This window comes from Salvia splendens, chromosome 16 (genome assembly GCF_004379255.2).
Source record: "Salvia splendens isolate huo1 chromosome 16, SspV2, whole genome shotgun sequence".
Taxonomy (NCBI): Eukaryota; Viridiplantae; Streptophyta; class Magnoliopsida; order Lamiales; family Lamiaceae; genus Salvia; species Salvia splendens.
In genome coordinates, this window is record NC_056047.1 from 28,287,665 (window position 1) to 28,359,753 (window position 72,089).

The 72,089-nt window shown below is 39.1% G+C and overlaps 3 protein-coding genes, 1 non-coding gene and 1 pseudogene across 7 annotated transcripts; 2 read left to right on the forward strand and 3 right to left on the reverse strand.

The window, feature by feature from the left end:
- The first annotated feature begins 32,877 nt into the window (after positions 1 to 32,877).
- On the forward strand, positions 32,878 to 38,176 carry LOC121772275 (V-type proton ATPase catalytic subunit A-like). The gene is made up of 20 exons (XM_042169305.1): positions 32,878 to 33,034; positions 33,490 to 33,616; positions 34,123 to 34,178; positions 34,277 to 34,333; positions 34,437 to 34,548; positions 34,667 to 34,704; positions 34,818 to 34,919; positions 35,021 to 35,077; positions 35,178 to 35,249; positions 35,372 to 35,473; positions 35,576 to 35,638; positions 35,707 to 35,839; positions 36,252 to 36,358; positions 36,555 to 36,749; positions 36,839 to 36,925; positions 36,996 to 37,100; positions 37,210 to 37,307; positions 37,378 to 37,456; positions 37,653 to 37,741; positions 37,816 to 38,176. Exons 1-20 carry the CDS (start codon positions 32,957 to 32,959, stop codon positions 37,928 to 37,930), a joined length of 1,872 nt encoding a protein of 623 aa, XP_042025239.1. The 5' UTR covers positions 32,878 to 32,956; the 3' UTR covers positions 37,931 to 38,176.
- Positions 38,177 to 46,770: 8,594 nt separating this feature from the next.
- On the reverse strand, positions 46,771 to 50,197 carry LOC121771535. Of its 4 annotated transcripts, none has more exons than XM_042168340.1 (2): positions 49,830 to 50,197; positions 46,771 to 49,491 (listed from the first exon to the last, which is right to left on the reverse strand). In XM_042168340.1, exon 2 carries the CDS (start codon positions 49,045 to 49,047, stop codon positions 46,771 to 46,773), a length of 2,277 nt encoding a protein of 758 aa, XP_042024274.1. In that variant the 5' UTR covers positions 49,048 to 49,491; positions 49,830 to 50,197. The 4 variants fall into 4 exon arrangements, with proteins under 4 accessions (XP_042024274.1, XP_042024273.1, XP_042024271.1 ...); XM_042168339.1 differs by having other exon boundaries at positions 46,771 to 49,503; positions 49,723 to 50,197; XM_042168337.1 differs by having other exon boundaries at positions 50,069 to 50,193.
- On the forward strand, positions 49,160 to 52,609 carry LOC121770458 (annotated as a pseudogene).
- On the reverse strand, positions 49,573 to 49,657 carry LOC121773119. Its single transcript, XR_006044691.1, has one exon. It is a non-coding gene; the product is annotated as a small nucleolar RNA R38 (small nucleolar RNA).
- Positions 52,610 to 55,873: 3,264 nt separating the features above from the next.
- LOC121772449 lies at positions 55,874 to 60,057 on the reverse strand. Its single transcript, XM_042169568.1, has 9 exons — positions 59,696 to 60,057; positions 58,494 to 58,697; positions 58,278 to 58,380; positions 57,617 to 57,696; positions 57,470 to 57,547; positions 57,083 to 57,174; positions 56,549 to 56,660; positions 56,346 to 56,474; positions 55,874 to 56,271 (listed from the first exon to the last, which is right to left on the reverse strand). The coding sequence occupies exons 1-9, from the start codon at positions 59,948 to 59,950 to the stop codon at positions 56,155 to 56,157; spliced, it is 1,170 nt and encodes a 389-aa protein (XP_042025502.1). The 5' UTR covers positions 59,951 to 60,057; the 3' UTR covers positions 55,874 to 56,154.
- Between the last annotated feature and the right edge of the window lie 12,032 nt (positions 60,058 to 72,089).

Sequence of the window (72,089 nt, forward strand, 5' to 3'; positions counted from 1 at the left end):
AAAATCCGGCCGTTGAATCCTAAAAAGGTGGGATTCGAAACGGTGCGATGATTTTGAAATCTTCTCCGAATCTGATAAATACGTCCTTTCTTCATCAGTTGAACACTTTTGCTATAGCTTCTTCTGCACTCTATCTCCTTTGCGTAAAAATTTCCTTCCGCTTTCAAGAATTTCTTCAGAATTTCTTCAGATTTTGCAAAGAGTAAGAACCATGTCTTCTTCTTCTTCTTCCGAGTTAGGTAGCGGTAGGAAAGGGGATAAGGGGTCTTCTAGCCGGAAGGAATCCGGGGAGAAGACCGTAGAGTACTTTCACAGCGTCTTGAGTAAGGACACCGTGATATCTCTACACGAAAAATATCTTCTTCCCGGGGGGAAGGCGCTGGTTCCCGACGATGATCATAGGGCTAACGACCCGCCGGAGGGTTATGCCACCGTTTACGAAGCCTGCTTAGAATGCGGGCTTCGTTTCCCTCTTCCCCCACCTTTTGTAGAGCTTCTTGATTTTTTTCAACTCCCTTTAGGTCAGGTGACTCCGAATTCTTGGAGGCACTTGTCGGCTTTTGCTGCCGAACTCCGTAGGCTAGATAAGGATCTGTCTCTGCGGGCAATCCTTAATTTTTTCCAGTTTAAAAGGAAGGGATCTTGGTTTTACTTGATCCCCTTACAGCCTTTTAGGGCCTTCTGCAAAACCAAGTGGCCGAAATGGCAAAACCGTTTCTTTTTTTATAATAGGACTTCGGCTCCGGGCTTTCCTTGGAGAAGGCCGAAGTCCGTGATTCCCCATCCTCGGTTAGAACCGTTGGCCGAGCTCGAGGGCGAGCTCAATAAGATTCCAATGATTAGGAAACAGTACTCGGAAACTGAGCTCGTCAAGGGCGACCTCGTGTTCAATATCTCGTCTTCGGACGAAGAAACTGAGGGTGAGGATTTCTTTTTTATGCTTTACTGCTTTAGCGGCGAAAACTAACCTTGCTTTCTTGCTTTTTGGCAGTGTACATGCTGAATAAGATGAGCCGCAAATCCTCCGAGCTTAAGGAGCCGGAGAAAGAGAAGGCTACCAGCTCGGCGCCTGATGCCGAGAAGAATCCGAAGAGGCAAAAGACCTCTTCGGATCCAAAGAAGCCGGAGTCGACTTCGGCAAGTAGGAAGGGGAAGACCCAGAAGCCCCCGAGAGCGCCAGAGAAAGACGTGGTCTTGGCGCCTCCTTCGGAACATATCTGTGAGCCCTTTTTATGGCCCACGGACTTCGCTGAGGTGAATTCTCTTCTTGATTTTCTGGCCTTGCTTTTTTCCTGTATTTTTTGTGGCCCCTCTGTTGACTTTTTGTTTTTTCCATTTTCAGAGGAACGATATGCTCTCCAAGCTCGTCGCCGTCGAACTCTCCAAAGCGTCCAACGACTATGCTGAGATGCAGAGGAAGTTGGCGGCTGCTTGTCACCGGGCCGAGCAGGCTGAGGCAAACTTTGAGAAAGCCAGAGCTGCTAGGATTTCGGCCCAGGATGAAGCTCAGTTTGCCAAAAACCAGCTCGTCATCCAGCGAGAGCAGACGAAACGGAGGGATGCTGCTGCCGTGGTTGCCCAAGGGGAGGTTCTCCGTGCTTTCGCGGAGAAACTCTTTCTGAGCAACCAATTTTCAGCCTTTGTCGGTGATCTGTTGAAACTGATGACCGATAAAGCCGAGCAGGGTCCCGAAGTCATCCTGCCGCTGTACGGCCGAGAGATAGCAGCTCGGCTTCAGAGTCTGCCGGTGCTTGAGGAGCTTGCTTCGTCCTCGGTCCTGCTTTCTGCAGACCAAGTTCGTAGTTGCCGAGCTGACCGCGATGAGAACATGGAGGCTATCTTTGCCTCCATAGGGTCAGTTTCACCCGCTCCAATTTTCCATGGAGAGGGTGAGACCGAGCAGCATGAGCGGCAGACCGGCGATGAGCAGGCCGAGCAGGAGGCGCAGCAGATCGGCTACGGTGGCGCCGAGCAGGCTGGGGAGAGCAGGGAGGCCGAGGCTGAAGCTGAAGCAGACAAGGAGAAGGAAGCTGAACCTCACCGAGAAGGCGGAGACGAAGCTAGCGGAGTATGATTTCATCTTCCTTCTCTTAGTTTAGTTTCTTCCTTCTTGTAAAACGGCCTTGAAGCCCTTGTGTAGAGAAAATTTTTTCTTATGAATGAAAAAATTCTTCTTTCTGCTCTTGTGTCTTCGTATAGCCTTTCGTACTCTCTTACTCCTGTTGTGGTTTACTACCTGCTCGGTAAGCTGAAATGCCGAACTGACGTAGCTGCTTTGTATTCTTAACTCTCAAGGAGCTGGAGGTACTTCACTGGAAGCGGCTGTATTCTTCGGCTTTAGACGAAGCTGAGAAAAGAGCTATAGCTGACCAGATGAAGAATGACGAACTCTTGGCTCGTTCAATGAAGCTGGAGGCCGATAATAAGGACTTAGAGTCCGAAAAGAAGGATCTGGAGGCCGAGCTGGACACTGCCGTCGCTGAGAGGACTGCGTATGAGGATTTCATCTGCAGGCGTGGGGGAATGACCATCTCTGAAGTTCAGGAACGAGTTGACGAACTGTGGGAGGAATATCATGTACTCCGGAGGAACAATGCGCTGGAGAGCTCGGCTTGCCAACAAGTCGTGAAATCATTGCGGCGCTGGGCTTCTCGGTACGACATCATTCTTTCCCGGCGTCCCTCAATCGAGAGATTCCTTAGGCATTTCCCGTCAACAGATGGTCACACTCCAGCTCAAACCCCTGATTCACTTGCTCAAAACCTTACTCCAAGTCAGCAACGAACTCAGGAACAGCCGGAAACGTCAAGACAAGGACGGACTGAAGTTCGTAGAGGAGCTGTGATTATGAGTGAGCAAGATCAACAAATGCTTCGTGAAGAGACTCTTCGCCGCCGAGGTGCTAGAGCTTCCCGGGCTCAGGGAAGAGGTGGTAGGTCGATTAGAGCATCTCGTCGACCTGCTTATTCTTCAGCTGCCGAGAACGCCCGAACTCGGCTTCACGAGGATTTTGTGAATAGGTGGCTCAACTTTAGCAACCCCGGACAGTAGAATAGTCCTTTGTAATAGCGTAACGCCATTTTGTAGGGTAGCGGAGTTGTATGCCGAACAAGATTTGAAAAATGAAATTTTGTTTTCGCTTCTAACACTGTGTATTTACAGCTTAGCGAAAAAATTTCATCGTACTTGTCCTCGGTCTTATGAAGTAAACTTCTTTGACCGGACTTGGTCCTTGGTCTTATGAAGTAAACTTCTTTGACCGGACTTGGTCCTTGGTCTGATGAAATAAACATCTTTGACCGGACTCGTCTTTGGTCTGATGAAATAAACATCTTTGACCGGACTCGTCTTTGGTCTGATGAAATAAACATCTTTGACCGGACTCGTCTTTGGTCTGATGAAATAAACATCTTTGACCGGACTCGTCTTTGGTCTGATGAAATAAACATCTTTGACCGGACTAAGCTTGTGTCCTAATTTGGCGAGTTTTATCGCTCGGATCGGACTTTCCGTTGTCCTAATTTGGGGATCGGACTTTCCCTTGTCCTAATTCGGCGAGTTTTATCGCGTGGATCGGACTTTCCCTTGTCCTAATTCAGGCAAGTTTTATCGCGTGAATCAGACTTTTGTTGCAGTTCGTTTCAGACGAAGTGCTTGATTCTTAAGCTGAATTGTGGTCTTGTATCCTCTTTAGAAGCTTGGACTTCACAATCGTTGGCTTATTGCAGTTCGTTTCAGACGAACTGCTTGTTTAAGCTGAATTGTGGTCTTGTATCCTCTTTAGAAGCTTTGACTCACAATCGTTGGCTTGTATATGTTCTAAGAAGGGGATCAGCCTTCGAAGAACAAGATACCTCAGTAACATTTGTAAGAGACGACACGCACAGAGACAGACAAAACACACAGACAAAACGCACAGAGACAAACAAAGACCAAGCAAACCAAAGAAAGCACATTGACCGAACAGGACTCAAGACTGACTGACCGGACTGTCTCTTACAAATGGAACTTTTTGAGGTTGGAAACGTACCATGTTCGGGGTACTTGTGCTCCTGACACGTGAGTCAATTTGTAAGACCCTTTGCCGAGGACTTCTGACACCCGATATGGACCTTCCCATGTGGGTTCGAGTTCGCCCAGCTTTTCTGCTCGGCTTACTTCGTTGTTTCTCAAGACGAGATCTCCCACTTGAAATTGCAGCTTTTTCACCCTTTGGTTATAATACCGGGCTACTTGCTCCTTGTACTTGGCTGCTTTTATGCAGGCCAATTCTCTTCTTTCTTCGGCCAGATCTAGTTCGGCTCTTAGTCCGTCCTCATTCAGTTCTGCTGAGAAATTAAGAGTTCGGGGACTGGGTATGCCGATTTCAACCGGAATCACGGCTTCAGTGCCGTACACCATCGAGTTCGGCTCCGGTGTGACTTCGGTCATTTCGCCTGCCTCTGACTCCGGCTGCTGTGATTGCTATGCTTGATGGTGCCGATCTGATTGCTCGGCACTTTTAAGCGCAATCTGCGAACACACTTGCTCTTTTTCGATCACCTCGGATGACCGCTATCCCTCCTTTGGTGGGGAAGGTGTTCGGCGAGGAAGCCTCTGATTGCTATGATCGGGCTTCTTTTTGTCTTCTCTAGATGAGCTGTCTAAAGACCGTTTTCGACGGTCTGCCTCATCGGCACGAGAAAACTGGTCCGCAATGTCCCACATCTCTTGAGCTGTTTGCGGACTGCATTCCACGAGCTTTCTGTAGAGAGCTCCGGGCAGGATTCCATTTTGGAATGCCGAAATGACAAGTAGATCATTGAGATAATCTACTTGTAGGCATTCCTTGTGGAACCTCGTCATAAAGTCGCTGATCTTTTCGTCGCGACCTTGACGTATAGAAAGCAGCTGAGCCGAAGTGATCCGGGCTTCCGCTTTCTGAAAGAACCTCCTGTGGAAAGCATCCATTAGATCTCGGTAAGATCTAATGCTGCCTTGGGGGAGGCTATCGAACCACCTTCTCGCGTTCCCGATAAGCAGCTCGGGGAACAGCTTGCACATATGGACCTCATTGAGACCCTGGTTCGCCATATTATACTGATAGCGTCCCAGGAAGTCATGAGGATCCACCAACCCGTCATAAGTCATCGACGGAGTTCGGTAGTTCTGTGGAAGGGGAGTTCGGGTGATATCGTCCGAGAACGGAGTCTTCAATGCTCCGTACATGGCGAACCCGACATCTCTTCGGTATGGAGGAGATGGAGATCTCCTGTGATTTCGGCACCGAGGAGGGACAGGAACATGTCGGGGTTGAGGATTCTTCTTCCTGGAAGACACGGCACTACTGCGGTAGTGACTTTCATGTCTGGATGAGGAGGGAGAATCCGCCGTTGTCTTCTCCGGCTGTTGGCTCTTCTGCAGGAAGGTTAAGAACTCCTCCTGCTTCTCGGCCAAGAACAGCTTGACAGCTTCATTTAAATCGGGCTGCTGGGAAGACTCGGTGCGATCTCTCCTGGAGTGGCTTGTTCCTTCTTCGTGAGAACCGGAGGTAGATGTCTCCCGAGGCCGTTTTTCAGACCTGCGAGCTGGACTAGCTTCCTCACGGTTATCACGAACGGTATTATGGGTGTTATGTGATCTGGTATGCATTTTTTTTTTTTTTTTGGGGTGGAAAAAGGGTCAAAAATTCGCTTTATCACAAATTTGGTTCTCTGTTTCCCACAGACGGCGCCAGTGATGGTTTGGCGAATTTTTGATGGTGATGAATGCAGGAAAATGCAGATTACGACACAGAGATTTACGTGGTTCGATTTACTGAGGTAAATCTACGTCCACGGGAAGAAAAGAGTGCAGAGTTGTATTGCTTGATCTGTTTTCTACAGCTTACAATACAAACTTGCTATATGATCTTTTATGTCTAGAGAGCTTCTTTAGAACTTAACCTTCTTTCTCTGATCTGAGTTCTATTTATACCTTGAACTAAGATCGTGGCTTGCATCACCACTAATGATGGTTGTGGATGTCGTGGAGGTCATGGAGATTCTGCATGGGTCCACTACCTCTTTGTTTGGTCCGCTTATCCCGCATGAGATCCTGCATGATTAGACACCACTAAATAGATCGTGTAGTGGTCATGAGATCCTGCATGGGTCCACTATCTCCCAGTTCGGTCGAATACTGAGACCGAACTGCTGAACTATTGCCGAGCAGCTTTTGCCGATCTGAGAGTAGGGCTTGACTGGAGCTTTTGCCGATCTGAGAGTAGGGCTTGATTGGTCGGCTTTTACCGAGCTGTAGGCTAGGGCCGAACTCTTTGGTAATGCCGAACTGATACTCTTCCTTGGGCTTTGGGCTGATGGGCCGTCACTGCTATTGGGCTTGTTTAGTTCGTACTCCATCAGTATCCTATGATTGTGAATACCCGGATTCATATCAAACCGTTAAAAAGAAAGATGAACTTACTTTTTTTTTAAATCCGAGTTTAGAATGTTGTACATTGTAGCCTCTTATGCTTGCCATGTCACCTTTATCTATATGTAAATCTTGAAGCCGCCCCCATGCTTGCCATGCCATCTTCTCTATGTAATGATGGTAGTGTGAAGAGAAAGATCAGACCGTTGATCTTCATTTTCTTCTTCTCTCTCCTTTTCCTGAAGAGTGGATCATTGTGTGACGGTTGTTATATCTTTAGGGTTAGGTTTGAAGCCAATAAGTGAGATATATATTATACAAGAAAGGTTAATTAATGTTGAAATGAAATGGGCTTTAAATGAACTTATACAAGAAAGGTTAATTGATGTTGAAATGAAATGGGCTTTAAATGAACTTGAACTTATATGGTCAACTTATGAACAATGCAATTGGGCCGAATTAATTAAGGTATGAGGCTGATTATATTTCTCATGCAGTAATTAAAAAAATTAGTCTATATATTAGTATTATTTAAGGTATTTTATAATTCTCATAATAATCATATATTTGAAAGGTCTGTCATCATTATGTTCTTTTGGGAACATGCACAGATTTTTAGCAAAGCATGCTGATGAGGAGAGCACTAAAAATACTCACACTGAATCCTAGAGTCACTCAATCATCTCTTAATCGAAATTTTACAGATAAAGTAAGAAAATTAGTTCAGTTTCTCTCTTCTTCCTAATTCATCGCTTCTCTCTTAAATGACTTCCCATTTATTCATTAGTTATTTTTCTTGTTATTCTGCACTATTTGTTCTTCTATGAATTTGCATGTTCTAATTCCAACATTGTGAATGTAGTTTTCTAACATCTTTTGTCCATATCTCATTTGTTGTCACTTAAATATGTAATCTTCAATGCTTTCTGCCTCTCATTCACATTCTAGTTCAGTTTGTTACAGCAAGTAATGAATGAGATTATCTTTTCCAGTTCCTGATATTAATGAATACTCTTATTGCACTGATATGTGCATTCTAAAATTGAAGATGCCATTGTTTCTATGTAGTGTAACAATTGAAACCTTCAATGCCTCCTCTATGTGATGTTTTTCTTACATCTGTCCCTGCATTTAGAATGTGGAATTATTTGTTATGGTTTCTGAATTTAACTCAAATGCCTCTATATATGTTTGTTGTTTCAGTTCCTATAACCTCATTTTTCATTTTCTCTTCAATCTTGTTCTTTTTGTCACTTCTACTTGCAACAATCCATTAATATGATTCCCTGCAAAAAGGAATTGTGACAACATTTTAGTATATTAGCAATTCCAACAAAAAATTAGTGTTTACCTATTGTACCACTCTTCTAAACCCTTCAATGCATCCTCTATATGATGTTTTTCTTACATTTGTCCCTGTATTTAGAATGTGAAATTATTTGTTATGGTTTTTTAATTTAACTCAAATGTCTCCATATAAGTTTGTTGTTTCAGTTCCTATAACTTCATTTTTATTTTATGTGCAGTCTATGTTCTCTTCGAGTCACTTCTACTTGCAGCAATCCATTAATATGATTTCCTGCAAAAAACAATTGTGATGACATTCACTAATTTAGAAATTCTCACAAAAAAGTTAGTGTTTATCAATTCTACCACTCTTTTAAACCCTTCAATGCATCCTCTATGTGATTTTTTTCTTACATTTGTCCCTGCATTTAGGATGTATGAATTTAAATCAAATGCCTCAATATAAGTTTGTTGTTTCAGTTCCTATAACCTCATTTTTCATTTTCTCTGCAATCTTCTTTCGTTTTGAGTCACTTCTACCTGCAACAATCCATTAATATGATTCCCTGCACAAAATATTGTGACGGCATTCAGTACATTAGCAGTTCCAACAAAAAATTAGTGTTTATCTATTCTACCACTCTTCTACACTCTTTATTCAGTAAATTGCTGACTGAATTTATGTTTTTTTTCTTACCATAGGTTATTTTTCAAGCTATGGCTCCTTTTGTCACCGTGCTAAACAATCTACATTCTTCCATAACTAAGTCGGTCATTAAAGTCTGATGTGTCCGTGTGTTTGAAACTGTTCCTGAGGATAGTAGAGACAACACTTTAGAGTGTGTGTTCCATGATACAAAGGTAATACTTTCTTTTTACCAATCTATGTAGCTAAAGACAGGAAACTGTATTTGTAATATATCAAGACAAACCAAGAAACATAAATCTAACCATCAATCTTATATTAAGATTAAGATATCTTATACTCCCTCCGTCCCACCACAAGTGATGAGTTTCTTTTGGGCACGGATTTAAGGAAATTATATTTAATGAGTTCAAGTGGAGTAAATAAAGTATGAGAGAGGAAAAAGTAGGAGAGAGAAAGATAGAATAAAGTAAGAAAGATGGAAAAAGTCAGAGAGATGGAATAAAGTAAGAGAAGAAAAATGTTTTGTTTTTTGCTAAAAGATGAAATCAATCACTTGTAGTGGGACAACTCAAAATGGAAAGTTGATCACTTGTGGTGGGACGGGGGAGTATCTTTTATTTTTAGGGGACAAGAATGCAAGCTACATTTCCTAATAATATAATTCAGAATCTGAACTCTCAACTTAGGGAAGCAGGGATCTTTTTTATAAAAGAATATTATGTTAATTCCATTTATGAATATTCTATGAGACAAAATTTAGCTCTTTTAAAAGTAGAAAATTAGAAGTCTCAATATTCTCAAAGCTATTAAAACAAAATTAAACTGTGTCTGGAGTTAAATTCATTCTAGTTTAATAAAATAAGCTATGAAGCTCTTATTAAACACTTAGAGTTTAATTATTCTTAAGAAAAAGCTCTCACTATTTTAATTATCACTTTCACAACAAAATAAATAAAACACCAACTATTCAACTAGTTAACTCTTGGTTTGGAACATTAAAATAAATTTTAATGTGCACACTATATTTATTTTACAAGACTTTCTAGTATTTCAAATAAATACTTTTCTTGTGATTAGTTGAATTAATTTACTTGTCTTATAATCAATAATAGCGATTATTTTTCTTGTATCCTTATTTGAACAAACGTGATCAAAAGATCATTTTATTTTGTTTTGAATCCATGTCGAACATTAGGTTCTATAGACTCATTGACAAAATAATGGTTCAAAATTTAAAGGATAAAAGAAACTTAATAATCATCAAAGTTAGAAGTAAAACTTCTTAATAATTGAATCAAAAAGTATAACCACAAGTAATCGTTTTTGATATTAAACTTGGTTTCATTCGATGTCATAAGTAATCGGATAATCAAAATTCATTTATCTAATAATGCAAACATTATAAAACGATATTGATAATCTAAAACGGAAATTTATAATCTAGGAATATAATTTCAAACCAATGATCTAATTTGACATCAAATACAGTATCCAAAATATCAAAAACACAATTGTAAATATAAGCAAAAATAAACTCCCACTGTTCAAAACACAAAAGTGATATGGCTAGATCGAAATCAAATCTTTCTCCCATTCATATGAGCTTGACTTGAACTCTCTGCCATGTCAGACTCACGTCCTAGGTCAGAAGAGTTCTTTGTCATAGTTCCTTTCATCTTCCTCATCTTGATTTGAGCATCAATGAGCTTGCTAGAGAGTACTAGAAGAGATGTTGGCCAACAAGTGTACAAAATCTCATTCTTTACACTTTCATAGCTCTTTAAAAGACCATCGAGGAACATGAGATGTTGGGTCTCCGGGCCTATTTTCCCACCTAACGTCTCAAGTCTATCAAAACCATTCATCATTTCTACAACTTAGTCACTAATGTTTTGGTCTTCCTTCAAAACAGTTTTCCTCAATGTGTTCACCATCGATCTCATAAGACACTAGGTGGAAACTTCATCAAACCATTTGGGTTCTTGTATCAATGGCCTGTCGGGCTTGTCATTCCAGCCAAGAGCATTGCTGACTGAAGCCAACAAAAACTTCTTGACATGACTACTCGCAACATCCCATTGATCATAAGCTTTCATATCCTTGTCAAATGAATCGAAGGCAGAAGGGCGATCTTTAGTGAGGATCAATTTCATATCACCAGCCAACTGATCAGTATTGAGTCTCTTTTTCCATTCCACATATGTATCGGAATCATGTTCCTTTGATTTAAGAATGGCACTATAAATTTCCCAAGTTGTAATCACCTTTCGTTCAAGCTGAGAACAAACACAAATAATATAAACATGTAAAATATAATGGAATTCCAAATAACCACAAAACAATTCATACATTTTACATCCACAAAAATCAAGCACAAACGGTCTTCAACTAGGAAGCAATGTCATATTCATGTAAGAAATTCATTAGGTTTACTGGTCACAATATAGACAGATAGTCTAGAGACCATAAGAATGGCATGGCTGACTAATATTGCTGAAGTGTTTCAACCATAAAATTAAGCATTAAGGATTCCTTACTTATACGTGAACTCCTCTAAAGAAAGGTCGAACCGGATAAGCATCTCTTCCTATAGCTCTCTCCAAGCATTATTAAAATACAAGTCTTTATAATTTTGTAGCAATAATGCTCCGGTAAAGACCAGTCGCGATATTACTGAAAAACTAATTTTACGATTTTAATAACCTTTATTTAGAGAAATCTAAACATACAAAATGGTAATGTTTCTCCCGTAAAGACAGGTCGGTCACTACTTCGTACTTAGATCAATTTTATGGAGGCCATATACAAATATGTTGTAATTATCACTTCATATTTTAGAGTTTGTGGTTTTACAGATCAGGCAGGCATCCATATTCAAAGCATAACTAAACATGTAGTACTAGCTATGCCTATGCATGCATGTTTCAAAGGCATTGAAAGCACATTAACCATAACATACAACAAGTACATAGGCGATGCTCGAGTTAAACTAGATTTTAACAAATAAAATCATAACTTAAACTAAATATCCATCAATCATCATTAAAACATGTAAACATACTTACAAATAGTTCACATAACCATAATGATGAAACTTGATTATTTAATTAAGCATCTAATATATAGAATTCTATCTTCACATAAACAAGATTATCTAGACATTAAGTCTAATCTTAAATCTGAAAAGTGTTCTGGGGGCCATTCCTATACATATTTTCCAGGTCCTCGACCCTACAAAAGGAGCCTTGTGGCATATTGAGCAGGTGATGGCCCGATTCCTGAGAGGATCTTGTAACTCTACGAAAAAGACTCACTGGATTAAATGGCAGCGAGTATGTAGGCCGACGGATGAGGGTGGTCTAGGGATTCGAAATTTGACAGAGTTGGTGGAGGCATTTAGCATTAAAATGTGGTGGAGGTTCAGGGAGCAAGAGTCTCTATGGGATCAGTATATGTTCCAGAAGTATTGCTCTGTATCTTTTCCCATGGTGGCCTATAGATCCCAACGGTTTAGTCCGGTATGGAGGAGGATGTTCAAAGTAGGGGAACTGTGCAGGGCTTAAACCAGATAGGTTTTGGGGGAAGGGAATATTAGCTTTTGGCATGATTCGTAGGTTAGGAATGGCCCGCTGGCAAACCTATGCAACCCTGATATATCCCTTCGTAATCTGAAAGTTTCTGATTTGTGGGAGGAAGACCAATGGAAGGAAATGGATTTATGGATGCTGGCGGAGGAAGTAGGACTTGAGGATGAGGTCGTTGAGGAAATACTCTCAGTACCATTTGATAGAAGATATAAGGATAGGGGAAGATGGAAATTAACAAGTAATGGAAATTTTACAAGTATGTCAGCCTGGGATCTGGTAAGAGAGAAATCTGAGAAACGGATCATACATGAATTAATCTGGGGGAAGTGCATCAGCCCCTCAATCTCCATGTTCTTGTGGCGCCTCTTTGCTAATAGAATTCCGGTGGACTTGAAGCTGCAATGGAGAGGAATTTACTAGGCTTCTAAAAGTAGGTGTTGTGTGAAACCCAATGCGGAATCTCGGCTGCATTTGTTTGTGAATGGGGAGGTGGCAAGGAAGGTTTGGAATCATTTTGAGAGATGGTTTCCCCAGGTTCCGGCGTATGAGGGATTAGGGGAAAATCTGGACGTGAGATTCAGGTGGTGGCAACGGCTTCTAGGAACTGGAACAAGCATGCATCTCTCTGTAATTCTCCCGTGTCTGATTTTGTGGTTCATATGGGCAGAGAGAAATGAAAATGTACATAGGGAGAAGGCCTTAGAAGCCGGGAATGTGATTAAAAGAGTAGTGATGCATCTGAGGAACCTGGTGTTGTCCAAGATGATAGGACCTGGACAATGGAAGGACTGCCAGCCAAGGTTGGAGGAGATGAGTGGCGCGTCCCAAGTGAGAAACAAGAGGAAAGTTGGTAGGGTAGAATGGAAACCACCTGATCCTGGCTGGATTAAGCTTAATGTGGATGGTGCCTTCCAACCATCGACGCAGGGTGCAGGAGGAGGAGGAGTGGTGAGGGATAGTCGTGGGGAAATTCTTGCCACATTTTGGACAAGCTTAAAGAGTGGATTGGGTTTAGAGGCGGAGGTGACAGCGGTTCTGGTGGGAGTTTCTTTGTCCAAGCAACATGGCTGTCAGATATGGATTGAATCTGATGCTGAGGTGGTTGTACGATGGTTGGCTTCGGACCAACTAGGATCAGCTGAGACGTGCGTGGAAGTAGGGAGGATTAGGAGAGAGTTAGAGGGAGTTAGTTGGAAAATCTCACATATCTTTAGAGAAGGTAACAAAGCTGCGGATTTCTTGGCTGAAGTTGGCTTGCAAACGAGAATAGAGGTTATGTATACAAGGGAATCAGCACCTGCTCGAGTGAAAGCTCTCTGCAGGCTGGATCAGTTAGGGATGCCGAACTTTCGGTTCTGATGGAGCGCGATGACAGAGGCAGATATGCAGAGGCTTCAAGGCTGGTATTGGAGTTCTCTCGGAGAAGAGAGAATACACAAAAAGTTCGGCCCCTCGTGTTAGGGCCTTGTGCAGATTGGATCAGCTTGGTCTCCCCAATTTCAGGTTTTGATCGTGGTTACTTGTGGTACCTTTGGCTGGAATGGAGTGCAAGGATGGCTCGGGAGATGATGGACAGGAGGTTTCTGCTGGTACAGACACAGGTTCATTCAATTGGAATAGATGGCTTCTTGCTTCGGTTTTGATAGTTTATTTACAGTTTTACTTGATAGTTTATTTACAGTTTTCCTTTGCTTTGTTGAATGTAATTTGTTGCCTTTGTGTGACTGTCCACTTTTGGGATAGTTGGTGTATAAATTTTTCATTTGATGATATATATGGGATGAGGGACCTACTCAACCCTCCACCGTGAAGGTGTTCAAAAAAAAAGTCTAATCTTAAATAATCATACATTATTAATCAAAACAACGTATCTTGATTATTAGTACTACCTTTTAATATACTTAGGATTTATTTAGATAGAAAAATCCATCATTATCTTAAAATTAATGTCTAGGTGTATATCATAAATGATTAGCCAAGTCTTAATTTAAAATGCCCACATGTATATATAAATCCGTATTTATCCAATTAAGACTAAATCCATTTAAAACACTCCAATTAAATTCAAGAATTAAAATTCTCACAACTTTCATAATATCACATGATAAGAAGTATTTTATTACATCTTCCAATTAAGCCTTCAAATAAAACATGAAAGCATATTGAGAGAATATTCTTTAAAATTCCATCTGATTATGGAAAAGGAAAAAATTAGATCAATCAAATATTGAATTTCCTTATGTTAATTATTTTGACTTTACTAAGATGGAAAGAATCCATCTAAATCAGTTAATTGACAAATAAATCAATTATTGAGCTAATTATTTGAATTGCAATTTTTTTAAAGACGGCAACATAATCTCTTTAAATTGGAATCTTGATTAATTAAATTAAATCATTCCAATTTACCACAAGTTGTACAATTCTTCTAGGCTTAGGATTTTAAACCAAAATTATGAAACTTCTGCATCAAGAAACGAAACGAAAACACGAAAAACAACGAGACGAGACAAATCGCAACCCAAACCCTAGTTAGGGCTTTGGGCCGACGTCGCTGCTACTTCTAGAGGTCGGGACCTGCTCCACCGTTGACCAGCGTCGGGAGCCAACGAATGCCACTGCCGCTGCCTGGAAACGTCGCGAGCAACGGGTTACCATCGGCGAGCAAATACAGGCGCGTTTTGCAGCTGTAGTTGCTCGTCTTTGGCGCCCCTGCCGCCCCTCTGTCATCTGGAATCCTTTTCCGACGTTCTGGAGCTGTCCTCGACGACGATCAGCCGCTGTAGCAGCCGCCGGAGGCCCACGTGGCCGGATCTACCAAAATAGATCCGACGCGCCACCGACAGCGCCGCCTGCTGCTCGAACCACCGCTTGTCGTGCTCCCACTGGACTGGAGGTCTCGCCGGACGACGATCAAGGCCAACCGTCTCCCCCAGCTCTTCCTTCGTCGGCTATTTCGGGTGTCCGTGAAGCAAGGGTTTTCGAAACCCTAGTTCCAAATTTTATTTTTTTTGTTTTCGATTAATTAACTTGATTCATCGTGGTCACTTCGCTTGACCGTGATCTTAAATCTTAATTAATCGTTTCTCAATTGTAACAATCTTTTATGTTCACACCAATATGCACATTTAAACTTCAAGCTATTTAGCTAATTTAAATTGTTCTGGCATATTAATAACATAAATCTATAGATCTATGAATACTTGCTTAGATCTAGAATATTCTTGCAAAAACTTGAATTAGATCCAAGATTAATAATATTCTTTCATCGATCCAAGTATTCAATCATGAATCACTTTATTTCTTGATTCAAACGCATATATTCACTTAAACACACACACACACACACATATTATATATATATATATATGTAATCATTCAAACATATAATCTAGTATATATCACTTAGAATATATAGATCTAATATTGCTCATCATAGATCTAGAGTATTTTATAGATTTTAGGATTTAAATCCAATAATATCAATATTCAATCATCGATCTAGAACATCATACCATAGATCTGAACATAAAATCAAGAAAAACATAGATCCAATACATATTATAAACATATAACATGCTATTGCATGATTTTTGAAAAACTCAAACTTTTACACTAATATTTTTCGAAAACCCATGAGAAATCATCATATTCCCCTACTTTAACCTTCTTAGTAAGAAGCCTTAGACTTGTTTAATTATATTTTAATAAATAAACCATTATATTATATTATTTATTCTCATAATTAGGTAAACAAGTGTACGTGGCGTTTCTCGTATACATGCACAAGCTGACTATACAAAGGCATGTACGCTCGAAGCATCTTTGTATACAAACCCCAGCACTTCTAACCCTAGGTCTCATGTGGAACTCAATTCTTTTATAATTTAAGAAGTTGAAGACGACATTGAATACTTGGTTTCGCTGATTTTTTGGGTTTTGATGGTGTTAGGGTTGAGGCAGTGCCTATGACAATATTTTTTTTTGGATGTAATTCGACACTAGGTGTGGTTAAATGTTCAGGACCAATTCGAAGTAAAAAATGAATATGAAAGACTACTTTGTCTCGTAATTTATTATCCATTTATTGCATTAATTTGATGTCAGTTTATTGACATAAATTATTGCATCATTGTTGACGAAGAAGCAATCACATAATTGTTAACTTGTCACAACTACTCATAATGTATCAAACCAACAACTACTAGAAATTTTTTTGGCTGTAAGTTTGCACTAGGTGTGGTTAAATGTTAAGGACCAATTGGAAGTAGATAATTAATATGAAGGACTACTTTGTCTTGTAATTTGTTATCCATTTATTTTATTTAATATTTACATGGAATTACAAAAAGATTTTTTTTTAAATCAAAATTAGCTACAGTAATGAAAATCGGCTAATTGGGTTAAATTTTCGCTAATTGACGGTTGATCGTCAAGAATTATCGGAACCGTAAAAAAGGACCTAAACGATAGCGTTTTCATATGTTTTGGGGTCGATTTTCAAAAGCGAATGATCTGGATCAAAATCGTAAATCGACAATATGTTTAGGACCAAAATAATACTTTACTCTTTTGAAAATAAAAACTAATAAAAGCAAAGAAAACAACAATTGCATATAAAACAAAGAGAAAAATCATATGAGATAAGTGAATTCCAAGGATGTGCTTTAACAGTTATGGTTATACAAATTCCAACTACAACACTCTAGCACAGTTAATACTTCACTAGAACGAGTCACTAATGTATTGTCCATGCGGTACAAAGTGGATTATGGACATTAGGGGCGTCAATCCTAGAGTAATAACTCATAAAAGCTTCTAAGACTCCTTATGTTCTCGCTCTCAATTAACAGTGTTGTTTTAAGGGAAGCTAATTGTAACGTCATCTAAGCTCTTCTAACTCGCCAACCTCCTCTCATGATTATGTAGCAAGTCAATAGATCATCACAGAATGTGTCACTCAAATGTGAAGCAATTATCCAACACTTAGAATAGAAGCGAAGTAATGAACAAAACAAATATTAAATAAATAAGAATTGTATAACCAAAGTCGTTACTAACACATCCCTAGAATTCTATGAATTTGGTTACACATGATTGAATAATCTGAAGACATAGTTTGTAGGGAAAACAATCAAAATATAAGTACTAAAGTAATAATACCCAAAAGTTGAATCCTTGTAGCCTTGATCTTCTCTTGAATCCTTCTTCAGACACCTTGAACTTGATGAACAATGGAAGAACTCTCAAAATATTCTCTCTGGAAAATTATGCTGAGGATCTGTTTGATGAAGCTTGAGGGGGTATTTATAGCCTTATTTTCGTGTCCTATGATTATGGCAATATATTCAGCACAATATAGAAATCTTGCAGAAAAAGTAGGTCAAATTTGTGCGCCGCGTTTTCCGTAGCTTCTGTCTCTTAATCAGCGGTCGCTGCTGAGTTTTCCGTAGCTTCTGTCGCTGGTGAGTTTTCCGTAGCTTCTGTCTCTTAATCAGCGGTCGCTGCTCTTTGTTTCAGTGGTCGCTAACAATCATCCCGTAGCTATTGGATCTTCGGGAGCGGTCGTGGCCAACGACCCAGCGGTCGCTGGGAGTGTTCCTCTTTTCAGCTCAACTTTTCTAAAGCGGACCGCTACCTGTTCAGCGGTTGTTGACGGCTAGCGGTCGCTGGCTGTGTTGCAGCGGACCGCTAGACTCTTCGAATGCTCCAGATTTCCAACTTCGACTTTTAGCTCTATTTTGCACATTTCTTACAAAACACGTCAAAATGCCAAAATAGACAAAATCTGCAATGAATGGACATGTGATGCAACTTTGACACTCAAAACAGACCAAATAATGGCCTTAAAATAATGCAAAATATGAGCGTATCACCGCCGCTGCAATCTGCGCTGGTCTGTGCCTCGAGTCGTTCGGCGGACTGGCTCTCGTCATTCCACATCCGACCGGGACACATCACCGGCCCACATCCGCTTCACTCCCCACAATTTCAAGCACTCTTTGACTCTCTTTTCAAAGTCCTTTTCATCTTGTTCGCTATCGGCCTCTCGCCTGTATTTAGCCTTGGATGGAATTTACCGCCTGATTGGGGCTGCATTCCCAAACAACCCGACTCGCCGACAGTGCCTCGTGATGCGATAGGGTCCGGGCATGATGGGGCTCTCACAATCTCCGATGAGCCCCTTTCCAGGGGACTTGAGCCTGGTCCGTCGCTGAGGATGCTTCTCCAAACTACAATGAGGACAGCGTGGCTGCCCGATTCTTAAGTTGGTCTTTTCTCAGTTAGCTCACCGTTACAAAGGGAATCCTTGTAAGTTTCTTTTCCTCCGCTTATAGTATGCTAAAATTTAGCGGGTAATCCCACCTGACCTGGTGATAAGGCTCGTTTCATGCCTTGGTTTTTGGTGATATTACTTGCCTTTTTGGGGAGATAATGCGCAAATTTGAGATTAAGTGTGCAGATATTGGTTGGGTCAAGTAGATGCTGCAAATTGACCGAGCAGATGCAAAATGAACAGAAAAGGAGTAAAAAGTGTCAAAAATCCACGAGGTCAAGGAGAATTATCAGGAGAGCAAGTGCGTGAAATATCTATCGGACCTAGGAACGCACACAAATTACCCGGGGCGGGGAAAATGGAGCAGAAAAGGTGAAGAAAGGAGAAGATTTAAAAGATCATATTTTAAGGGTACAAACGTCAAATCATGAAGAGCATACCCTAGGGATTCGAGCTTGAAGCCTCCCTATATAAAGGGACCAACATGAATGAAGAAAGGGAGCGCTTAACGCAATGGTAGTTAGGTAGAAAGTTCTCGGTAGCGCTTAACGCTACCATTCTCGTAGTTTAGGTAGGAAACTCTTATAGGCGCTTAACGCCACTGCTTTCTTAGCTTAGTTCAATGGTTTCGACAGTGGAATGACGACTCCAACGTTGGATCCTAGCTTTCTTTACCGCTTTTGAGATGATGTAGTTAGATCTCGAGTTTCATCGGAGGAATTGACGACTCCGCCTTTGGATCTCGACCTATTTCTGGTTTTATGAAGCTTTGGTGTTTATTTTCATGTTGATGATGCTATTTACTCATGTTTCTTGGATGCTTTTCGCAATACGTGGCTTAGATGTTTAGATCCATGATGTTTACATGATTTCTAGTAGTTCAGAAGTTGAGATCTAGTTATTCACGTGCTCGATTTCTGAGATCTGTTAGTTTAGGTGATGCATGCAAGGTTAATCTGTGTTTATTCCGCTTTCTGCTTGATCCAGGAGAGTAGATCTGGCAGTTCTAGCTTGAATTTCGTGTTTACGTTTCGTTTTCGATGTTGGATTATGGTGGATCTGAATCTGTGCTGGTGGATCTGAAGTTCTCTGTTTCTATTCTGCATGATTATGGCTGTTTACTGTTCGATCTCGCATCTGCTAGACCCAGTAGCATAGATCTGTTAGTTTAGGCTTTAATTTCATGTTTAAATTTAGATATGAGATTGCTCTGTTTTCATGGTGTTTAATGCTCTGTTTTGTTTTGTATTTCCCGTTGGATTCATGAAGAAGATGAAGTTTGCTAGTAGTTAGAATCAGATCTGCTTTAGTTTGTTAGTGGCAGTTTTCTTGTCAGTAGCTATTTAGGGAAATCTGTTCTGTTGCTTTTCTTACGCTCTGCTGTCTGGCTGGTTTAGGAAACTTATTTGCTTGACCCGGGAAATTTGGTGAATGATCTAAAGTTAATTTTCAGTTTCAATTCATGATTGCAATTACATTTGAAGCACCTTCAGTTCCCTAGATCCAGTAGATAGAATAGACTAGGTTTAAATTACCAGGTCTAGTACTTAAAACTCAGCCCTTAATGAATCCGTGGCAGCAGCCGATCACTTCTCCGTTTGTGTCGTAGAAACAATCTCGAGGGTTTGTTACGACATTTGTAAGACATCTGGTCGACCCCACATGGTCCACGAACAGGGAGTGGGGGAGAACGCTTCATTCAATATTCCTTGTTGCATTCCGCGTCGGGGTTCATTATTTCGCACGAAGTGACCCGAGGGAGCACGCCGATGGGGAGACGAGCGCACGACGGGGATCGCCCCCGTCGCACGCTGCCGGTGTGTAACACGTGTTCGTTGTCTGCTTTGCAGGTATATTGAAGTAGCTAGAAAGAGCGTGTGCAATTGAAATTTCTCAATCCAATAGGTCCAGAGGATTCACTAGATCACAGGGTCTAGGAGATCATGAATCTGTCAGAAATGGTCGTTGGATACGCTTTTTCCGCTTCAAAACCTCAACCCACTATACTATTGGCAAGTATATGGAAGTAAAGGACCGATCCCACGAGGGTTTGGCTGTTGTAACAAAATAATTGGGTCGAGTATTTTACTCTACTGGACTTGGGAAATTAAAGCTAGATTACTCTATCTACTAGTCCAGGAAACGGGTACGTATGGCACATGCATGACTCAGAATGCGAAAATTATCTTAAGGAACAAAACCAAACAAACCGAGACTTAACTGACTTTCCTAAAATGGCCAAACAAACTAGCACAAAAAGTGGGGACCAATTTTCCCTAAGTGACCAGGTTCTGGAAAAGCTGCAGAAAGGCACAAAAGATAAGCAGAAAGCACAAACATGAGCAGATCTGATCCTAACCACTAACAAACTTCATCTTCTTCATGAATCAAACGGGAATAACAGAGTAAAACAAAGCATCAACCACCATGGAAACAGAGCGAGATCCAAATCTGAAATTAAACTTAGAAATTTAAGACTAAACTCGACAGATCTAAACTACTGGGTCTAGCAGATGCGAGAACAAACAGTAAACAACCATAATCATGCAGAATTTAAACAGTAACTCCAGATTCACCACGATTCACAAAAATTCCAACGTCTCCATAACCAGATCCAACAAATCAACAACTATCCAACAGATGCCAACTCCGAACATCCAACAAACAACAAATACGAGATAGAAAAGCAGCAAACAAACATCAACTTCACGAGATCTAACAAAAACCAACAGAAACTTCCATAATATATAGTACTAAGCTTGATTCTAGCAGATCCAAGTCATAACAGAAATTACTTAAGCTAAAGAAACGACAAGTGCTTAAGAAAACGAAAACTGATCCAAGATAAAATGAAAATATTGTTTCTTTGACAACGTAGGACGGTGTTACACTGCAGCAACGAACAAAAACCACCACGGTAGCTGGAAATCATCCCATATCCAAGTGCTCAGCAACTGAAACGTGTTTTGAAGTGTGTAGCTAAGTGAGTGAGCTAGGACCCTCCCAAAAAATTGATCCAAATGCCTTCGTCTCTTCCTCAATGTTGAGCTCTTTATATAGGTAAGGCTCTGATCCCTAAGGTATCTTCTTGGTGAATTGACGCTTGTGCCCCTGAATAGGATCTTTTAAAGTCTGCTCTTTGCTCCATTCTGCTCTGGTCGCCAACTTCCTGATTCTCCTAGGTCCGAGCAACGACTTCTGATGTTTCACTCCAAAATTCATCTCTTTTGCATCTGCCAGGTCAATTAACACAAACTTCTGGATCCGGCAGATTTATTGCGCACCTGAACTTATAAACATTCATTAGTGTTCTAAAAACACAGAATTTAACCCAAAACCAATGCATGAAACGAGCCTTATCATTATCAACAATGATCCTTCCGTAGGTTCACCTATGGAAACCTCGTTACGACTTCTCCTTCCTCTAAATGATAAGGTCAATGGACTTCTCGAGATGTCGTCGGCAGCTATCGCTTCCTCACTTCCCGAACTCAAATGAACAGGGTTTGATGTAGTTTACCCCGATCTAGTGGTGACAGGGGCTATCGCTTCCCTGATTCGCCAGTTAGACTCGGTATCCCTTCGAATGAGCGGGTTGTTCCAGTGTCCAAACCTCGAGCTCTTGCTCATAAACTGAAAAACAAAATTGAAAAAACAGAGTAAATCAATCTATATACACCAAAACATCTGAAACACAAACAAAATAACACCATCCATCCCGGGAAACGACACCATTTGAAACAAGCTTCTTTCTAATATGATATAAGATAAAATCACAGACGGACCAAGGAGACTGACTGGACCAAACTGATCAGGCAGACTCCCTAGATCTATCTTCGTGTTGTCGGACGTGCAATCCTAAGCTACTTTCAAAACCTTAACCCACAATGTACTAAAAGCTAGCACACGGGAAGTAAAGATCGAATCCCACAGAGGATGAAGTTGTGAAGTATGTGTTTGTGATATTTTGGGGGGTTTTGCTGCTGCCACCCAACTAAAGTGGGTTAAGTTTTACCTAGTTGACTTAGAAGACTGAACAAGGGACTCTACCTAACTAATCAACTAGACTGGAACATACAGAAACATGAATAACGACTAAAACATGAACAAACTTTTAAATCTAAGCTAAGACAACTAGGAACACCTGAATCTAAAAGATCATGCTGAAAATTTTCCTAAAATAGGCAGACAAAGCAAAAAGTAAGTTTGCGCCATATTTCTCAAACTGGCTGGTTGACAGAAAACGCTATTAAAAGCAAAAGCATAAAGCAAGCATGCAGATCTGAATCTCTAACTACCTCCTACTTCATCTGCTTCATGTAACTAAGATAAAATAGAATAGAGCATTGAGACACCATTGACGCAGAAAAACAGAGCATGCTTCAAACGAGACGCAAACGAGAAATCTAAGCTAAGAACTAATGGATCTACGCTAACTGATCAACTAGAACTACGAACGAACATAAATAAGCAATAATCATGCAGATCTAAAACAGAACATGCTAGATCTAAGAGATCAAATGCTAACTAACATGGATCTATGAAATCAGACATTAACAAGCTAGATCTAAGAGATCCTAACAACTACCAATTGCGAAAAGCATACAACAAACATCAACAAAGCTCAACATCATGAGATCCAATAAAACCTTCAACATAAGCTAGATCTAGAGGTCCTAAACAACTACCAATTGCGAAAAACATCCAACATGAACGAAAATAAACTCAACATCATGAGATCCAATAAAACACCAACAAAAACTTCCATAACTTCATATTCAAACCAGATTCAAACTATTCAACGTCAATACTCAAACCCAACAATGAAATACCAAAAGATCTTTAAACTAAGATGTTTGAAACCACAAAAACACTTAAGAAATGAAACTAGAACGATGCAAAACGGAAACGAAATGATTGTATCTTCGCTTCTAGGAGCGGTGGAACCACAATGAATGGTTGGAATGGCTGGAACTACGGTGCTCCCCCTCCGAGCTAGGAGGCAGAGAACAATCTGGAGTGGAGTGGATTTGAAGCTAAGAACACTCTCTAAAGACTAGTGTGTGTGATTGTGTGTAGAATGGTGAGCTAGAAGAGCTCCAAAAGAGGTTGCTTTCTTCCTTCATGTTGTTTCCCGTTTATAGGACGACTCAAGGCTCAAATCCCTAGGGTATATCCTTCATGATTTGACATGTGTACCCTTATAGTAAAGGGTATCCTCACATTCTCTCTCCTTTGTCCTTCTCAATGCACCGCATGCTCCTTTGGATAACTCCACTTGATCAGTTGGGCGGCTTTTCTGCATTTCTACTCCTTTTTGCTCAATATGCGTCTGCTCGGTTAGTTGACACAATCTACTTGATCCTGTTTGGACCACCGCAGCGGAAGACGCAGAAAACAAACAGGTCCTTACAGATCTATTTAGGTGATTATGCATTCGATTCCAATTTCATGCAATTAAACTAGATCTATAGATGAAACACATCAAATAAACACGTTGACATGAAATTTGATGTAGATTTGATTGTTACCTCTTGATCTATTATAGGATTGACGTTGCTAGCTGCACCACCCGGAGATCCTTGATTTATCGACCACGAATCTTCCATACTATTCCCACGTCCTTGATTATTCATCCGTGTGGGCGGATCCCGAAGAATCAAATAAAAGTAATTTGAGATCTAGGGAAAAACAACCCAAATACGAGATTGTCTTGATCTAATCCTATGAATCAGGATAGAACAAGAACAAAAACCAAAACCCTAATCTCCCACGTGTTAGGGCATGAAAATCGAGACCAAGCAGGAGAGAGAGAGAGGCACCGATTTTGGTAGCTAGGGTTAGGGTTAGGAGAGATTTGTGTGTTGTGGTGTATATTCTAGGGTTTCCCACCTCTTCACTATTTATAGGCTTGAACTTGTTGGGCTAGGATGGGGATCCATGGAATGATTTAGATGTTGGGCTCACCTATTAGATAAATATCTAATTAAATCAAATGACCCATGATTTAATATATTATCAATGGAATAAAATTTTGTTCCACTAAAGAATAATATTTCACTCCCATCTAAATTACCAAATTACAAATAACTTGGGTCCATTTTATTTTATAATATTTCCCGTGTTAAAGATTATCTTAATTCGTCAATTTAATTCTTTGTCTGCTATATGACTTGAATTAAATTAATTCTCTAAAGAGTTTTCTAGTTTGAAACTTTATTCATTATTCGTGGAATAAAATTCCAACTGTGCAGATTTCTGAATAATAAATTCTTTTTTCAAACACCTCTTGGGGATTTAATCATACCACACTGGGCACGCGAATACTATGAAATAATATTCCAATACCTTCATGTTATTCAACTACTAGCACCCAAGATATCATGTTTGAGTTACGTACAAACTCTCTCATATTGATAAGTCAAAGTGGCGTCTGATTAAATAAACAATATTGATATTAATTTCATAGCTAGAAAATACTAAAATTTCTGAAATATATTCTTTCAGTAGATAGTAATAAAGAATACATTTCGTATTAGATCATTTCAATGCTTTACCTCACCGGTGTTACTAATCTCTTCTCAAGTAATAGAGAATTATCAAAAACATCGCAACCACACTAATAGGTAGCCAACGCCTATCTAGGTTGTGAATACATTTTTCTTCTTACTAGATCTAGCCAAGTCCCCTACTGGAAAACTCATGAGGATTCATCGAATTTCCCTACTTTGACCTTCTTAGCAAGAAGCCTTAGACTTGTTTATTACTCCCTCCGTCCCGTGCTACTCGCACGTTTGCTTTTCGGCTCGTCACAAAGTCCTTACACTATTTATAATTTAAGTTAGAATTAATGCATTTAATTAATATGTTAGTTTAAGTTAAGAGCTCTTTTATTAAGTGATGTCTCATTACACCTAAAATTCTTTTTTAATTACACAAAAAAATCAATTCCAAATTTACGGCCTAAAATGAAAAGTGCGAGTAGCATGGGACAGAGGGAGTATATTTCAATAAATAAACCATTATATTATATTATTTATTCTCATAATTAGGTAAACAAGTGGACGTGGCGTTTCTCGTATACATGCACAAGCTGACTGTACAAAGGCATGTACGCTCGAAGCATCTTTTAGTATACAAACCCCAACATAACCAACATCAACTGCACACTTAAAACTCGCAATTGGTGCATTATCTCCCCGAAAAGCATGTAAATCACCCAAAAACCAATGCATGAAACGAGCCTTATCAAGCCCATCTTTCAGTAGATATCATAAAGACATGTCTTGCTGTTAGATCCATTCAGTGCTGACAAACACGGATTTTGCATGTTTTTAAGACCTAGATTTGGTTCATTTTAAATGTCAATCGTGAAAATTATGTTTTTAAATTCATATGTTATACATTTTGGTATTTTGACGTGTTTGTTGAGAAATGATAGAAAAAGAGAGAAAAATGTGCAAAAATAGCCAAGGTGCAGCAGCATCAGTTCAAGCTAATTTTTCCAGAATTGTTGAAGTTCAATCAGTAATTAATTCATATCATTCTCTTCTTCTTTAAAATATCTTTGCGTGGATACCTTGCACGTCTCAATCGGAGTTTTATGGAGAAAAATATGATTATTCTACGAACATTGGGCAGTGTAGTCAAAACTGACGGAAATTAGGCGGAAATTCAAAAGAAAGAGGAAATTATTGCCCAAATCTCTCCTTTTAATTGAATGATTCGAAAATATTATATTTTCAATTACTTGGAGGATACTTTTACCATTCTAAACCTTTTTCCATCCTATAAATACCCCTTAACCCAATTCATAATATGTATCTCGTAGCATTTAATCCTTCTCCATCTCTACACATTCTTCCATCTCATATTCCACACATAATTCATCCATCTTCTATTGGAGCGCGGAGCTTTGCAGATCCAGGCAAGAGAAGACTGAAGATTGAAGATTCAACCTTGGGTTTTATCAATTTCTTTCATGTCTAGTACTTTTGTTATTGTTTGTACTACTTGTGTATGAGTAGTTAAACATCTTTAGTAGATTTTTTGGTGAAGACTACAATGAACACTTGTGATTAATTCTAGGACTTTAGATTAAGTATGCTCTTGTGAGTTCTTTGTTTCATTTTTGTGCTTTTTAAATTCAATTGCTTAGCTACTAATTGGATTTGCTGACCTAGTTTTGTGTAATCGAGAGATACCTAATTATGAGTGATAAAAGAACGAACAACGCCTAGATAATTTGAATTATTAGAGAGATACCTAATTGGGCTTGAGCCTTTTGTTCTAAGGAGTTAATTGTGAATTATTAGAAGAAGACTTCAATATTAATGGTTAATCAATCGAGAGGGGGCTTAGCCTAGACTAGCAACTTTCCTAGTAATTCTAGAGACTTCAATTGGGTAATCAAAGTTGTTGTGTTGTTTGCATTGTGTTAGTTGCCTTTGTTTGTTTATGTTCAATAGTTTCACGGCTCTACCTTGTTCTATCGTTTGAAACTCATCTTTTGTTTCTTGCCTTTGTTTGTTTATGTTCAATAGTTTCAAAAACCATATCAAAATCTTTGGATTGTCTAGATAGTAGTTAAAATCGGTTCATGGTATTTGAGTTTGCACAATTTGTCTCTTACTTGTTTTATACTACACTAGCCCCGTACGCTTGCAGGTATTTCTTGTGCAAAAATAAACCGAGTCAAGTTTTTGTCCCCAAACTTAATTATTTGTTTGTCAAACTAACAAAGAAACACAGACGTTAAGAACTAGACTTCATAGTTGCCTCAAAAATTAGAATAAAAATAAAGAGTTTGACAAGAATACAAAATCAAGCAAAAGCTTATTAGTGCACTTTCATTACTAGCTCGTTGATCACCTTGAAACACAAGTACTCACAAGTGTTTAAAAATGTCTTTATCGCTCACTCTCAAAGTGTATAAGGTAAATATTATGTTCTCTCAAGATCATGCAACATGCAAAGTTTACCATATGCTTGCTCAAAGTCTAATCTCTCATCTATTTTTTTGTGATTAAAATAAAAAATCCGAAAGGTATTTATTTTAGGTTATAATGTTGGTTCTTTGGTAAGGAGAGAAAATATTTGACTAAAAAGTGACTAAACTCAATCATAGCCAATGTGATCAATTTCTATTACATCTAACATAGCATCACACCAACAACTCAAATCTTAGTAAATTCTAGACTTTGTCTAGATTTCTTCTCTGTTTCTAAATGTCACGTCTGCCCTCACTAAGGATAGCAAAGACGGGGAAATTATGACTATGGGAAAAACAATAAAGGTCGACATTTATTATGAAACCTCAAATAAATTTCCAAAAGAAATATTTTGGTCTATCGAATAGTTAAACAATGAATTAATGTCTCAAGGTAAATAATGTCATAACATAGTGTGGGGAAAAACGAAAGACTTTTAGAAGGAAAACAATTTCAACAAGGCAGCGGATATCAAGTATCTAGAGAGAGTCATAGGATGACGCCCATGTATGAAGACACGACGCATCCGGGAAATCTAAAGGCTCGACTCAACATCCGCCGCAACATCCCACTCAACCTGCACATAGGGAAAACACATGCAGGGCTAAGTACTTGATATACTCAGTGGGCACACGCCAAAATAGTTGATAAAAGTTATGTCATCTATACCATAGTGAACTCGAGTTTTTACATTTAGAAAAGAAATATCATCGAGTATCACAAAAATAGTTTCATAGACTGGCCAGTCAAAACAATCTCCCCACTTTCTTATCAATCAAACAATCACATCCTCTTACCATAGTGCGACGAAAGTGTGACCACACTATTCGCCCAAGAGACCGGCCGACTAGCAAGGACGGCTCCCGATCCCACCAGTGTACACAGCCTAATAGGGTTTGCGGCCCTACTCAGACCTGAATTCGTTTAAAATAGCCCTATAGCCTAACGGAGCAAGCTCAAACGAACTAGGCATCAGGCAACAATCTCAACATCAAAACAATCATGGCATGACATAACACTTTAAACCACCCTTATAACACCGTATCATACTTTTGAAAGCGTAAAAGAGTTTAGTAAAAGAAAGCCCACCTCGCTTGCTTATACACACAATTCACAACTTTAATACGACCCTTGCTCTTGGTACCCACGTACGCACAACAACCCTTGTCAACACCATAACACAATCATTCTTTCCATCAATACATTCATCATGCATGTCCTATCGTTTCTTTCATCGTTTTTCTCATATTGCCCATCCCAAACGTTCACCAACATAAACGAAACGAACATTCTAGCATACAATAATGTGCAACACATAGCCACATCATAGGATATGCTCCTTATTCACACATGTATCATGTAATTCACTCAAAACATATCAATAAAGCTTATTTCAACAAAACCAGAATCTGGCAGAACAGCGCAGTCTTTTTGTAAAAATCATTAAAATTTCGTCCGATATCATATGAAGCTAAATTTGGTCACCACCCAGTAGACACATCAAGGTTCATCCAGTTAAAATTTCACACCACAATCATATCTTTTGATCAGTCAAAACAAAAACGAAACTCACTGGTTGGAACACAATTTCTGGCAGGACTATGCAGTTCAATTGAAAAATTCTCTATAAGTTCATCCGTTATCAAAAGAAGCCGAAATTTTGACACAACACAGAAGACATCTAAATCTTAATCCAGTTAAAAATTCACGTCAAAATAAGATCGTTTGATCAGTCAAAAACTCGTTGGGACATACTGTCCTAACACAACAGTTTTCATCTTCAACATTCACAAACCCTAGTTCATCTATCATACATTCACACATACGTATTCACGCTTCAAACACATATTCATGCTTCAAAAACGAGATTACCACCATGCTTTCCTAATCACACATAACATTCACCAATGATTCATTCACACACTCACACACCCACGTACATACACGCACACACACAAACATTCTTGCGCAACCATCCTTCCCGACCAATTAAATTCTTAGCTTTACGATTCTTCACTCACTATATGCATGAGGGGTTCAAAATCATGGATTCAATGATAAGAAGGGGAAAGGTGGATCAAAAATTATACCTTTCTCTTGAAAACAATCGGTAAAAAAGATAATTGGTGCGAACGGATCTTGAGTTTCCAACTCCAAATCGAAGCAACAATGAAGGATTGATTTGGAGCACTTGGGAGAGAGGGGAGAGGGAAAAAACGTATGGGAGGAGAGGGAGGAAAAGAGACGTGTATTATGAAGATTAGGGTTAGGGATTTTCTTTTTTTTTTATACTCAAGGATTAATTCCACACTTAAAATAATTAAATTTTGGGAGAATAATATAGAGGTCAATGAATAAATCCCACAATTTTAGCTAAATAGGCATGTATTGAAGGGGGAGGAATTTTCGAAAACTATGCCCTTTAATTGGCATAGATATTGATTTGGTATTTACTTGGAGAGAAATATACTCACAAAATAGGTAAAAAGATATTGAGTATCCCATAAATAAGGTAACAAAATAATTCAAGCATCTCCAAGTGGGGAAATAAAAATGGGCGTGTATAATGGGAGAAATCAAGGAAAAATACTTAAATCCTCAAATCAAATAGGAATAGGATTTAAATTTGGAAATTTCTTGTAGGAAAAAACTCCCACAAAATAGGTAACAAATAAATTAATCCCACAAGTAATTGAAAGGCATATGGGTAGAGATGCCCACCGGTTCCGGTTCCGGTTCCGGTTCCGGCGGTTAACATAATTTCATTTCCATTAATAAAATATTTAGGACGATGTCCTTATTTAAAAGAGAGCCCACCTCGACCGTTTAGATTTCAAGTACTGCTTTCCCTTTGTTATCACGCTTCGCGCACGAGTTATCACCTTTAGATACTATGTATTACCAATCAGTCACAAACATTGACTCATAGTTATGCATGTCCCCACGTTTTTCCCTTTTCCCCATCGACAAAAGGAAACAAACCATAGCATACATCCTTGAATAACACATCACTTCATCATAGAGTGGCTCTTTAACACATATATAAATCATGTATATCTTTTCACATAACAACATAGTTATTTTTTTGTAAAGACAGAAATCTGGCAGCATTGCGATATCATTTTGTAAAAATCATTAAAAATTCACCAGACTTCCGTTGAGGCTAAAATTTTACCACAAAGCAGTAGACTCATCAAATAACTTCCAGTTAAAAATTCACGTCAAAATAACTTTTTAGGTCGGTCCAATCGAAAACGTAACCTACTGGTCGAGAAAACATTTTCGGGCAGAACTGCGCAGTTAACTTCAAAAATTTACCAAAAATTCATCCTTTGTCCAAATGGGTTGAAATTCACTAACAACACAGAAGACACCATGAGGTTTACTCAGAAAAAGGAATCGAATAAAAAGGAGTTCATTTGGTCGGTCAAATACGCGTCGGAGTCTACTGTCCGAACTCACCGTCTTTTTTCTTGTTTCAAAATTCGAATTAGGGTTTTATCCCCATTCATTCAAACACAACATTTTCATGCTTCTAACACACAAACATGCTTAAAAGATTCCTCCCACTCATGTTTCTATATAATCACACATCATTCACCAATGATTTATTTAGACTTCACGCAATTGTATTCAAAACGCATACACACATACAAACACAAATTCCCCACCGATTAGATTCTTAGATTTGAAATCCCTACACTCACTATATGCATGAGGGAGTCAAAAGAATGCTTGAATGGAGAGGATGAAGAATAGAGGTTTGATTGTACCTTTCTTGATTAAAATGATCGGTAGAACAAATATAAATCCCGATTCTTCAACAACTCTTGGCAATGGAAGAGTGGAGTAGAGGCAATGGAAGAGTGGAGTAGAAGAACAAGTGGAGAGGATTGGAGAGGGGAGGGGCGTATGTGAGGGGGAGAGAGGCGTGAGATTTGGGGTTAGGGTTCTCCTTCCCCTCTTATTTATAGGATTAGAATAGGCTCTCAATTAATTAGGAAGATTTGGAGAATTAATTGCATGAATATTTGAAGGAGATTTGGGGAGATTTGAGGGAGGGAAATCAACATGAATTTGGGGAGAAATAAGGAGAGATTTTCGAAAATCATAGCTAATTAATTAGCCTATCATTTTATTTGGTACTTCATGGAGTAGAATAAAATAATACGGAGCAGAAAAATAATAAAATCCTCCCAAATTAATAGGAAGTAGGCGTGTGATCTTTGGTTCCTCCCACAAGGAAAATTTCCAAATCTTTAATAGAATAAAGTAAGGCAAGACTTGCTAGGATATTCCAATTCATTCATGGAAAGAAATAAGTAAAGAATCAATTATAGAATAATTAATTTCTCCTCTCCCAAAATTAGGAGATTTCAAAAATCTCCATGAACAAGTCATAGGGGTCGAAATTTCCATGGATGAAATAAACAATAATTGGCTTTGGATTTAATTTGGATAATTATCCCAAGCAAATAATTAAATCCAAGAAAATAGAATTCCTCTCCATCAATTAACGGTGGTCGAAAATTTCTCAACAAAAGGGCAAGGTAATTATTGATGATCCTATTTAAATCTCACTCACCCTTAGGAAGAAATAATCCACAGCAATATATTTCATCCCGCATCAATTATTTAAAAGCCACGTCATAAAATCAACGAAGTTGACTCGGTCAAAACAAAATTAGGTCACCCAGGAAGTCACATAACTATTTGTCATTTAATTCGCGACCATCAAAGAAATAAAAGCACTCGACTTAGGGTTCGAAAAATTATGGTTCAAAAAGTGGGGCGTTACAATTTGTGAGCGGGTGATGCCGGCGTGAGTGAGGAGAGCTGCGGAGGTGGGAATCGGCGTTGATTTGGCGGCGAGAGCCGAGAGGAGGCGACGGAAGATTTGGGGTTACGATTTGGGGGAAATGAGTCGGCGGCTTGGGAGTGTGGAGCGACGGCGTGACTTCGCCGGTGTGAGGACGACGGAAGGGGGTCGATGGCTTTCTTCCAATAGAGAGGTCCGATTTTGGAGAATTGGGGGAGAAGTGAGGTGAAGATATCCTGATGAACTATATTCACTAAATAATGAACTAAAAGAGCGTATGTTATGAAGTAATTTTGACATGTTATTGAAATACATTAATGATATAATAAATTTTAGTGTTAAACGTTAAACGGTAGTAATGAACTATATTTAATAAATAATGAATCAAATGAACGTTAGTAATGAAGTAAATATGATATTTTATTGAAATATAATGTTAACTGTGTTAAACGTCAAACAGTAGTAATGAACTTATTACTTCATTCAGTTATGCTATTACTTCATTCTATTAGTTTATTACTCCATAATTTGTTATGACATAATTATATTTCTGTTGAAGTAAATTCGGTATGTAATGAATACGAAAAATAACACAATATCAGCCCATCTAATCCATCAAAAATAAGATCTAATGGTCCTAATTTGGTCTCCTACTTTGGTCTCTAGTTCGTTCATGTAAACTTTAAGTATTAGATTAGAATTGTAAAAATTAACAATAAATTTAAATTAATTATACCCTTAATTAAATTTCACCCTCAAATTAAATGGCTATGCAAGAATGGATCTACATCGTTTTGCCCCTGTTTCAGGCCACGTGGCCCAAACGCATTGTCATGCGCCAATTACTAATATATCCTTGAGGCTTGAACTGTATTGAATTATTCAGTAACTAGCTGAAGCAGCAACTTTCCACATTCACGTTCCAAATCCAAATCGGTGATTCAATCAGAAAGCATGCCGTCTGTCTACGGAGGTCCGCTGACAACGTTCGAGGATGCTGAGAAGGAGAGCGAGTACGGATACGTTCGCAAGGTGAGCTTAGCGGTTATGCAAGACGTTCAATTTCCTTTGCTTTATTTTCATTGTTTGCTATCGAAATTATTGATTTGTGCTTAATTATGCCACTGCTTCCCTCCTCTCCAATTCGGATGCACCCTTTGGATCTGATCTTTGTTTTTTATTTTTTAGTTTTTCTAATATTTTGGATCGGATGCTTATTTTGTCTGATTCAGAAATCACTCATTCTATTCATATTTGTTTTCACATCTGTTTTGTTGTGCAATTTCTCTAAAAGGATGAATCTTTGGCATCCGATCCAACATTTAGTGCAATTTATTTATTTATTTTTATTTGTATTAAATATGGAAAGCTGAAAGTTTTATTAGTGCCAGAGATTTATTTTTGCCGAGATGTTTGATTAGATTATCATTCTTATTTAACATATGTTTTTATGTCTTGCTTATGCATGCATCTATAATTTTTTATAGGTATCTGGACCAGTTGTTGTTGCTGATGGAATGGCTGGAGCTGCTATGTATGAGCTAGTTCGTGTTGGACACGACAATCTTATCGGGGAAATTATTCGGCTAGAAGGAGATTCTGCCACCATCCAGGGTTAGTTATTATTCATAAATATTAGATTCATGGACTTGGTGCTCTACTGTACTTCACAGACATAATAACAACTTCACAGACATAAGAACAAATATGTTTTGTTGAAACTACACAACACGGACAACAAAAAACAAACCACACATGCTTGAAGAACAAGAGGAAAAACAGAGAAGGAAAAGAAACACTTTTTATTGATTAAATGTGTCGATCAATCTGTTACAATGAGGAGCAAAATCTTATTTATACACCGAGAACTAAAACCTTTTCTTAAGCTAAGTAAAAAGATCAAGCTCTTAAAAGGCTGCCTAACTAACTTCTTAACTGCCACCAACGGCTCCTTCCAGCTCATCCCAATGGTCGACTTTTCCTTTTCCCTTCTATTCTCTTCTTGCTCGAGCTAATGATCTTAGCTGGCATTATCAACTTCAACATGTTTTCCGTTTTTTGTTCATTCCAATCAAAACTTCTGGATTAGTTACCATAGTTATTTTGTGTTTTTGTTACAGTGTATGAGGAAACAGCTGGACTGATGGTGAATGATCCTGTTCTTAGAACACACAAGGTTCTCCATGTCATCATAAATATGAATTCCGAATTATGTTACTGCATTTAATATTAACTTGACAACTGAACCCTTTACTCATTTACTGACTTTTACAGCCCCTCTCCGTTGAATTGGGTCCTGGAATTTTGGGAAATATATTTGATGGTATTCAGGTAGGTCAACTTCTGTGTTTTCATGTAGGATTCTGGTTTTAACCTGTTGTGAGTATATTCTATTGGTTTTCTTCCTTTGCTTTTGGGTTAATTCTCAATGCAGAGGCCCCTTAGAACCATCGCAATAAAATCTGGTGATGTGTACATTCCCCGTGGTGTGTCTGTCCCAGCACTCGACAAAGACACACTTTGGGAGTTTCAACCAAAGAAAATAGGTCTGAAAACTACTTAAGTTATGCTGTTTGAATATTGACATACATGTCTTTGTTAAGGTAGAAATACCCCACAAAGCAGTTGGTCCTAACAGATTTATTATAATTTTTTTAATGGCAGGAGAGGGAGATCTATTGACAGGTGGTGACTTATATGCGGTGAGTTTTTCGCTCATCCAGCCTCCAGCCTCTAGTAACTTTTAGTTTGCTTGCTTATATGCTAGAGCTGAATTTTCCAGCTCTTCTTACTTTTACATTAACTCTCTGTGCAGACTGTACATGAGAACAGTTTAATGCAACATCATGTTGCTCTTCCACCTGATGGTATGGGGAAGATCACCTACGTAGCCCCTGCTGGTCAATACTCATTGAAGGTTTGTATCACTCGTTGAGGAGCACAAATCATTATTCAACCATCTCTATAATTGTGAAAAAATATCTAATCATTTCGCACTGGATTTCTAACTGTTTGCAGGACACAGTTCTTGAGCTTGAGTTCCAAGGAGTGAAAAAACAATTTACCATGCTTCAGGTTAGCGTCTAAAACTTGGATAGTTAAGAGTGTGGCTGACTAATGAATATTTTCTGTGGAACAAGCAAGAAGCTCAATTTGATATATCTACTTGTTGCAGACCTGGCCTGTGCGTACGCCTAGGCCTGTAGCTTCAAAACTTGCTGCTGATACTCCTCTCTTGACCGGACAGGTGAATTCTTATAATTAAGATATCTTTTCTACTAATATATTTCCAGTATGTCCCCACCCTTCACCTTCATAATTTCATGTCAATCTGAGCCTTGCATTATCTGATTATCTGCTTTAATTCAGCGCGTTCTTGATGCTCTATTCCCCTCTGTGCTTGGTGGTACTTGTGCCATTCCTGGTGCATTTGGTTGTGGAAAAACTGTCATTAGTCAGGCGCTCTCCAAGGTGAACTTCATCAACTAGCAATGACTTCTTCTCAGAAATTTCTTGTGAATGTTTTTTATTCAAGTTCTACCTTCTAATCGGGTTATCTTTACTGGAATGCAGTACTCTAATTCTGATACTGTCGTTTATGTTGGATGTGGAGAACGAGGAAATGAAATGGCTGAGGTATGGAATTTGGTTTCTTGTTTAATCAGCTAGGGTAATCAAGTGTCTGACCTAGGTATTATCTGTAGGTGCTTATGGATTTCCCTCAATTGACAATGACCCTACCTGATGGTAGGGAGGAATCTGTCATGAAACGTACCACACTTGTGGCAAACACCTCAAACATGCCTGTGGCTGCTCGTGAGGCTTCAATTTACACAGGTAACCATTATAATCATTTAACTGGGCTGGGTTCATATTTTTGAGAGTTCATACTCGTAAGAAAGCAGTGCACTCTTCAGAAATGAAAATATCCCATTTCCTATATCCTAATGAGTAAACGTTAGTGTTTTTAGCGGCAGTGTCGTTTTCTTCATGTGGGAATTGTTGTGCCCTTTGATCATCACAGTAGGGGACAATTCATTTACAAAACCACAAAGCTAAAGCTAGTATATTGGTTCAATTTATTTTAAGCTATTGATTGTATAACTAAAGTAACCTTACATTAGTAATTTAGTAAGAGTGACACCTAGGCAAGAAAGAAAAAATTAATCAGGGTATACTATTCAGCATGCTTTTCAACTATGCATGGTCTGGATTGTTCATTGTTATATGTAACCTCGACTTGTTTCAGGAATTACTATTGCTGAATATTTTAGAGATATGGGCTACAATGTCAGTATGATGGCGGATTCGACATCTCGTTGGGCAGAAGCATTACGTGAAATTTCCGGTCGATTGGTATGTATCACAAAATTGCTTCGTCATTCAAATCAATGGTGCACGTATTTTTATTTTTGTTTCTTTTTTATATATAGTAGTTGTCTGTTTAATAACTTTGGCAATTTTACTTGCCCGTGTATTGGTTGCTTATTGCTACTGTGAACAAGTTATGTATTCATATCTACTATGTTGACATGCATTATTCCGCCTCCAGGCTGAAATGCCTGCTGACAGTGGATATCCTGCTTATTTGGCGGCACGTTTGGCATCCTTCTATGAGCGTGCTGGAAAAGTTAAATGTCTTGGTGGACCTGAAAGAACTGGAAGTGTTACCATTGTTGGCGCCGTTTCTCCCCCTGGAGGAGATTTCTCTGATCCTGTTACATCCGCAACTCTCAGTATTGTTCAGGTAAAGTTGTTTTCAGATAATGAATTGCTAGCAATTGTTCACCAAGACAACTCCAAGTCTAATGTGGATATACATTGTTCATCTTTCAGGTTTTCTGGGGTCTAGACAAAAAACTCGCTCAGAGAAAACATTTTCCTTCTGTGAACTGGCTCATTTCTTACTCAAAGTATTCAGGGGTATGCTTTATCTCGTGCATATATTAAATGGATCTCTATATTGGCATGCTGAAATTTGATCTTTTTGCAGGCCCTGGAATCCTTCTATGAGAAGTTCGATTCAGATTTTATTGACATAAGGACTAAAGCTCGTGAAGTGCTTCAGAGGGAGGATGATTTGAATGAAATTGTGCAGGTACACATATAATAGCAGGATCCTGTCTTTGTTAACTATACCTTGAACTCAACACGAGTGCAGCCTGATTTCTCTTTAGAAATTATTGTGGGTGTTTGTCTCCTTGTAGCTTGTTGGAAAAGATGCACTTGCTGAAACAGATAAAATTATTCTGGAAACTGCAAAACTCTTGAGGGAGGACTATCTTGCCCAGAATGCATTTACACCGTGAGTGTTACAAATTTTTTTACTCCTATGGTGTTGAATTATTATAAATTAACCTTTTTTTTTGCTACAGATATGATAAGTTCTGCCCATTCTACAAGTCTGTGTGGATGATGCGCAACATTATTCATTTCTACAATTTGGCTAATCAGGTGATGTAATATGCACATTTCTCCCATATACTATGATTACTATCTCATGGGGTATAATATAATCTGAGCATTTAACATAGTAAATAAAGTTTTGTTTTATTTTATGTAGTACTCCATGATTTATTATGTTCACTTACAATGAGTGATTCGAGTGTGCTGATTAATCTTTGAGTTTAAAATGTAACTCGATGCGCAGGCTGTGGAGCGAGGAGCTGGTATGGACGGACAGAAGATATCCTACACTCTTATCAAGCACCGTCTGGGAGATTTGTTCTACCGTTTGGTGTAAGACCGAATCTGCTTGATACCTGCTATCTATTTTAGAATTTTGATATGGTCACTTTGAATGATGCATGCAGTTCCCAGAAGTTTGAGGATCCAGCAGAAGGAGAGGAAACCCTGATTGCAAAATTTCAGAAACTTCACGACGATTTGACTGCTGGCTTCCGCAATCTTGAGGACGAAACTCGGTAATTAGTTGATGGTTGTGTAGATGATGCTGCTGTTATTTATCAAGGGCTGAGTTGGTTGTGGTGAAGAAAACTAGTGTTGGAAGTTTTTATTTAGAAGATATTGTCTGTACGTGTAGCTTTCTTTAATTTATATCTGCCATGATTTTTAGTCTCACTAATAAGATGGCGTCGGCCGGGTTTTTTTTTCTTATGAATAAAATGTGTGCGCACCATTATTCATTATGCAAGAGGATGGGTGTGTAATTAATTGTATTTGTTGTATACCTACATTTCTTTTGTTTTTTATGATTGGACGTCACTTTAAATATTGCAACACACTCAAATTATTAAATCTGGCGGAAAAAAGAAACTCAATCGGCTTGTTAAATTTCAGTCGATTATTTATTACTCCCTTTTCCACCAAAATTGACATAGGTGTATATGATATTTCTACCAAGAGATGATTATAATTTACTCATCCTAATTTTTTATTCTATTCCATATAGTTAATGCCAATAGAGCTTTTGGCCCATGTTTCCAATTTGTAATAGTGAGGACGCTGTTGTTTTCCATGCCCTACATTGAAATTTTGGAGAAGAAAGTCAATAATGTTCATTATATGTGGCTCAAGGTATCATTTTAGCCATTTTAGTTCATTCCTACACTATGTTAATTCGCTTATAATCCTTCTCAATCATGCTTTTGTTATGTTTTGAAAATCATTGGTTGGTGTGATTCAGTGATGTTTATCTCTTTGTTTCAAAATATTTGGAATTGATCAAGAAAGACTACTGAAGTTTGTGTTTGATATTCTCATTGCTAAATTCAATTTTAAATGTGATGGTAGAAGTTGGTTCGTTGATTGTGATTGTGAGAACCATCTCCTTGTTAGTTAAACGTCTTTTGGGTTCCGAAGTGAAATCAACCTCTTGTACAATATTATGATATTTGATTTAGACTCGCTCGATTTTGTAGGTGTACTTGATCGGGATTTGAGGACAAATTCTTCAAAAGAAGGAGGGGATGATGTGAATCCGTGTGTCCTAAAGGAAAAATCGAAGAACCAGATTTGAGGACAAATCATTTCACAAATAAGGAGAGGATGATGTGAATCAGGGTATTCAACATCATAGATTAACACGACATCGAGGGTCATGGGTTGAGTGGGTTCCGAGAAAAAGGTGGAGACATGACAAGGAGCCAAGCCAGATTTGGAGGTATGATTCAAACCGGAATGCCTATGAATATAAAGTCCAAATGCTCTCCTTAGATCACCATTATCTTCATCGTTGAAAGAGCTTCGCGTGAGTACCTTGCACGCCTTAATCGGAGCCCAAATGAGAAAGTTATGGTCATTTTACCAAAGTCGCACAATGACTCTAGAAGAATCGCCCGACCCGAGCGAAATGAGATATCGAAAACGCAAGGTCGGGCGTTATAAAATGAAGTGTTGGAAATACCCGGTCGGGCATTTTGTACGGGATATGCAGTTTTTGAACAAGACTTGTTTTGTTTGCTCCTTTTAGACTCCTACTATAATACTCTTGCTAGGGTTCATTTCATGGCAGCTTTGAATGATATTGTAAGAACAAAGACTCAAATTTGAGCACCCCCATCATCTTTGAAGGTTTATCTAAAATCCCTTATGGTTGCATTTCAATCTATTGTTGGGCTTAGATTAAATGTTAAAGTATGCAATTCTAGTTCTTGTGTTGCTAGTTTTGTGGACCCATTGGGTTTTTACTTTGGTGAAAGTTGCCTTGAGTTGTCTTTATTGTTTTGTAGAAGGTCCATAGATTCCAAGCATATCATAACACTCCATCTTCTTCATCTTTTCCACCATTTTTCTGGTTTCATTTCTTGTTGGGTTTGTTTCGGTAATAATTGCCTATACCACATCCTACAACATCTCCTACTCCACCCCTCACAAACATAATTTATGATGTGGGGTCTATTACTTATGTTTGTGAGTGTGGAATAGGAGATGTTGTAGGATGTGGTGTAGGTGATCCTCACCGGGTTTCTTATTGGATTATTCATATTTTGCAAGAGCAAGTCCTGGGCAACCATATGTGTCTTAAATCAACAAGATTCATATTAACTAACTCACCAATCCATCCAGCTATATTGTAGTGTGAATTTGTAACATGGGACATTTTGTGTGACCATACACAACTTCTTATCCTGCAAAACCCCCCTCCCCTCTCTTTGTTCAACCAATTCCTACCCATGGCAGTGAAGACGTCGACCATTGTTGTTAAGGGATAATTTCTCTTAACAAGATTCCGATGTTGCGATTGCGATCGGCAGAGGGATAAAAGGTGGTCGCGGGAGCTTTGCCAGTTGAATTAAAAGCGTGAAAATAAAATAAGAATAATTGTATTTCTGGATTCATTGAGAAGGATATAATGACTCATATTTATAAGACTAGCCCTAACTTAATGAACAAGAAAAAAAATCCTAAGAATATATGGGAAATATGTGTATTGTGTGAAATGCTTATAGTGTGTAGTGTGTGTAGTGTGTGAAATTTGTATAGTGTATGTAGTGTATGAAATGTGTGAAATGCATGTAGTGTATGAAATGTGTGGTGTGTGTAATGTGTGAAGTATGTATTGTGGATACATAGTGATAATATATAATTTTATTACTATATAGAATTCCAATTTATAACTTTTGATATGAAATTCAAATTGTGGAATTGAAAGATTTGGAATTGCAATTCAATTCCAAATCCAAATATTTTTGTGGAACCTAACATTGAATTTGGAATTGAAGGCTTAGGGCATCTACAATGGCTTTCGCCCAGCAATAGCCCAGCAATAGCCCAGCCACAAACTCCTCCTGCCACATCATCAGCACTAAAAATCCTCCTGCCATATCATCAGGACAAGCAAATAGCCCAGCAATAGCCTAGCCACATCACCCCTAATTATATAAAATAAATAATTGACAATCACACAAAATACGGAATTAAATGTACGACACAGATACGAGAATATTCAATAATATTATTTAAATTAAAAAAAAGTACAATAAAAAATACATTAATTTAAAAAAATTAACATTAAAAAATACATTAATTTAAAAAAAATTATATTATTTAAAAAAAATACACGACCTCCGCCTCACTCCTCGCCTCCGTCGCCCCCTCGCCACCGTCACCGTCGCCGCCGCCTCCGTATCCGCCGGAACCCCCCGGTGCCCCCCGGTCTTCAAATCGTCACGCATGCTCACGAGCATTGCGTGAAGAAAACTCTTCTCCTCGGGGTCCATCGTCGTCCGCCATTCGGCTAACGTCTTGGCCATCTGAGCGCGTGTTTGTTGACGCGCGAAGAATTTGAGATCCTCTGTGGACTGGCCAAGGGGGGATGTCGACCGTACCTCCTGGGACCCCCCGGCGCCCCCCTCGCCTCCCGTTGCGCCCGCCTTTGATCAACCGGGCGAGCTTGGCGAGCGAACGATGGCGGGGACGGGAGGTCCTCCGCATCCTCGGGGAGGTCGTGGGAACCGCCGCTGTTGCCGCTGTAATCACCGGTATAGTTCAGTCGTTGCTTTTTCGGCCAGCCAGTGTTGACACCTGCCCGGAACTTCTCGGAGTCGTTCAGCACCTCGTAGCAGTTCCAGTAGGTGAACTCCTTATACAACCCGGGCTGGGGGGAGGCTTTCTCCGCTATCCTCCTGCAGACATCCTCCGTTTGGCCACTGCTCTGCATGCGGAGGGCGTTGGCGTACAAGTCCGAAAATCGGGAGACCCCAGCCCTGGTTCGGTCCCACCCCTTCCGGCACTCCTCCCCTGTGCGCGGCCTCCCCTCCGGGCAAAATCTCATGTAGGCTGCAGCAATTTTGGCCCACATGTTGACGATCCTCTGATTGTTTGAAGTCAGAGGATCATCACAGACACTCACACACGTCTTGGAAAGCGCGACGTTCTCCGCGTCCGTCCACTTCCTCCGCACCGAGGGGTCGTCCTCAACCGGCTGCGACGACTGGCCGACCCTCTTGTCCTTCCCCTTGCCCTTCTTCTTTGCGGGGCCCCGACCCCGCCCTACTCCCCCCGTTTGAACGGGAGTTTCCGGAATACCGAGAAGATCAAACCCCAACTCCTCTAAGGAGAAAGTCTTATATTGCGTGAACTACGCCTCCGTTTGGGGTCGATGTGTGCGAAGAATCAGTCGAAAAATCAAAATTGGGGCGATAGACGTCCCCCCCCCCCCGGCGTCCCCAGAGTCGCCGGTACCCCTCCCGGCATCATCTGCGTCCCGGGACCCCACCCCGGCATAGCCGGTAAACCCCCCGGCATACTCCCCCCGGGTGCCATCCCGGGCATCATCTGCTGCCACAGGTACATGTTGTAGTACCCGGGCATCGGACCCCATCCACCTCCCACGGGTACCGGGGGAGTTTGAGACCCGCTCGTCACTGGAGTACCTTCGTTGTTGTTCTCCATTTCGCGTTATTGATCTTGTACAAAAATTAAGATAGAGAGAGTACTCGTTAAAACAAGGGGTGTGAATGAAAATGACGTGCAAATCGCGTATATATAGTGGTTCAAAAATAAAAATAAAAAAAAATTCGCTCACCGGTCCTGAGCCTGCAATGGCGGCGAGCGGACCGGCGAGCGCATCGCGAATCGGCCAGCGCTAGCCGATTTTTTCGCCGAAATGGCGCTCGCCGGTTCCAATGGATCGGGGAGCCGGAAATCGGCTAGCCGGCCAGCTCGCTGCCATTGGAGATGCTCTTAAATTCCAACTCCAATTCCATATGTTCCCAAATATAACCTCAATGAATTTATGTATTCACTAATACTGCCCCGGCAATGTACTCATGTCAATAGAGTTATGAGCAAATGATTTAAATTCTGGCATTCATAAAGTTAAACATAAGAAGATAAGAACACATAACTCCTGTAATTTTTCTTCAAAAGTTAAAAAGCGTAGTTAAATTCAAGCATTTAGTAGCAGTACCTTGAAACTCCTACTTGTTGAATTTTCTGTAAATAAAATTATAAGATAAACACAAGCTACCAACAAAATGAAGTGAACTTTTCAAATGCAATTTTTACGACAGGAAGAAGAATGTCCTGAGCATGACTATGTAACAAGCTGTGGCATTTCAGAATACTTGTTTACATGTACTCGTGCAACTGCAATTTACATCAACCCCTTGGAACTGTACCTTCATCTTCCATACCACCAACAGTTGGCATATACTTGAATCATGTGACTTCTCCCTGCAGCAGCAGCTACTGTTATGGTTCAATCGCTTATGAGTGTGTTTGTCCAAGAACCATTCTGCTCATGAAGAGGGATCTTAAGCTTGGTGCTACCATTTGATGCAGTGATCCTTTTTGCCTCTGCTCAAGAATCCAGCGGCTCCCCACACAGCAGCAACAAGCTGTGTTTGTGTTGTTCTCTCCAGAAGAGGAACACCTTCTCCATAACATGGAGGAATTCCTCTGAATTCCTCTGATTAATTATTATAAAATCCTAAATATAATTACAAGCATAAACCTCCAACATGTTCAAACAATATCTAGGCAAAATTATAAAAGGCCTAGAGCAATAAAAGGGACCAGAAAAGTCAATTTATGGACTTAAAACTTCTTCCCAGAAGTGTATCAAAACTAAGGGCTGATCTACTGTAGCTGGACTTGATAAAACTGAGCTCCATTGAAATTCTCCAAAACTCTCGTTTAAGATGAATACATGTCCAGTCAAATAATAAAACTGCTCCAAAACATAAAATTGTAGAGTTACCAATACAATATAAAAACTTGTCATTTTAGGCAGAACAATTCATCTAGGGAACAATTGATAAGGTTGAGTAAATGCACAAAACAATTTGGAAGGGCTAAAAGAACACAAAAATCAACAGGTTGTTTAACTACTCCAAACACACATTTATCAGATGTGTTATCAAGCATCACAGTCCCATTATGACAAAATAGGTGATCTCAGGCAATTATAGTTGCAAATGTTGATAGCTACATAACATATAAACTTATTGAGCATAATGAAAAAGGAAATGTTTAAGTGCTCCAATATTGATAGAAATTCCTCTTTTCATTTGAATCAGTTTCGATAGCTTTCAAATTTTAATTCCCCAAGATTGAGTCATTACTGAATTTACCTTTAATATTACAAATTTGGATAGCTTTCGAATTTTAGTGATTGTAAAGACCAGAGTTCTCTGTTCTTTTCAGTGATAATCTGTTAGAGTGAAAGACGATGAACTGACCTCCTGCTTGGTTGCAGCCGAAAACTGGGGATGATTATAAGAAATAAGCACGCTAAGTGTATGATGAAAATTGTAAAAGATAAATTGATAAATCTCCTTCCAAAGAAGGCCACGGTATTCCCGTACACTCAAAATAAATCTCCTCCTATCCTCTTCTAACCTCCAAGGATTTATACCCAATACATGACAATAATTAAAGACAATAAAATGCAATAACATGTAACTGTTGCCCATCATCTCAGAATTTATTCTCCACTACTAGCCGTTATTCCCCTTCCCATCATGGCCTGTAATTTCATTCAATGCCTTCACCATAACTGATGCCCCATCCATGTAACTGCAATCCCCCATTTTTCTACTTCTTCGATGGTACACCTTCCAAGGATAAGCATGACCTGTATCAATGGCTTCCCCACCAGAACTAGCCTTGTCCTCAAGGCTAAAGAAAGGAAATTGACAACGCATATCTTCGGTATCCATCCATGAAGCCTCCTCTGCACCTCTTCCCTCCCACTTAATCAGAACTTGGGCAATTTTTTGACCCTCACGCACTATGCTTCGACGATCAATTATAACTTCTGGCAAGAACGGTGGATCGCCCTCCGACACATCACTAGGCAAGGACGTCTCCACGATGGCATTGCCGATGGCTTTCTTAAGAAGAGACACATGAAACACCGGATGTACTCGTGTGCCCTCTGGTAACCGCAAACGATATGCCACAGCCCCCACCCTTGACACAACTTCAAAAGGCCCAAAAAATCTCGGCGCAAGCTTGCGCTGTGAGTGCTTGAAAACAGTTGATTGGCGATAGGGTCGGAACTTCAAAAAAACCTTCTCGCCGATTTCAAACTCCACATGACGTCGATTTTTGTTCTCTGCTCTTACCATTCTCTCTTGCGCCCGCTCTAAATGATAGCGAAGATGGCGTAAAACTTCATCCCTTGCTAATAAATCTTCTGCCACTGCCTGTACTCTGACTTCTCCGGGCAAAAAATGATGAAGTGTAGGCGGAGGTCTCCCGTAAACAGCTTCAAACGGGGTGACCCCTGCGGATGATTGGAAACTTGTATTATAGCAATATTCTGCCCATGATAACCACTTACTCCATTTTTTAGGCTGCTCGGATGAAAAACACCTCAAATATGTTTCCAAACATCGATTTAACACTTCTGTTTGTCCATCAGTCTCTGGGTGATATGCCGAACTCATCTTCAACGTGGTGCCTGCCATTCGAAATAACTCACTCCAAAAAGAGCTAAGGAAGATAGGGTCTCGGTCGGACACAATGGAGCTAGGAAGGCCGTGTAACTTCACTACTTCACGCATAAAAATATCTGCAACTATCCGTGCCGTGAAGGGATGCTTGAGGGCAAGAAAATGGTCATATTTGGAAAACCTGTCCACCACTACCAAAATGCAATCCACGCCACCTGCTCTAGGCAATCCCGTTATAAAATCCATACTAATGTCTTCCCAAACACGAGTAGGGATTGGCAATGGTGACAACAGCCCGGCTGGGGACTTAGCCTCATACTTGTTGCGCTGGCAAACCTCGCATGCTGCTACAAAACGGGTTACATGTTGCATCATACCTACCCAATAAACATTGGCAGCCAAGCGACGATAAGTTCGGTAAGCGCCAGCATGTCCCCCAGTTGGTGTGACATGAAACTCCGCCAGGAGCTTTGGTATCCATGTCGATCTCTCCGACACTACTAATCTCCCTTTATGAAATAATATTCCCTGCACAAGAGTGAAATGTTTAGCTGCTGGTTGCCCCTTTTCAAGGGCATTTTTTATCGAACTCAATCTTTCATCGAGAGAAACATCCTCTTGAACTGCTTTCCAATCAAGCCACTGCGGACATGATACGGCGGCGAGTTCCAGCTCTTCGCCACGCCGTGAAAGCGCATCAGCAGCGCGGTTCTTGGTACCTTCCTTATAAGTGATAACAAAATCATACCCAAGAAGCTTGGCAGCCCAATTTTGTTGCGCCGGCGTTGTAAGAGGTTGAGTAAGCAAATGACGCAAACTTCTTTGATCAGAATGTACGACAAACCTTCGTCCAAGCAAATATGGTCTCCAATGTTGAATTGCAAGGACTAATGCCATCATCTCCTTTTCATACACGGACTTGGATAGCGATGTTGCAGAAATATGCTTACTAAAGTAAGCAATGGGTTGCCTTCCCTGCATAAGAACTGCTCCCAAACCACGTCCTGAAGCATCACACTCCACCACGAATTGTTGAGAAAAATCCGGCATACGGAGTACTGGTGCTGACGTGAGTGCCTCCTTCAATGCTTGAAAAGCAGCCACAGCTTCGGGTGGCCAATTCCACTTCTTAGCATTCTCCTTCTTAAGTAAGGAGGTTAATGGGGCTGCAATTTGCCCGTACCCCCTTATGAACCGTCGATAGTACCCGGTTAAACCGAGAAACCCCCGCACGCCTCGAAGAGTTGTTGGAGTTGGCCATTTGAGAACCGCTGATACCTTGGCGGGATCCATCTGAACTCCCTGCTCTGAAACAATATGACCCAAGTATTCTACACTATCACTTCCCAGGGCGCACTTGTTAGGATTAATCACAAGTGCATGATTTTGTAGAATTTGCAAAACTTAACGAAGATGTAGTAAATGATCATCCCACGAAGCACTATACACCAAAATATCGTCAAAAAATACCAAGACGAACTTACGTAAATGAGGCCGAAATATGTCATTCATCAAGCTTTGGAATGTTGCCGGTGCATTTGTGAGGCCGAACGGCATTACCAAAAACTCATAATGGCCGGAATGCGTTCTAAATGCGGTCTTATGAACATCTTCTTTGGCCACACGTATTTGATGATAGCCCGCCTTCAAATCCAGCTTGCTGAACCAGCGTGCGCCATGCAACTCATCTAGTAGCTCTTGGATGACTGGAATCGGATACTTGTCGGGTACCGTCTTTTTGTTCAATTCCCGATAATCAACACAAAAATGCCAAGATCCGTCTTTTTTTCTCACCAATAGAACAGGGCTTGAGAAAGGGCTATTACTAGACTGGATGATTCCTGCGGCCTGCATCTCCTCGACCAAACGCTCTATTTCGTCTTTTTGCATTTGGTTATACCGATAAGGTCGTACTGAGACGGGTGGTGTTCCTGGTTGTAGCGGAATTCTATGATCAGTGGCTCGCCGAGGAGGAAGATCAGCAATACCATATGTCACTGTTGGGAACTCTCCAACAACTCTTAAGAGGTCTCGGCGTGCTGTTGCAGAAAGTGTTTCAGGCAGCCCATAGGTGTGATCTGAAGTGGAGTGTTGCATGGTCCACAAAAGCCAACAATCATCAGTGGCTTCGAGGTTTCGCACCTCGCGCGGCGTACATATGCGGCGGGTAAGGCCCGGATTCCCAGCCAAGCGCACCGTTTTGCCATCCTTCACAAACTCCATAGATAGCTTTTGCCAATTCGCCTTGACTTCTCCCAAGTTTGCTAGCCATGACACTCCGAGGATGAGGTCGACGTTGCTTAAAGGAAAGACATAGCATGTGATAATGAAGACATTTGACTCAATCCATAAAGGTACCTCCCTACAGATTCCTCCTGCTCGTACCCTTGTTCCGTTACCAAGGGTGACTGAGAATTTGCTGGTGGGCGTCACTGGCAACTTCATCTTGCGAACCGCTTCTTCAGAAATAAAACAATGGCTAGCCCCGCTATCGATCATAATTTTCACATGTCGTTCCCCAATGCGACCGAATAGCTTCATTGTTTGATAATTGTCAAGTCCATTAGAGGTGAGTTCAGACAGTTGAAGATGCTGCATCTCCTGGATGTCATCCGTGTCGGCCTCAGTCTCATGATTCTGTTCGTCCTCAGCATCATGAAAAGTTTCCCCTGGATCATCATCTTCATTTCCCACCAAAACCTGCAACGTTTTGGGTGGACATCGGTGTGTAGGACCGAATTTTCCACCACACTTGAAACAAGTGCCGGCTGCTATATGTTTCCGAACTTCCTCCGATGACATATTCCGAACTCTGGGTGGATTTTGCGGCCTTCCTTGGAATGATCTAGTTGCCCCTGTAGATGAAAAGGTCCGCTCGCTGGGAGAGTTAGTCCGAGCAGATGGTTGCTGCCAATTTGTGCGCACTGCACTCTGCCCCGTACGGGGGTATGATGACAAGATATCGACTCGCCTAGCCATCTGTACCGCTGCAGCATAGCTAATTATTGACGGGTCCTTAATTTGTAGTCGAATATGCGATTTAAGTCCTCCCAAAAAGTACCCTTTATAGTGATTTTCTGGAATGTCAGTGAGTTGTGTCAATCGTGCTTCGAATGCAGTGATGTAATCTTCGAGACTACCGTCTTGCGTAGTGGTTCTCAAAGCCTCATACCCATCAAGGGCTGGACTGTTGCCAAATCGTCCCACGAGCTCTTGGGAAAATTGGTCCCATGTGATCAATGGTCTGCGGCGTAAGAGAAGTTGAACCCAAGCCATGGCAGGTCCCGCGAGCGCGATCAGTGCAAGCTGCACTCGTTGCCCTTGTGGGGTATTGTGCACCAAGAAGTATTGATCGACACGTGATAACCATGGGAGAGCATCAGTGCCATCAAACGTTGGCAATTGCATCGTCGGTTGGAGAGCTAAGGTCATTGGAGGTGGCACGTTCTGGTTGTGAAGAGGTTCCGAAGTATTTGATGACGAACTGCCTGGTGTCATTTGAGGTCCGCGCGTGATGAGTTGGGCTAGTTGTTCGAATTGGAGTCTATGTTCAGCAGCTACTCGTTCAGATTGGGCACCTTGCTCGTCAAATCTAGCTTCAATGGTAGCTAACCGAGTTGCTTGATCCTCAATCGCCTTCTCTAACGTCTCGACACGAGTTTCCATTCGTGTCCCTGTCATTTCCACGTTCACCGCACCAAAATGTTAGAGTGAAAGACGATGAACTGACCTCCTGCTTGGTTGTAGCCGAAAACTGGGGATGATTATAAGAAATAAGCACGCTAAGTGTATGATGAAAATTGTAAAAGATAAATTGATAAATCTCCTTCCAAAGAAGGCCACGGTATTCCCGTACACTCAAAATAAATCTCCTCCTATCCTCTTCTAACCTCCAAGGATTTATACCCAATACATGACAATAATTAAAGACAATAAAATGCAATAACATGTAACTGTTGCCCATCATCTCAGAATTTATTCTCCACTACTAGCCGTTATTCCCCTTCCCATCATGGCCTGTAATTTCATTCAATGCCTTCACCATAACTGATGCCCCATCCATGTAACTGCAATCCCCCATTTTTCTACTTCTTCGATGGTACACCTTCCAAGGATAAGCATGACCTGTATCATAATCTATGGACTACTAAGTAAAAACTACAAAATTGCACAAACACAAGAAATTGCACAAAATTTGGTGGGGTTTTCCATGTCAGATTACAAAATTTCAGCATGAGAATTTAATCAGACAGGGATAACTGTAAAAATTTTGTTCTCATCATTCATGGAATCCATATAAACAATCAGTAATGATATCAAACCAATAAAAATGATATTGAGCAAATGGAAACTTACTATTGATTGTTAACTTTGCTTGACAATAATGTGACACGATATAGAATGTTCTGATGCTTGCATACATTTGGTATAGTTTTGGTTTGATAAAGCACATGGAAACTTACTATTTAAAAGAGCCATTCCCAATGCTTTTGTATTGCAATTATATATATATATATATGCATGACCTGATCATTTGTGTTTCTTAAAGGTGCATTCTCATGTTGACATATACAATTTCACTGATAACACTTGGGGGGAAAGGTTTGACATGCCAACAGAAATGGCACATTCACATTTGGGGATGGTAACAGATGGAACCTAAATTTGTACTGGACACAGAGATGAAACATGGCACCTTTACCAGTTCCACGGTATGGACTCGATACGTGGTTGTTAACTCTCTTGTGTATAGCAAATTCTTCCATTGATTATTTGCTTCCATGATCAGCCATTCTCTTTAACAGAGTCGGCTAATAATCTTGATGATACATATTGCCACCATTTATTTAGGTATGCTCTTGCCGCCCAACTTTGGAGAGGCCGACTCCATGTGATGAAGAATTGGAGTATTGCTGTCAAAGATGGGAAACTTTTAGAAAAGGAATGGCGAACTGAAATTCCCTTTCCTCGTCATGGACCTCACAGGTTTCCACTTTTCATTCTCTTTTGTCAGCATTTAGTACTTTCTAATCCTAACCTTATTGCCTCTCATTTCAATGACTTAAGTGAAGTAATATCCTTATCATTTTACTTCAATTACATAACTTGACTTCATGAGCTGCACTGTAAATCTAATCTGCTTATATGACTCAATGCTCTTATATTTTACATCGGAAAAGATTCATTTCTACTCAAATTTAAATATGATAGTCCCCATTCATTGCAGGAAATAAAATGGATAAAATCAGCCCCAAGAGTTAGACTACCAAATACTATGATTATGCACTATTTTAAGTAACTAGGATTTGGAGGGATTTGAATTATGGGTGAGGAATTATACTGGAATACCGGACTTACCGTCCCGAAAAAATACCGAAAATACTAATTTTTCGGTATGCCGTAGTTTTCGGTACCGAAAGATTCGGTACGGTAACGATATTAGATTTCCTATACCGCGATATAGCGTGGTATACCGCAAAAGTACGGTGTATCGAACTGTGGTACGGTATACCGAAAACACGGTATGGTAACGGTATAAAAAACTACCTTACCGAATTTCTGGTATATCGAAAAATTCGGTAAGATATCGGTATGGTGTTTTGTCATACCATAACTTTCGGTACGATATACGGTATGACAGTCATGGTAAAATATACGGTACCGAACCACCCCATTTAATTTGAATAAATAAGATGTGATTTGAATCAAATTGAGAATTGATTGGAAAATTAGGTGCATATTATTATATTGTAAACTCGTATATAAACTATGGAGGTTTTTGAGAAAGGTATCCAGAAAAGATCAATTGTTATCGGCGTATAACGTAGGCATCGGTGAGAGGATTATTGGTCTCGTAGGAGAATTATTGTTCAAAGTCACATTCAGGCATGTTTCTTCTAGCCAGTATGAGAGAGGCCTTGAGAGCAACAATTTATGTAATTCCAGATTTGTGATCTAAATTAATAGTACTATTGATTTTTCAATCGAAAACTATTACTAGTTGAGCATGCAGGTCTGATTTTTCTTTCCATTCCACATAGAGCTTGTGTTGTGTTCAATGACCATCTCGGATCAAGAGGGCGATTTCATGGCAAAACCTGGATCTCCCATTTTTAAATGCTCTCGTTAGAATGAGGTAATCCAATTTCATAGCAATACACTGATGCTACATGAGATTTTGGGCTGATAAACATTTTGAAGATGAATTATTTATTATTCTACTACTATATACCAACAGGGAACAAGGTCGCATTCTTGCTGTTCTGCCAAAAGCAAACACTAAAATTGAGCTCCCAAAGATGTAATATTTTTGTTAAAAATACTCGTAAAATGAGTAATAGATCTCCCAAAACTCCTTCTCAGCCATTTGTCTGAACTTGTCATGTAGATTGTATACAGCGATGTCTACATGCTAGATAATTATATGAAGTGGAAATTTCTACCTTCGATGCCAAAGCCTGATTCTCATATCGAATTTGCTTGGACAATTGTTAATAATTCTTTAATCATCGTTGGAGGTACCACGGAGAAGCATCCCATCTTTTTGGTTGGAGAGGTATTCAGATTTGAATTTGAAACCCAGGTATTTTTCTAAATTCTTCAAACATACCTCTACACTCCTTATTTGATCTAGGGTGCATTGCTTCCATACACCATTTCTGCAGTAATAAATTTAGCAGATCACTCTATCTACTCATTATTTCTTTTTATCCAAACGAACTGTAATTAGGGTATGGCTGGATAAATATACCGAAAAAACGGTATATCGATCGTATCGTACCGAAAAATATCGAATTTTCGGTACGATACAATATCGTATCGTAAGTTTTTGATACGATAATGATATGAATTTTCTTATACCGCGATATACCATTTTATATCGAATATACTATATATATCGATATTATCGGTATACCGAAATATATCGCAAATCAATACATATTGAATTATCGATACATACCGTTTATACCGATTATAATATACTGAAATACTCTAATTTGTTTTTAAGATTAAAAGTTTAAAATCACAGATATATATTCATTTAATTTATTTATATATTTAAAAAATATTTTTTGTTCAATTCTATTCTATGCTTATATTCGTGTACGTGATTAAAATTTTCTTTTGAATTAGTACTAATTTATCTCTTCGTCTTGAATTTATGTAGGTTAATATTTCTAGATGGTTTCAAGAAAATGAAGGGTTTGGTGCTCAAGATCAAGATGTTGATAATTTTTGCTAATTATTGTAATGTATTTTGTTCGGACTTGACTTGAATATGGTACTTTTTGGAATTTTGTTGTGTTGGATTTTGATTATGTAGATGTGAACAATGTTTATTTCATTGTATTGAAATTATATTAATTTTGGTTTTATTTTTCAATTTTGAAATTATATTTTTCGGTTTACAAGTATTCGAAATGGTATAAAATTTCGGTATATGGTATGAAATTTCGATATACCATTCAGAACGGTATACCGAAGTCCGGTATGATATATCGAAATTTCGATACGGTAACGATATACTCCCTCCGTCCAGGCTAAGATGACACATTCCTTGGCGGGGACGGGATTTTAGGGTTCTGGAACATGATGTTGGTAACGAGACAGAGGCCTTGACGACGACGACCCAGCGCCAAACAAGGTCCTTGAGGAGATGTGGAGAACAAGGCTCCTTTTATGAGTAATTTTGTTGTGTACTGTTAGGTTATTTGTCCATGGATGAAGCATTGTAATCAATTTTAATAGCCAATTCTCTCTTTTTCTATGTTTGTATTGGCTGTCAAATATAGAAATATCTTATTTTGTGCTCTTGTAGAAATCCACTTTGTACATTCAGGGACGATTTGAACTGAGACATCCCCCAATCCCTATTGTACACAGATTCCCATAGCGAATCCGACATGTCATTGAAAAGGACATGATTGGAAGCAGATGGTCTAGTCTAGACAGCTGCTGATGAAGATGATGATCCATTATTGCTGCTACCATGGTACAAAATTTGTCTCTTCCTCTCTAGCTCTGCTTATCTTTTTTTTACTAGCCTTTATGAGCCTACATTTCATCAGCTTTGGAATTCTTTTTGTCCACTCTTCAATGTTGTGTCTTTTTTTAAAATGAGGTGTTTCTCACCTTTGTTGAAATGGAATTTACACGTTACTTAATGTAAATAGGAATCAAATCAAAGCAGCCAATCCAACTTGGGATATGAAGTTTTGTCTACATTATTATGTAATAGTAGATGACATGTTGTGACACTATAAAATACTCCCCTCTGTCACACTGAAGATGTCTCATTTTCATTTACTATTTCCTCCGTTCCATAGTAGTGGATGTATTTCCTTCCGACACGTGATTTAAGAAAAAAATATATTAAGTGAAGTGAAGTAAGTAAAGAAGAAAGTAGAAATAAAAAAGGTAGAAAGATGAAGATATAATAAAGTAAAAGAGCGTAAAGTAAGTGAGAAGAAATAAGTTGAGTTTCACTAAAAAAGGAAATTACTTCAGTACTATATAACGTACCAAAATGACAAAATAACTCAACTACTATGAAACAGACGGAGTATAAAATACTCCACTATCACATTAAAGATTTTTTATTTTCCTTTTTGGTTTGTCCCAACCAAGATAACTCATTACTAAAAATAGAAACACATTATTATCATTATTTTATTTCATCTCTCTTACTTTATTATCTCCATTTAACACACAAAAAATAAAGCTACATAAAATCTCGTGTCGCCAAGGAATGAGTCATCTTCCTGGGACAGAGGGAGTATGGGACAGAGGGAGTATGAAATATGCTCCAAATTAAGTGCATTATTTCAATCAAAGACTCACCTGAAGCCTGTAAATTCAAACTCGATTGAAAATAAGATAGTACATGATAAGGCTCGTTTCATGCATTGTTTTTTTGGTAATATTACATGCTTTTTGGGGGAGATAATGCGCAAATTTGAGCTTAAGTGTGCAGATATTTGCTGGGTCAAGTAGATGCTGCAAATTGACTGAGCAGATGCAAAATGAGCAGAAAAGAAGTAAAAAGTGTCAAAAATCCACTAGGTCAAGGAGAATTATCAAGAGAGCAGGTGTGTGAAAAATCTGCCGGACCCAGGAACGCACACAAATTACCCGGGGCGGGGAAAATGGAGCAGAAAAAAATGAAGAAAGGAGCAGATTTAAAAGAACCTATTTTAAGGGTACAAACGTCAAATCATGAAAAGCATACCCTAGGGATTCGAGCTTGAAGCCTCCCTATATAAAGGGACCAACATGAATGAAGAAGGGAGCGCTTAACGCTATGGTAGTTTAGGTAGGGAGCTCTCGGTAGCGCTTAACGCTACCGTTCTCGTAGTTTAGGTAGGAAACTCTCATAGGCGCTTAACGCCACTGCTCTCTTAGCTTAGTTTAGTTTGGTTGCTGATTTCTTAGCTTGGTTCAATGGTTTCGGCGATGGAATTGACGCCTCCGACGTTGGATCCTTGCTTTCTTTAGCGTTTTTGAGACGATGTAGTAAGATCTCGAGTTTCATCAGAGGAATTGACGACTCCGCCTTTGGATCTCGACCTATTTCTGGTTTTATGAAGCTTTGGTGTTTATTTTCATGTTGATGATGCTATTTACTCATGTTTCTTGGATGCTTTTCGCAATTGGTGGCTTAAATGTTTAGATCCATGATGTTTACATGATTTCCAGTAGTTTAGAGGTTGAGATCTAGTTATTCACGTGCTCGATTTCTGAGATCTGTTAGTGTAGGTGATGCATGCAAGGTTAATTTGTGTTTATTCCGCTTTCTACTTGATCCAGGAGAGTAGATCTGGTAGTTCTAGCTTCAATTTCATGTTTACGTTTCGTTTTCGATGTTGGATTGTGGTGGATCTGAATCTGTGTTGGTGGATCTGAAGTTCTCTGTTTCTATTCTGCATGATTATGGCTGTTTACAGTTCGATCTCGCATCTGCTAGACCTAGTAGCGTAGATCTGTTAGTTTAGGCTTTAATTTCATGTTTAAATTTAGATCTGAGATTGCTATGTTTTCATGGTATTTAATGCTCTGTTTTGTTCTGTATTTCCCGTTGGATTCATGAAGAAGATGAAGTTTGTTGGTAGCTAGAATCAAATCTGCTTTAGTTTGTTAGATTGCAGCTTTCTTGTCAGTAGCTATTTAGAGAAATCTGTTCTGTTGCTTTTCTTACGCTCTGCTGTCTGGCTGGTTTAGGAAACTTATTTGCTTGACCCAAGAAATTTGGTGAATGATCTAAAGTTAATTTTCAGTTTCAAATCATGATTGCAATTACATTTGAAGCACCTTCAGTTCTCTGGATCCAGTAGATAGAATAGATTAGGTTTAAATTCCTAGGTCTAGTAGTTAAAACTCAGCCCTTAATAAATGCGTGGCAGCAGCCAATCACTTTTCTTAATGTGTCGTAGAAACAATCTCGAGTAGGTCCCTAGTCTCAGTGGTTCGACCCCGCTCTTGCCGCTTATACTTCGTAATATTTGTGGCATTAGTGGGAAAATTATAAATCTTGTTGAAAGGGGGAACACGTGCACACGACACACGTGCAAAAATCCTCTTTTCAGTACAAAATAAGTTACTAGCTTATTTTCAACCATGTTTCTTCACTTAAGAGCTTATACACTCTTGACACTATTTATTTCTACGGCGATTTTTTATCTCAAGCAGTCAAGGTTGTGAAAAAGAAAAAGAAAAAGAAAAAGAAAAAGAAAAATCAACAATCACGCTTCGAGGTGCACTTGAGATTGTGAGATAAGAGAGATCACGTTTTCATTTTTGCAGATTGTGCATTCGGCCTCCATTCATAAGTCCCCAAAGTGCTTTCTTCGCCTCCTCTAGTGTCTCGACGCCCTGCCCATCTTCGAACGAGATTCGTTGAACGTTGAACTGCAAAAGAAGGAATCAAATAAAACGCAGATCAAGAATAGGAGCATTATAACAGATCAGGAAAGGTCTATCACCTGAGCCCCTTGGCGGACACGAATATCAACCCCCCTGCTGTCTATCGATATAAAAGCAGCGTCATCTACCTCCTCAGCTTCTTTGGATAAAAGCTCTCTCAAGGGTTTTGAGAAGATTGCATTTAGCTCCTAAGGCGTAAAGAAATATCATAAGATTATGAATATTGAGGTAACAGTGACGTGCGCATTGCTTGCTAAGATACCTTTAGATTCTGTTCACCACCATCGACAGCAATTTGATCAGGTCTAAGATCTTCATACTCTTTAACATCGACCCAAGCAACAGTTCCAAAGCCTCCAATAAAATATATATCACTGCCATGTAAATTAAGTTTTGTTTAATCTATTGATAAAGTAGAATTTCTCAAGTGTTTCCATTTATAGTAATGGGTCATCTTGAATGGGACAAACCAAAAATGAAAGTGAGTCATCTTTAGTGGGACAGAGGGAGTACCACCCTATCTCTCTGTTACTTTTTCTCTCTACTTTTTTCTCATTCCTACTTTATTCTCTCTTCATTTAACCACTAAACACCACTACCTAAAAACCCGTAACCAAAAGAAATGTGTCACATGTAATGTGGGGCAAGAGGGAGTAAAAAAAACATGATGGCTTTGGGCTACCAAAAGTCATCAACCTATACAAGACATCTTTATACATAGGATTTATTCATCAATGTCGTTTTCAATTTTGACTTGGACACCTGTGAGCACAAAGATGTAGCAATAAGAGCTAACCTTATGTTTTGCATCCGAAAATAGTAGAAATTCCCCCACTTCTGAGAAGGTCCCTGCAGGTGTTTCTCTATGTATTGTTTATGAGCCCATTCCTGGTAATCAAACAAGATATACCATTGTTTTCAGGAATATGCAGAATCTTATATTCTAAATGATAAACCAATAAAGATTCAATATCCATCATCATATTTTCCATACATGTTGGCCTCATCGAAGCCAACAAGTAACATTCCCCTTTTAAGATTCTATTTTTTTGCGTTACAAAAAGTGGAGTTTGACAAACTAAAGGGAAAGAAATACCACAATTCATGCTTTTTTAATACTGTGTAGTATATTAACAGTATTAAGCAAGAGTCAGGAATAGATTCAGTTAGAGAATGAGTTCACCTGCTGGTCCTCAGGGAGGGGGTATACGTCACCAAAGATTGTCACCCGTGCATTTGACAAGCCACTCCATCCAGGAGTCTGATAAATTTTTATCTCTTCATAATCACAGAAATAAAAAGTGATGATGAAAAATTAAACTCTACTAACCTGCACAACTAGTGTGCATTTTGGATCGGCTAGCAAGTTCCTAGTGTGTATGGCCAATGGTGAGAATGAAAATATTGGATCTGCACGAAAAATGTAAAAATGCTACTCAGAAGACCCCAAATTCAGGTCAAATTTGTCAAGTACACAAACAGTATGTCATTGCAGATTTCAGAAATTGTGCCACTAAAAGATGTAGTGTCAAAGTAATGAAGCATCTTAGCGATAACTAGCAATGATGATTAATAGGTCGCTTGCTGGTAAAATGTGAATTAGGGAGTGAAAGTCATTAGAAACATTGAACCTATGTCATAAACATCAGCAGAAGGATGATTTGACATTTAATCAGGAATTCATCTCCTCTAGATCTTTGGAAAGACAGGTTGAAGAAAAAATATTCAGATAAATAAAAGATGTAAAAGAGCATTCTTTTTTTCTAAAGATCATTAATTAAATACCTCCCCGCTGTCACACACGAACCAATCCTGATTAGTAATGACAGTGAAACAGTCTCAAAGCCAAAGAACTAATTAACATCCTATTTACAAAACATATGTTATTTTTTCTCGATAACATTACAATAGATGGATTGACACTCATGACAAAACACTACAGATTTCCAACTCCACATTCTGTCAAAGATAAGAGCATATAACAAACTTACGTCCCATAGGATCTGGCGCAAAATCAACGAGTGAGCCAAATGGATAACCCTCTCGGCGGTGGTGCATGCGTGACATCACAGTACACAGGTGGGCAAACCTAGCCTTCCCATATTTAGATTAAGCAAAACGGTACATATACATGTCAAAAGCCGTGCTGTTTAGCTAGTTTTATTGGCGAATATACCCTGAAATTTTAGAAGGCAAAGAAGTTTTACCTGTTCCATTAAATTCCGGACAGCTAAGGCTGGTCTTGGTAAGCCATGAGCAGAGGTGGCACTTTGCACCCCTCCAGATATAGGTGTCCTGAAAAGTCCAGCTCTTGTACCTCCCCCACTACTTGTTCCATATGATCCCATAAGAGGAGGTGTCGTCAAATTTATATCCGGTAAGCCACTTTGTTGGAGATATGGTGAATTACCCTTCACGATATGAGAGAGGCCATCACAACAAAGCCGAACAAGCCGTTTGAAATATCCATTCATGGACTATATCATAAGGAATGATGTCTAACTTATGATGCCATGATAGGAAAAGCATGAGCACAATAAGCCAAGAAAAAAAAAACCCTCCAAATTCACAAATAGTTAAATTTCCAGCTAGTTTCTAAACTCTACGGACTGATACATATCATGTTGGGGGCAATATGATACCACCTTCGTCCACAAAAAATAGACTAATTTTACATTTTGGGGGTGTCCACCAAAATTAGACCAATTCTAAATATGAAAAGTTTTAAACAATCACTAACCCTACACATCAATTTAAATGTGGACCCCACAATCCACTAACACTACTCCCATCACCTTTTCCCTCTCTCTCTCTTACTTTACCAATTGCACATTAAAACTCAGTGCCATTTTTGGACTGAGGTAGTAATTTTTAGCCATGACATTAATCATTGCGATTATGAATTTATAATTTTAGGCAATAGATGCAATTTCATGCTCTTAAGGAAGGTCCAATGACTAGGTTCCCAACTATGAATGGAGACAGATTAACATTCCGCTTTAAGCTTTAAATTCACCATTCTATCATATGCAATGAAGCTAGGATATTTAAATGAACACAGAAGAACACCAAGAGCAGATTTTAACCAAAGCTCTGAACAAATTCAATCAAGACTGAAAATTTCAAAGGAAAACCTAAACTGAAACACCTCCCTATTCCAAAGTGGTATCAAATCAAAGCTGAGCTCAATATATATCCCTCGCAACTAATGTTGTATGCTTGTAAGCTAATTTAGACTTGGTACACGAAAATAAAATCAACCAAGATTATTAGGGCAAAATAAGAAAAAAAAAATGAAGAAAAGTTTGAGATTCCTCAAATCAAGTCGCGATAAGGCTACATAAAAAATCATGGAAATAAATAAAAACAATAGAAAACAAAAGGGGCAAATCTTCTTTTCTATTCTTACCTCAGATAAAGAGAGAGTTTCGTCTGACACGAAACGCACGACGCCGTTATCGCTATCCAAGCGGCTGTCTTCTTCGCCGTGGTCTGACGCGACCGCAGAAACTCGAGAAACACATCGCAACGACTGCTTTTTAGTGAAGCTGGGAAAGACTTTCGAAACAGCGCAATGTTTGTTGCTGATTTTAGCCGTTTGAATTGCTGATGACCTGTCTGAGAACATCTTAATTTGCAAACTGGAACTCGATAGTGCTTCCATGGCGAAACACACACTCACACTCACACTCACACTCACACTCAAACTCACAGTCACAGTCACAGTCAGAAAGAGAGAGACAGATTTTTTTTGTTTAGCTTTTCGAGTGGAGGCTTTGACATAAGGATATTTATATGGCCAAGCCCAGTGGAAATCTTAATTTACTTATAGCTATCTAATTCCAAAATAAATAAACTAAATATAATTCACAATTTACCTATTTCACGGTTCCGTTTCCGGTTCCGAACCACCGGTTTTCGGACGGTTCTCACGGTTCCGGTTCGATTTTGGCAGTTTTGGCGGATTTTTTTGCTATGTAATTTGAAATTTGGACGCATACAATAAATTGAAACAAAACAATTGATAATTTAAATTGAAATAAGACGAATAAGGTGAAAATCATATCAATTTTATTGAAATTGAGTTGTAACGAACAACGATACATTACAATTTACAATACATATACAAGTATACAACAATGTGATATAATTTACAAGTGTCGTCGAAACATAAATAAAAAAACACGAAATGGGGGGGGAAAAGGAAAAAATTGAAAAGGTTTTGAGCTCAACTTAAACTTTCAAAGTTAAACTTTTCAAATTTAAGTTGAGTTTCCTACGTATCCACAATTTTATTGAGGAATCAAAGCCCACGTAGTTCTCTTACCTTGCTTACCTTTTTGGTCGGCCGTACTCGCCATTCACTGCCCCCCCGCGTCATTGATATTGTTGAGCGCCCTCGCTTCTGACCTCGTCATCGGTGGAAAAGTCTTCACCATCACTCTCTACACGGAAGTCGAAATCCGGCTCTTATGCTCTCATGTCCGCCTTTGCCCAATCATCAAGTAACATAGTGACTTCCATGTTTTTGGCGGAGAGATTGCTCCTTTTGTCGTCTAGGACACAACCGCCGACACTAAAAGCTTGCTGAACGGCGACGGTGGAAGCGGGAATGGCAAAAATCTCCTTAGCCATTATCGAGAGTATCGGAAACTCTCGATAGCAGATCAGTTCCCAAGAATAGATATGTAAGGTTGCTTTTACGTTTTACCAGTGTTGTCTTGTCTCATAAATCCAAATCAATTAGTCAAATCCAAATGGTCGGTTCCGGTTATAACCGCATGTTAAATTATTTTTTTATCAACGGTCATTTTAAAAAGGTACATTACAGATTCCCCTCTCATCTTTCTCACCATAAATACAGTCGTTTCATTACTTAAATTCAGTCGATTCTGAACTACACTCACCTTCTTCACTTTTTCAAACCACCATTCCCTTCACAATCCCTCTTTTATTTGCTCAATCTTAGTTATGTCCAGTGTAGGAAATGAGAAGAGAAAATGCAAGAGGCTGCGGGCGGCGCCACCACCCAAAGGCGACACTCAATTCGAAAAGCTAGTAGATCCGATCGCCGGAGATCTCAAAAATGGGGAAAAAATGGATCAATTTGAATTCAAAATCAGAATTAAACAACAATTTGAAAATAGGCCGAAACCAGCGGTTTTGGGGTAAAACCTGCGGAACCGCCGAAAAACCGCCGGTTTCACTGTTAACTGTCGGTTTTTTTCAGTTTCGGTTAAAAAAACAGCCGGTTCCGATCAAAAAACTGCCTGAAAAAGCTGCCAACCGCTGACGCCTCGGATACCTCACCGGAATCGTGAAACCGCCGATTAACCGGCGGTTCGGAACCATCCGGAACCGGCGGTTCGGTGACGGTTTCGGTTCGTAAAATCTTGAACCGGAACCAGCCTGTGATTCCAAATGCAACGGTTCCGGTTCGTAAAAATTGTCACTGTTCCGGTTCGGCTGTTAACCGTCGGAACTGAAAACCGTGGGCACCTCTAGTCCCAGATAGAGACCTTTTCATTAACATCCATCCATAAAAGATTTTTTGTTTTTTAGTTCGTTCCATAAAAATAGTTTGTAGAAATTCATAATGGAAACTCCATTGAAAGGAGGAACTTTTATTTACTCAAAATAGAGAATTACAAGATATGAAACAACATATAGGAACGAGAGCTATTATATGAGATAGCTCAAGTTAAGATGAAAAATATCTTCCAAACTAACTTTCCAACTAACTCATTTCCCTTTCACACTTATGCTGATTAAGAGCTGACGTGTAGATGACTAGACTCCACCTCATTGCTTCCTCACTCTCATGCATGCACATGATTCATTTCCTTCAACATGCCCCGTCAAGATGGACTGTATATGCTATTGAAGTTCATCTTGTCTAAGATATTCTTAAAAGCACTTTCTCCTAGTGGCTTGGTGAAGATAAATGCCAACTGTAGGTTATTCCGTATGTCCAGAGGCTTAATCACTCCATTCAAATATTTCTCGCTAACTGTGTGACAATCAATTTCTATATGCTTTGTTCTCTCATGGAAAACTAGGTTGGAGCATATATAGATGGCTGATTGATTATCACAATACAAAGGAACAACCTTTTCTACTTTTACTCCAAAATCACCAAGTATGGCCACAACCCAGACTATTTCACAAGTAGCTTGAGCCATAGCTCTATATTCCGCCTCTGCAAATGATCTAGAGATTGTGTTATGCTTTTTAGCTTTCCAAGAGATCATGGAGAGGCAATGTCCTGTCATAGATTTTCTTGTATTAGGGCTTAATCACTCGCAGCCCAATCTGCATATGAAAATATACTCAGATTTGGCTTGCTGCTGTTGGAGTAAAATAGACCATGACCTAGGCTTGCTTTCAGGTATTTCAGAACCTTCTCAGCTGCTTGCCAGTGTTCAATGCAAGGTTTTGAAACGTACTGACTCAATTTGTGAACTACAAATGTAATATCTGGTCTGGTGATGCAGAGATACAAAAGTCTTCCAATTAATCTTCTATACTTGGAAGCATCTTCCAATGGTTCCTGAATCCAGTTGCAACTTCTTCAGAGGATCCATGGGAATTGCTGATGGTTTACTACCCATAAAGCTTGTATCCTTTAGCAAATCCATGGTGTATTTTCTCTGTGAAATCTGGATCCCTTTCTTATTTCTAGCTATTTCAAGTTCAAGAAAATATTTAGGATCACCAAGGTCTTTGAACTTGAAGTGTTGTGTCAGAAACTTCTTGAAGTCATTAGTCATCTCTGGATTTGTAGTACCAACCAAGATATCATCTACATATACCACTATTCCAAAGAATCCAGCAGCACCATCAGATTTATAGAAAAATGATTGATCAGATGCTGACTGGTGTAATCCAAAGCCTTTGAGAACTTCTGATAATTTCAGATACCACTATCTTGAAGCTTGCTTCAGACCATAGAGTGATTTCTTCAACTTACAAACCAATGTTGACTCAGGAGTAGCCCCTTCAACAGTCAGCCTATCTACTTCAAGACCCAGTTGTAGAGTCATGTAGATATCTTCTTCTAAATCTCCATAAAGAAAAGCATTATTGACATCTAAATGAGTTAAAGACCAACCCTTGATTGCAGCCAAAGCAAGCATCATCTTTACTGTTGTAAGCTTAGCAATTGGAGAGAAAGTATCTAGAAAATCAATTCCTTCAAGTTGTGTGAAGCCTTTGGCTACTAATCTGGCCTTATATCTCTCCACTGAAGCATCAACTTTATACTTCACCTTATAAACCCATTTGTAATCAATTGGTACTTTGCCTGAGGGCAACATAGTTATGAACCAAGTATCAGTCCTCACAAAAGCAGAAAGCTCTTCTTGCGTTGCCAACTGCCACTCTTTTATAGGTGCGGCTTGTTTGTAGGTAGTGGGTTCATAGATGGCAGACATGAGGACAACATACTTTAGGTATTCCGAAGTGAGTTTTGAGAGGGAAAAATGAGCTGAGATTGGATAGAGAGATGAAGGAGAGACATTATTACACACAAAATCTGTTAAGTGTGCTGGCTGTTTTGTGGATCTGCCTGCTCTTGTGATTGTTGAGCTAGGCTGATTATTTGATGATGGTGAATTCAGTGGAGGAGAAGAAAAGGGATTGGTGTTATTTGTAGTGTCAGAGGATGGGAAATTTATCTAAGAATTTTCTGGAAAATCAGATGGTGTGAGATGAGAGAAAGGAAAGACTTCTTCATGAAAGACCACATGCCTTGTTATGATTTCTTGCTTGGAATCCACTTCAAGTAATTTATATCCTCTGTAATCAGAAGGACAGCCTAGGCGAACACATTTAGTGGCTCTAGGTGAGAACTTATCTCTGCCTCAGTGCAAAGTTGAAGCATAGCACATACATCCAATCACTCTTAGGTGTGTGTATGGGGGAACTTTTTGGAAGAGGGCTTGAAAAGTGTGATCTTTTCTGGTAGTACAGAAGAGGGGGTTCTGTTTATGAGATAGGAGGCATTTAGAATGCAATCTCCCCAATACTGTATAGGCAAATGAGATTGAAACAAGAGGCTTCTAGCAACATTTCGGAGATGTTTATGTTTTCTTTCAACCCGGGAATTTTGTTGTGGGGTTTCAACACAAGAATGTTGTATAATGGTTCCAAAGGAAGTATATAAAGAAGGGAGGTTGAACTCTGGTGCATTGTCAGTTCTTATGGCTTTGATTTTTCTAGAAAATTGAGTGAGAATGGTGTTGAAAAAATGGTTTAGGATAGAATGCACATCTGATTTATTTTGCATCAGAAAAGTCCACACAAAATGTGAACAATCATCAACAATAGTAAGGAAATACTTGTATCCCTCGTTAGTGCTGGGATTGAAAGGTCCCCAAACATCACAATGTATGAGATCAAATATCTCAGAGGAAATAGAGTCTATTTATTGAATGAAAGGTGTTGCTGATTAGATAAATGACAGATTTCACATAAGGAATGATTTTTATTGCTGAAAGAAAGAATATCAGACATAGATTTCAACTTGTTGAAAGATAAATGGTCAAGCCTCATATGCCAGGTATCTATACTAACAACTGAATTGATACTAAGAGAATCAGATATGTTGTTACTAGCAGAAGTGGAAGCACCTTTGTAAAGGTTAGGCTCAGAATCCAGATTGAGAGTGTACAAGTTTCCTAATCGACTACCCCTCCCAATCACAGTTGCCTGAGAAGCTTCCTGAATTTCAAGAGAATCAGGTGTGAAAATGACATTACAAGACAAGGAATTTGTCAAGGAACTCACAAATATGAGATTAAAAGTGAATGAAGGAACATAGAGAACAAAGTGAAGAGTTATAGAGGGGCTCAAACACACTGTTCCTATGTGAGAGATAGAAGCTGTTGCACCATTCTGGATAGGTGATGAAGAGCTAAAAAGAGATAGGTTGCAACATACATGATGAGTAGCTCCTGTATCCAGAAGCCAAACAGTCGGTGGTATGGAAATATTGGCAGTAAAAGGAAGATACAAGGTTGTACCTGAGAATGGAGGAGACGGTGTTGGTGGTGGTGGATTTTGTGGTGCGGCTGAAGGAGAGGAAGAGGTGGTGGCCAGCTGACTTTGCTAGAGAACAATCAGCTGTTGACACTGAGAATTACAAGATATGAAACAACATATAGGAACGAGAGCTAATTATATGAGATAGCTCAAGCTAAGATGAAAAATATCTTCCTAACTAACTTTCCAACTAACTCATTTCCCTTTCACACTTATGCTGACTAAGAGCTGACGTGTAGATGATTAGACTCCACCTCATTGCTTCCTCACTCTCATGCATGCACACGATTCATTTCCTTCAACATAGTTCATTTCTATTTTTAGTTATTTATTTCTTTTTAATAAGGTAGACTTAATTCTCCACTAACATACTCTAAGGCCATGTTTGGTTGGCTGGAAAGTAAAGTTGGCAAGGAAAATGATTCCTGGAAAAATGAATCTCGGGAATATGATTCCCAATAACTTTACTTCCCCGTGTTTGGAAAATATCAAGATTTTAAATTTTACTCCATCCGTCCCACGTTACTTGAGGAGTTTCTTTTCGGCACGGGATTTAAGAAAGTTGTGTTTAATGAGTTGAATAAAGTAGAAGAGAGAATAAAGTAAGAGAGATGAGAGAAAGTAAAGTAAAAGAAATGATAAAATATGTGTGATTAGATGTTTTATTTTTAGCCAAAAAGAGAAATGACTTAAGTAACTTGGGACAACCCAAAAAGGAATACGACTCAAGTAACTTGGGACGGAGGGAGTATATTTGATTTTAACACCAAACTAAAAATATACTTATTATTATTTTATTTATAAAGAAGTATAATAATAAAATTTTTAATAAATTATTAATTACCAATGATAATAATTATATTATTATATTTATTATTATGATGGATAGTTTAAATATGGATCATCCATCACAATATATAATAATCCAATTATAATTATAGTTACACGGAGCATTATAATAATAAATATAATAATAATAATAATAATAATAATAATAATTATTATTATTATTATATTCACGGATATTATAATTAAATAAATTTTATAATTTAAAATTTCACTACTATTGTTTTGATTAATTATTAATTTATAAAATAGTAATTAGTACTCCATCCGTCCAGCAATAGGAGTCCCATTTCTCCATGGCACGGGTTTTAAGAAAGTTGTTGGAGTGTGTAATATATGGTGTGTGATAGTGGAATTTGGGTCCCACTTAAAATGTTGGTTGAATACAAAAATAGATCTAATTTAAGCATTGGATTTTAGTATTCCTAATTTAAATTAAAAAAACTGGAATATGCATAAATAAAATAGGCAATTTTCAACTGAATCCCAAATCTGCCTTCCATTCATTCCATAATGCAGTAACCGAAATATGTTCACATAGTACAAGAGGTGACCAAAAAATTTAAAGTTTCCCTCTTAAGCATTTTAGAGGGAACTTTGAACACAAATTTTCAAACTCCCTCAGAAAAAGTTCATCATTGGGATGGAGGAGGGGTCAAGAACAACACTGTTCTTCAGCAGCTGTAGGAAGAACTTGGTGGTGCATTTTCTACTGAAGCACATCATCGATGGAGTGCTCACAAGAGGGGCAGTAATGGAGGCAGCAGAGGAGTACGGCATAAGCAGAGACAAGCCAAGCACAACCAACACAATAGCAACATCATCAGAACCAATCAGAACCATCAATCCACAAACATAGCATAATGCAGTAACCAATCAAGGAACCACAATTACACTAATAAGGGCAGTTTATACTCAGCCTCCAAACCTCTAAAGGGGTGGCTGAACTCAAATTAACACAAGGTAGAGACAAACCAAGCACAACCAACACAATAGCAACATCATCAGAACCAATCAGAAAATCGATCCCCAACATAGCATCAGGTAGTAACCAATCAAGGAACCCCAATTACCCTCAGCAAAATATCATCATAGGGCAGTTTATAATCAGCCTCCAAACCCAACATTGGGGGTGGCTAAACTAACCAATACAGGGACAAAACCAACAACCAATATTCCTCACAAAGAATTCATCACAGAGCAGCCTCCTAACCCAACATTGGGGGTGGCTAAACCCTTCATCATAGAGCCAGATATCCCCAACCCCCTCGGAATCCCATAAATCTCGAACCCTATGAACCTCCAAACCCTATGAATGTAGGGGGTGGTTCTAAGGCAAATTGAAAGAAAGACTCACAGATTATCAAGGGGATTTCATTTTTCTCGCCGATTTCAGAGGCGAATTGGAATCAAGGAGAGGCGTTGAAGGTGTAGCAGCGAATCACCTTCAACATCCACGCAATAGCCTCGTTTCTCGCCGATTTCAGAGGCGAATCGGAATCAAATTCATCGATTATCAAGGGGATTTCATTTTTCTCCTTGATTAACAGGTTTTTAAGCTCCTGCTCCTCCCAGTAAAAGTCGTGGTCAAGGAGAATCGCAGAAGGGGGCTTAGGGGTCTCCGAGAGAGAGATAGGAGAAACTGGATTGGAATCGGAGTCCATTACACAGATCTAGGCGGTGGCGATTAGGTTTGAGGAGGAGAGGTCGGCGGCGATTAGGGCTGGAGGAAGTGGGAGGATGGAGAGTGAGAGGATAGAGAGTGAGAGTGAGAGTGAGAGTGAGACAGGTGTTTGGGTTTGGGGGTGGATAGTGTATTTAAGTTGTATTTCCAAATATGGTAAGCGAACCGGGACTCCTATTCGCGGACGTCCCGAAATGGAAAAACGGGACTCCTATTGCCGGACGGAGGGAGTATCTATTTTTAAATAATTTATATTATATAAGTATATTTTAATTATTTAATAAATTATTAATTATTATTATGATAATAATAATTATATATAAATATTATCATAACATAGTTATAATTATGACAATTTTAATTATAGTTATTTATTATACTGAAATTAAGTATGATTTATAATTTTAAATTATTTTTAAAATATTGTTATTAATTATACTACTACTAATAATAATATTAATTAATTAATAATAATAATAATAATAATAATATAATATATTGCATTAAATATGTAAGAATCCTAAAACTGGGAAAAAGAATACCTAAGAAACATTAGGATTCAGAATTCTGGAAAGTTGTACTCCCTCCGTTCCACAGTAATAGAGACATTTCATTTTGAGCACTCGTTTTGAAAAAATGATAATAAATGGTTAAAGTAGAGAAAGAGTAAAGTAAGATAGAGAATAGTATAGAGAAGAGTATTATCTACCATATTCTCTATCTTACTTTACTATTTCTCTACTTTAACCATTTATTATCATTTTTTCAAAACGAGTGCTCGAAATGGAATGTCGCTATTATTGTGGAACGGAGGGAATACTAACTTTCCTTGTTCTCAGGATTCTGATTACTTTCCCAGTTTGATTAAAACCGAAACAAACACATGACCTAATACCTTTATCATTCTATTTTCCTCATATTTTGCTAATTTTGCTTTAAAACTCGTGTCGTTCAAGTGTTTCTATTTTTATGAGACGTGAGAGTATTATATTAAAACACGTGTCGTTCAAGTGCCAAATAATGAAGGATTTACCCTAGGGATTGGTGCTGAAGCCGTCCTATAAATAGAAGAAGGAATTCCGAAGAAAGGATCATCAAGAAGACTACAATCATCGAAGGGAGATACACATTACAGAAAATATGCAGCAGCCATGGGGAAAGGAAGCTAGGTAGCAAGAAAAGTTAGCGTTCTACCGGGAGAATACTCTCTACTTCCTAACTTGGACGGAGAGAGCGTAGTTTGGAAAGAATCTACCATCTGTTTATGTGTTCTTAAGCTCTGAGGAACCGCTACAATTGTTTCATTTTGTTTTCTGTTTTGTTTTCGAGATACATGTTCTGAATCTTTGTTATTTCCAAGATTTCTTAGTTAAATTTCTTTTGCGAGTTTGTTGTCGTTGAATCTTTAAATCCGAGTTCGATTAGTAGTTTGATTCTGAAATTCTGTGAAATGTTTGGTGCAATGAAATCATCTATTGAATATTTGGTTAGATCTAATGTTAGCGAGTCCGATTCTGTTCTGTTCGTGGTTTATTTTGTTTGATCAGAAGGGGCTGGCAGCGGAAGAGTGCGGACAAAACGGATCACATGAATTTGATCTATTTAGCAGATTATTTAGACAAAATCTATTCGCGTAATTATCACATGTATCATGCTCATAACTTGAATTAAAACATGCTTTAGCACATAAAATTCCTAAAACATGCTTACTACGGAATTAGCCAATTTACCTCGTTGATTCAATCAAGAATCAATGATGCCTTGCTCCGTCTCCACGTGAAGATCTTCAATACAAGACCTCGGATCTTCTGACTGGTGTCCCGGACTATACGCTGATATTTGTGTGGGCAAATCTCACCAACGTACTAGGACTCGAATAATGGAAGACAGAACTCAGCTCACGGAGGAGAGCACAATTTTCGAAAATCACTCTTTTGAGGGGGGACGAAAATTTGAAAAATTCATTGTTGTGTTTTCTATCTCCTTTATTCTCCTATTTATTTAAGTCACATATTGGGCCCAGTCAGGGATCTAAGGAAGAATCTGGAACAGGCCTCACCCAATTAGCTTTTTACTAATTAAATTGAACCCACAATTTAATATAAGCTTATATTGGAATATTACGAGCAGCCACTACAGAAGTAATATTGCACTGCCTTCCAAATCCGAAATTACAAGTATTCTGGGTTTCCTTTAATTGTATTTGATTTATTTCCCGCGCTTAAGATGGAAACATCCATTAATTAATTAATTCTGCTATAGACTTAATTAATTAACATATTTCGAATTCCAAGAGTGGACTTAGCAAGAAACTCTTATTTATTATTCATAGAGTAATCAAACTCCAACTAGCTAGGTTCCGAATAATAAAACCTCGTTTCGAGCTCCTCTTGTGGATGTTATCAAACGAGACTCTCCTCGCGCACGTTTCAACATAATAGCAATCCTAGCACCTCTAGATAATGATCACCACTACCCAATATACCTGAATCGTTGGGTTACGAAAAACCCGCACCTTTGGTAAGTCAAAGTAGTGGATACTCAATATAGTATGCTCAATGCTAACGTACATTGATTAAGAAATTAATTCTCAAGACCTCGTCTTTCAGTAGATAGCATAAAGACTCGTCTTGCTGTTAGATCCATTCAGTGCTATACCACACCAACGTCATCTTATTTCAATAAAGTTTAGAAATAATCGGACTGACATTGCAACCTTTCGCGATAGGTAGTCTAGGCCTATCTAGGTTGTGAAATTCTTATTTTTCTTTGTTTAGAACTGACCGTGTTACCTTAAATTGGACGACGCCCACAACCGGTCTACTAAAACAAAGGACTTTGTTACGTTTGCTCATACATTTAAATATGCAATAAACAACCATTAAATGTAAAACATAACAACATTATGACAAAAAAATAATCTGTTGCATTTATTGGAAAATAACCATTAGAGTTTTACAGTATCCAATCACTCGAAAGGTGATTTCTAGTATACAAAACCCTAACAATCTCCCACTTATACTCAAAACAGCTTTCGAGTATACAAAATAGTAGTGTGCACACGTCTAAATTTCTCCCACTTATACTGAAAGTGAGTTGAGGTCTTGAATGAGTCGAACTCCCATCCCTTCAACGTGGCACTCAAACCGTTTTACCGCCAAAGCCGTTGTAAAAGGATCTGCCAGGTTGTTCTCTGACGCAATCTTGACCACTTTCCGCTCTATGTGTTTGCTCGCTTTGTGAGCTCTTGGTTCTTTCGAGTTTGCCACAGCACCAGAATTGTCACAATAAATAGTGATGCTCCTGGGCAGATTCGAAACCACACCTAAATCCATAAGGAAATTCTTGAACCATACAGCCTCTTTTGCAGCCTCTGATGCGGCCACATACTCGGCTTCCATGGTCGAGTCCGCGATGCATTTCTGCTTCACACTCTTCCAAATTACGGCTCCACCTCCTAAGGTGAACACATATCCTGAAGTAGATTTTCTCGAGTCCTGATCAACTTGAAAGTCTGAGTCAGTATATCCCAAAGGACAGAGCTCGACTGCATTGTAAACTAGAGCATAGTCCTTAGTCCGTTTAAGGTACTTGAGTATGTTCTTTACGGCAGTCCAATGTCCTTGGCCCGGATTCGACTGATATCTTGCCACCATGCCAATAGCAAAGCAAATATCTGGTCTAGTACAAAGCATAGCATACATGAGACTTCCAACTGCCGAAGCATATGGAATTCTTCTCATTGCTTGTATCTCAGACGGCGTTTTAAGGCACATCTCTTGAGATAAATGGATGCCATGTCTAAAAGGTAAGAAACCTTTCTTGGCGTCCTGCATGCTAAAACGACTAAGTACTGTTTCGATGTAAGATTCTTGAGATAAGCACAATATCTTCTTCTCTCGATTCCGAAGAACCTTGATCCCAAGGATGTGTCCCGCGTCTCCCATATCCTTCATCTCGAACTGGTTTGATAACCATGTTCGAACTGATGACAATATCTTTTTATTGTTTCCAATTAGAAGAATGTCATCTACATATAAAACTAAGAACACCACATTCCTCTTATCAACTTTCTTATACACGCAGCTCTCACTTGGGCACTTTTCGAATCCAAACTTGCAAACAGTTTGATCGAAACATTGGTTCCACGATCTGGATGCTTGCTTGAGGCCATAAATGGCCTTCTTAAGCTTCCAAACCATGTGTTCTTTGCCCTTTATGGCATATCCTT

Excerpts from the sequence above, each read along its gene's own strand:
- LOC121772275 (XM_042169305.1), top strand. The coding sequence starts at position 32,957 with ATGCCGTCTGTCTACGGAGGTCCGCTGACAACGTTCGAGGATGCTGAG. Across the intron at positions 35,078-35,177 it reads AACAATTTACCATGCTTCAG|ACCTGGCCTGTGCGTACGCC; the intron begins GTTAGCGTCTAA and ends TACTTGTTGCAG. Across the intron at positions 35,639-35,706 it reads GAGGAAATGAAATGGCTGAG|GTGCTTATGGATTTCCCTCA; the intron begins GTATGGAATTTG and ends TATTATCTGTAG.
- LOC121772449 (XM_042169568.1), bottom strand. The coding sequence starts at position 59,950 with ATGGAAGCACTATCGAGTTCCAGTTTGCAAATTAAGATGTTCTCAGAC. Across the intron at positions 57,697-58,277 it reads TGCGCCAGATCCTATGGGAC|ATCCAATATTTTCATTCTCA; the intron begins GTAAGTTTGTTA and ends TTTTTCGTGCAG. Across the intron at positions 57,175-57,469 it reads CCCTCCCTGAGGACCAGCAG|GAATGGGCTCATAAACAATA; the intron begins GTGAACTCATTC and ends TTTGATTACCAG.
- LOC121771535 (XM_042168340.1), bottom strand. The coding sequence starts at position 49,047 with ATGACAGGGACACGAATGGAAACTCGTGTCGAGACGTTAGAGAAGGCG.